Source organism: Strongylocentrotus purpuratus, unplaced genomic scaffold (genome assembly GCF_000002235.5).
Source record: "Strongylocentrotus purpuratus isolate Spur 01 unplaced genomic scaffold, Spur_5.0 spur5_scaffold_13, whole genome shotgun sequence".
Classification (NCBI taxonomy): domain Eukaryota; kingdom Metazoa; phylum Echinodermata; class Echinoidea; order Camarodonta; family Strongylocentrotidae; genus Strongylocentrotus; species Strongylocentrotus purpuratus.
Window position 1 is genome coordinate 12,462,216 of NW_022145598.1, and position 68,683 is coordinate 12,530,898.

General features: G+C 37.8%; 1 protein-coding gene across 2 annotated transcripts; it reads left to right on the plus strand.

Annotated features, from left to right (window-relative positions):
- The first annotated feature begins 35,162 nt into the window (after positions 1-35,162).
- Positions 35,163-56,145, plus strand: LOC115922992 (transcription factor AP-2-beta-like). 2 transcript variants are annotated; one of them, XM_030982928.1, is made up of 3 exons: positions 35,163-35,938; positions 37,257-37,727; positions 53,895-56,145. In XM_030982928.1, exons 1-3 carry the CDS (start codon positions 35,930-35,932, stop codon positions 54,003-54,005), a joined length of 591 nt encoding a protein of 196 aa, XP_030838788.1. In that variant the 5' UTR covers positions 35,163-35,929; the 3' UTR covers positions 54,006-56,145. The 2 variants fall into 2 exon arrangements, with proteins under 2 accessions (XP_030838788.1, XP_030838787.1); XM_030982927.1 differs by lacking the exon at positions 35,163-35,938 and adding an exon at positions 36,486-36,883.
- The last annotated feature ends 12,538 nt before the right edge of the window (positions 56,146-68,683 follow it).

Consider the following 68,683-nt stretch of genomic DNA (forward strand, 5'->3'; position numbering starts at 1 on the left):
AAGCCGATAGGAAAATATGGAATATGGGGGTACAAAAGGAGAAGAAGCTTAGCCAGTATACACACAATCGTCGGATTCTAAGCTTAGTTTAGATGTATAGAGCTAGGGTGCATGTCCACTGATAGAGCAGGCGAGAGACTGGGAGAGATGTGGTCCTCAAAGTCCCGAAGGCTGTTTACGCCTGGGATATCCCCGCCATTTTTCAACGCGACTTTTATGAACAGGGAGCTTGTGCGATTTGACGGGAGATTTTTTTTTTAACACCCCTGCAATCAGAAATTGGCATTTAAAATATCCCCCTTTTTCATTTTCTACATCCGAATGTCAATTCTACATTCACTACACGTAAAGCTGTAAATAAGAGAGGAAAACACAAAAAATACTACAATTATTAAAAATGACGATTGCGAAAGCAGCAAAATTATTAATTTGTTAATACGGAAATCATATTTCATAAACTACAAAAACAATCAATGCGGTCATCCAGATATATCTGCAATCGTTAGCTTTCTCTCAACATAAAGTGTAGTATGCCAAAAAATAAATGAAAATTCAAAATCAATAATTCATTCAAGATCAAAAGGTTGACATTTACCGTAACCTAATACTACTTATGAAACCGAACCTTTAGATAATTATGTTTGAGGTGCGAACATTCGACTCATAAAATAAAATGTCATTGACAAAATCGTAAGAAATGAACATACCATGTAGCTCATTCCCCCAAAATGTAATTACATTGAACCCTATCCGTGACAGCAATACAAATATTATCGAAGGAGAGAAATATAGAGATGGCGAAGTTGACCCAACAACAACTCGGAAATGGGGTCACCATCGACTGCCAGTATATTAATAACCTCCGTCTCTCCCTCTCTTGTGAGCGTGGGGATGAATTGGGGTAACCCAGTTTACAAGAGCCCAAACAAACATGGCCTAAATATCTCCGTTTAAATTTGGTCTCGTAAAAACAGAGAGACGACAAACGAGAGTATTGTCTCCCTCTCTATTTGTTGGAGCCCCCCCCCCCCTTTCAACTCCCTTTATCCCGCTCGTCTGCCCGTGGATTTACGGTGGCTGAGCTTACGCGACGCGAGCTAGGGTTTGGAGCTAGGGTTAGGAGCGTGGGTGTGCGAGCGAATTTGTGTGTGTATACAGCCCCTCTTTGGGTGTAGCCTACCAAGTCGGGCAAGAACATATTCCAAAATTATGTAAAATACCAAGTACCTATCTGATTAAATATCTCAGAACTTCAAGATAATTTAATAATGATTGCGATAGAATTGTTGATGTAATAATTGGTATGCTTGTCCAAATTGGCGTCAAATTTCAAGATGGCGTCGCTTTTGTTTCTATAATCTTTTAAAAAAATGACTGCTTGGGAACTGTCAGGCGACTAGGCCTGGTGGTTGTTTGGTGCGTAGAGTGATCCATAGCCAGACAGATTAGCTTCAATGGGACTCGGTGACGAAAGCAGGGATATTTCGCTGCTACTCAAACAAAATATGTGCTCAATGGATAAACACGTACTCGCGGAATGCGGTCAGTGGGGGTTAAAAAGGGGACAAAAAAGTGTTCCCATTTTCGTCCCCGTGTATATGATATTGAACCCCGTAGCAAAGTCAAATATTGCATCTCTGCAATGTCAAATAAATTGTCCTTGTTGAATGTTATCCGACAAATAATCATAATTACTCATCGTCTTGCAGCAGAAAAAAACCTGCAGCATAAAGAGAACATGCATGTAAACTTTTTTTAAATAACAACAATGATGAATTAGAATGCTTACACATAACTTTTTTAAAATTTCAAATCAACTGTAACGTATGTTAGCAAATATTATGAAGTGCACTCAAAGGAACCGAGAACAGTCCGGATACATAATGGAACCTTAGATAGTAATTCTCTTTTCTTCATTCCTTTTATCAATATCTACCAGGAAATATATAGATAGATTTCTATTTGTATATAAAAAAACTGAGAACAGTCCTGAAACATAAATGAATGTTAATGATACATAATGAATACAAAAAAAAAATCATTTTAATAATCGAGACAGTCAATAGAACACTGGTCCATTTCGCTGATCTCCGTATGGAAAATTCATAGACATTTGTGCGTTGTGTGTTTTCCACGAACGGAGCAGCCAAGATACCAGACCGTCTAGATAGAGGGGTAAACGAACGCCTGGTGTCTCGAGTCAAAGTGCTCTGTGGGGTTAAACCGAGTCGTATTTTGACTAGATGCCCTCCCAGGAACAGTGGGTTCACTCCAATAACTCCATCGTCCCTTAAGAAAGTATTGCTTTACTCTTGTCTAAGCATAGTATAAGAATAGCATCAAGATATTTCCCTTTGTGCCATCGCATGATATATATATACATATATTTTTGCATAATAAATATTTGGTATCTTCATCGAAACCAAGTTTACTATTGCGATAATAGCATTAGGTGATATGGCATATAGCTTTTTTTCCCTACTATATAGATGGCCTCCCAAGCTCACTAGGTTCAGCTTTTTAAAACTGGCATCTTCACCAAACTCTACCCTATATTGCTCTATTTTTCTTTTCGATCACTGATCATGATAATACTGATACTAATAATAGTGTGTTCTTGCACAGCGACCGTGTCTGTCAGATTTGACATGGCGCCCCACAAGAGCATAGCATCTAAAACGCATCTATACATGTGTGGCGTCTACATGAATATCGTCTCCTGGTTTCTGTTTGCTATATCATTGCATATAAACATATGCCAACATTATACCAAGGCTACATTATACCAGGTTGTGTTCCCCAAATCTGTTCAATCTGTACCTCTTTCATGCTCAAGTTCTATCCGGTGGTTTTCCCAAAGTACCACAAAAGGATGATGGAACGTTACGGAAACGAAAGAGTTTTCTCTTAATCTGAACCCTGAAGAAAGAAAGAAAACCAATGTCGAGTTGAAAGGCGAAGAATGAGTCCATCAAACTTCACGGTTTCTCAAATGGAAACAAACAAGTTATACACCAGAGAATAAAAGTTTGTGAGAGAGCAGGGAATAGATGGGTGAGTGAGAGGAGGGGGTGGAAAGTGCGGGTTGGGGGGGGGGGTTAGGGGCTCGGACGGAGGAGAAAGGAGGGAAGAGAAAAACTTGAGGAATTTAAATGTACACTTACCTAAACAGACTGTTTTCTGTCAAACGTTGTAACGATTGTTAAGCATCTCGTTAGAATTTGATGTTAAATGTTGAGACATTGTCAAAATTTCTCCAAATCTGGGGAACAAAAGTGGAAGAATACTTTTCCAGTGTATAAATTGCCCCATTGTGGATTGTCGTTCTATTTATGATTGGTATTGGTGATATCGCCAAGGAATAAAATGCGGATTATTTGAAGCCCTATCATGTCTTTGCCAAACAGATAATGATTAAACCATGTTTATCTTATATCGATGTCCTATCTTCCTCAAAGTTCCCGCTTCTATTATATTTTTTTCTTTTTTTCAAAGAATCATATTAAGGGCTTGCTTTCTCGTTTGACATGATTTAGGAATCTGTTAATCTCTCTGAAATGTTTAATTCAATTATCATGAAAATAAGAATGCCGAAGCCAAGAAAAAACAAATTAGAAGTCAACAACCTCGGAAGTTCATGGGATAAACAGGGCTATACCGTCTGACACCTCTTACAACCATGGCGAGAAGAAGAAAAAAAAAGTGGCACCAGAAAACTGACAATTGTTCCGATTTGTCAATCATGGCAAGGCCAAGACAAATATCTTCCGACTCCGTGGAAATATTTTGGTTTATTCTGTCTCAAGTCGTTAGCTTCTGTTTCATGAGTTGTCTAAAGTGACAGAAATCTACTCAGCTTCATGTGATGAAAGGTTGTTCTCAATTTAGAGACAAGAGGAGGCATGGAAAACCAAGTTGCTGGAAAACCAGAAAGCAATTTCGTCGCATCGGATTCAAGTTCTTTTTTTTTAATGAATCCATCAAATATTTAGAAACTCGAACATATGTATTCAACAATGATAAAGAATAGTTTCTCTGCAATATTTTCTGTTCGCAATCCAAATCACTGAAATAATTTCAGCTATTTCTGAAACCTAACAAGAGCTTCATATAAACCCAAATGAATTAAATCTCTCTGAAGCATTACTTTGGATTCTAGTAGGCTATGGGATCCGTGTTTTTTACAAGCATCTTAATAAAATAATGATGCATATGACATTTAAGATATTTTCGCCATTACGTTTGCATAGATACATGTGTACAATTATTTGAACAAGTGAAGTTAATCAATTTTAACATATTTGCCATGTTTACATATTTCTGAGTATTGCGTTATGATAAAAATATTCGTAAATGCCCCGAGATACAACATTTCTCAATCCTTTTCATTATATCATTTCCCAGGATTCAACTTAAAGGCGCGTGTTAGAAGTGAATATTTCATAATGATGTCAATAGACAAAACATACGATTTGAATACATGGGAATTGAATTCCCTGTGTACTCAGCAAATACAGAGAAATGTTGTTGGAGGTACCACAATTTCCTTGCTCTTCGTAAAAAAGATAAACCGATGCATTTGTAATGTGTGTCCTTCCCTATCATATATTTCCTGTTGGACTGCGCGCACGACCATGTACTTCAACCTAAATGATTACGTAACAGCTAAAGGCGTCGCTAATATCCGATTACCCTGTCAGTAATGAAGCCACACCAGCCGGCCTCGCCGCCGGCGACGATGACGAGAAAGCCTGATTAGATGACGAAGACGAACTCGCCTGGCTATTGTCTTATATAAATCACATGAGAAACAGAGAAATAAGGCCGAGGTTCGTTGTATGATCATATGTAATTTATATAATTCATATTAGAATACACTATTTTGTATATATTTCATATCAAGCAAAATACTAGTACGTCAGTGATTAGGTTTCATAATGAAAACAAGGTGTCATAGAGCAGATTGTAGGTTTGGAATAAACACGATTTATAACAGATGAAGTACATCTGTTCGGATTTCTAGATAATTAATTCTCTAGAAGGAAAGTTTGCTAGAAGGGCCAGGGGTGATAATAATAATTTATGTTGTTTTGTTTGAGATGTTTGTAACAAATATGTGCATAATCTTCATTCATCAAGTAACACGGCTAGCGACGACTAATCGACATAATTATGAAACCTATTACAACAGTAACATATGTTTACCTTCTAACGTAAGTTTCTCTCCCTCTTTCCTCCCCCACCACGTTACCTCTCGTTCTCTCTTTGCCCCTCTCCATCTCTCTCTCTCTCTCTCTCTCTCTCTATCTCTCTATCTTCATATATTGCACTCTTTCTTTTTCTATCCTTTTGTTTCTCTTTCCCTCTTACCCTCTTTCGATCTCTCAACCTCTTTTTTTTTCATCCCCCTTACCGTCCCCGCCTCTCTGTCCTCCTGTTTCCCCCTACATATTCATATCATTTTACTATTAATTTAAATCCTTAAAAATATTATATGATGTGATATCATTATGATTATATTATGCTACTATCGTAAAATCATACATTTCTCATCAATACCTCGGCTAACGAGTAGGGTTTACAACTATAGCGCCCTCTGGGATACACGTTATTCTCCGGGGACCTATGGCTACGAACCAAGTGTGATATTTGGGGAATAATTCATTTTACACCTGAATATCTCTCACCATTTTATTACATGCCTATGCACATGTATTAAAATACTTTTCGTCTTATCCGTTCCACCTATCGTGAATATAAAATAAAATGGGTCATATCATCGACATCTTAAGACGCACCACAAAATAGAGACCGTGTTGGCCAAAGGAATTAAATTATAAATGAGATGGTAATATTGATTGTGTCGTATCTTTGCTTAACACTAAAAGTAAACTTTCCAAAAGAATATAATGATCATTGTGTTCAGTTACTCAAATGGATTATTATTTCAGATATTTCTGTGACAAGACGCGGTCCTTACAAGTCATTAACAAATAAAATAAACTGCCAGTGTGCTATATAGGGAAATATTTATTTGGTGTTAGAGCGCGTTGAATGTAAGGGATTCTAAAAGCGACACTTTTATATTTCATTTTGTTAAAAATTAAAGCACAGCGGACTTTTGTTGTTAATGCTTCTATCAGTACATTGGTTTCAGTAGCATAATGAAATGACCTCTCAGTATCAAATGTATTTTATATAACAGGGAAAGATACATAAACTTCAGTGCGCCTTTGGCAATGATACGACACCTTTTCTTTAATAGATATTCTAAGGAATATTCAGCATATACCTTTAAACAGTGATTGACAGTTAAATATAACCACGCTATAATTTCAAGTCATATTCGGCTATCATTAATAATTATTTCACATTATGCGTTTAGGTGCGCTGTAAACACACGCTTCCATTCTTCCCGCCGACCCCTACCGAGAATATCCGGGGCCCCTCTCCTCCCTGACTTCATATCAACTTTAAAGATAAAGTTGAGTTCTGCTCATTCGATTGCATTGTGAAATAAACGATGTGGAATCGATCGGAAAAGGTTGATCATCTAGCATATAAGTATTGGTGTGTACTGCAAGTTTCTGAAATCATCGAAATCATAAGAAATTTTGCCCAGTTTTGGAAAAGTTACAAGCACTGTACACAGTAATATGTATATGGGACTACACGAACATGTGACGTAAAAATCCGGCCCGATTTGTATGCTGTAACATGCCATATTTAGAATATAAAGGCATTTCAAGAGCCATATTTTCAGGAAAAATTTTTAATCTGATGTTCTTCCACATTCACATGATAATAATGATAACGCTCACAAAGTATTTTTCACTTCTCCCCAGAACTCAACTTTCTCTTTAAGCTTTCCCTCTCATAACCGGGAAGAGAAGGATCGACAAAATCGTTAGACTAATATTCGTGCGTTACCAAGCGTGTATTAAACGCCGAGTGCTTTCACTTTGCTCATTATGGGTGAAAAACCTGCGAAAATGTGTGAAATTAAAACACCTTTGCCGCTTTAACTATCACAAAACTGAACGACCGACTGTTATTCCTACGCCTTTATCATACATGTCGTGTCGACATTATTGAGGAAGAGAATTAAATTTAGGTTGACTAGATTGTACTTTTTCTTGGAAAATTTGCAAAACAAAACCGGAGGTGAAATTGTATTTCAGATATGTAGTTCATCCCTGATATTTCATTGTTGCTACCATGAGTACCATGTTTGTTGTTTTCTGTAACATAAAATTACATTTTGCATTCAGAAAATGTTTTTTATGTTAAAATGCGATTTCGCTGAGGACCAACGTTTCGAGGAGAAATGCAGGAAATATAATTTTATAAAGGAAGTATAAACCAGGGAGAGTGTAAGACACTCTCCCAGTATAGACGAATCATTAAAAGCAGCCATAGTCAAATCTATTAAGTATTCGAGTTACTTAGTGGCTGCTCAGTTTCGAACGCTGATATGTTTGGCCTTTTTGTTATTTGTGATACTCCGTTTAGTTGTAAGTTATACTATGCTTTGTATTCATCATTGATAGACTTCTCCATTCAAAGTCTTTCCTCGAACCGTCCTCACTTAGAAAGGAAAAAAGATAAATATGGCAAGGGATAGGGAGAGAGACAGAGAAGGGTGAATGAAACGCTGTACATGACTTTGTTTCAAATGAGTAGTGTTTCATTTGTGTATTGTATCACTAACCACGATACACATGCATTTGTCTTCAAGCAATTACTAACGTCAAAGGAATATGCTCCCTCAATACACGTTGACCCTCTGGGCATCTTTATTCCCTCTCTCATAAATATCCACGAATTTCGACGAACACTCATTCAGCTTTCCCGCAGAAGCTTACCCTCACGTCCCATATCTATGTTTCCATTCATAATTCAATATTCACCATTTCGCCAGATCAATAAAACATGACATACAAGGACTGTTTTCCAGATGTTCCCTTGCTTAGTCCCATACATTACAAATTAGGGAGCGCTCTGCGTGCCCTGACGCTACACGACGCGAATGCTTGAAACCGTTTTCTCCCCCATGCGTCTATACATGACAACCATTCATAACAATCTACGTATGAATAGCGTTTTGACATATCCATGATTAGGGATTATTGGTCTCTTATCATCGTTGAGTGTACACCCAGCCATCTCTTGAACATGAACATTGTCTGTTTCGACGAATTTTAAACGAAAGAAATCCTCCTGAGCCAGGGATTCTGATCGGAGATTTTCCCTGTTCAGAAATGATGTTCAAAGACATGAAGTTCAAGGTCTCATCATCGCTGTGACATAATAATCCGACTCCGAAATACATCTTGCATTTCGTTCTTGAATAATATCGTAAATGTGTATTCCGGGCGGACCGGACAGGAAAGAGTCATACATGTTGCAACATTCATCCCAAAATCGATTTTTATTTTTATTCACTTTATTTTATAAAGTGAATAATCAGGAGAAAAAATTTAAGAGAGAGAAAGACTAATGCGGTTTCTACTTTTATATAATCATAAATAGATTTTATAGCGGTCCTAACCTGTATTTTTATATTCATGTTGAATACTCTAGAAAAAAGCCAACATAAATAAAACAACTAGATTCCCTGTAGGGCAGTGGCGTATCCAACACAGGGTGACACCCCCGTCCCCCGTTCGATACCCAAGGAAAATAATCAATAAACTTTGAATGGATCTAGAGCACGCGTGGCTCTCTAGATGAAGTTCTCCCCCGCCCCTCCATCTCGTCTGGTGAGGGCAACGCAGCCACCCCCCCCCCCCTCTGCTCTTCTTCCTGGCTACGCCACTTCAATGATAGAGATGACTGGGAAAAGAGTTGAACCCCTCCATATTTAAACATAGCATCATTTGCATTTCGATTGCCGTGATCCAAACAGGGGCGTATCCACGAAATTGTAACGGGGGTTACAACCCTGCAACATCTGAAGGGCAAGATATACAATGTGCTCTCAGAAAGTAAGGGCATCATGCGCTTTATAAGAACTGTTTTGTTGACATGATTGTCATTATTATTACTTTGAGTAAAAACAAACTGTTTTTATTTACTTCAAAATTGTTAGAAAGAGCTCTAAATGGGAACTGGCCGATTGAGACCCTTCCCCTTTTAAATCCGCTAGTGATGAAAAGTATCTGATTAACGTTCTGATTCGGTATTCTTAGGATGCGTTTTGATTCTAATGATATCCATCCGGCCGCCGGTCATTTGAATTCATATACGTCTTTCGACTCTGAAAAGGACTATGATCATTGTTAATTCAGGGCAAGTGTAGTCATTGAAAAGATATGTCCAACCAGTCTTTAATTCCGTAATGACAAGTATTGTAATTATGGATAAGACGATTGCCGCTAGCGGGGTAATTCTAGGGTTGTCAAATTCGACAGAAGTTCAGTCAAAACAACACTTGTCCGCTTTTCATACTACTGTGATATGGGCACAATGAAACTGAAGAACCAAAGGCCTGTTCTCGCAGAACAAAAAAAAAAATCCGCAATTAATCTGTTAATATTGGTTACGCAGGCGTGTTTCCCTTCTTTTGAAATTGGAAGGTCCACTCGCCGGGCGAAAATCATGATACGCTGACCGGCTTTGGACTTGGTCTGATTCGGACCGTCAAAGGTGAATGGCCGAGCCGTCAGGGTTTCCGCTTCGGAAGAAGAAAAAAAAAAATCAGAAAACTGAACAATGTTTGGTAAGTCCGCGCGCTTTGCGATGATGACGTTGGGGATATTATAAGGGAGAGACGTCAAGAAAAATAATACCGTTCCTTTTGTGAGATATGGAAGCTGAAAATAGAAGGTTACCACCTGTTTATATCATAGCCGCCCATTCTCTATGACGAGATTAGCCCGCGGGTGAGAGACTTCAAGATCCAGAGGATAGCCGAAGGAGTAGGGGAGAGTTGATGGGTGATTCCTGCTCGTGGGTCCATGGTGGGGTGCTGGACATTATTGAACGTGCGATAACGCACCCCATCTCATATATAGCACCTCCCCCACGCCCCCCCCCCACACACACACATTTCTTCCCACTCTAATTACAGTGTTTTTCGTTACATCAACAACAGGGACACCCTTCTCCAAACTACCCGTCTGTCCGCTGTGTTACCCCTCTCTCTCCAACGTGCCCCCCCCCCCCCACCCACAACCCTCTTATACCATTCCTTTTCCCGGTTTACCCATCTTGTTATCCTATCCCCCTTTCTCCTGGCCATCAAACTCAACGTATAACCATGAAGTCGGCCTATGAATATTAGAAGAGTGATCATATCTTCTAATTTGGGGCCTTTCTACTAACCACTTTTTGCTGTCGAAACAAAAATCTTGCCAGAAAGTGAGCATATGGCAAACGTAGTCGAACAAACACAAACTCCAAGGGTTGCATTGAAAATTAAAAAATATTAAAAACAGATTTTTGCAAGATGAATTTTTAAACAACACAATATGACAATAAAAGCTAAGTTCTAAAATTAGTGTTTACAGAAGAAAAAAATAGAATCAAAAATAGATATGCGTAGTTATCAGCTCCTTTGCGTCATTCGTTGACATTCTATTATAACTAGTAATCCCACATTATCATTTTCAGTGGGTATCATAACACCATTTTAGTGTTTAGAATAAGCATTAAAGAGTTTCTCTCAAATATGTCAAAAAGTTTGGCCTTCTCCACCAAGGTGTGGATGGGTGCTTGGTAATCGCTGGGGTAATAATAATCAGAAAGAACACCATTGACGCTGATGAGGCTTTCCTGAGAAAACAAAGTTATTACTATTATTAGTATTATTACTATCATCATCATCATTATTATTATCATAACTGCCATCCATAGACAAACAGATCTTTAAGTGCTATCATTCTTCAATGTATATGTTTGCTGATTTGCTTTAGCTTTGTTTTCAGTGTTGAACTTTAGGTACATTCATGACATCAGCATGGTGTAATGTTGGATCACGGGCTTGGTATGAAAGTATGTACCAGAACTATTAAATGCTTCTAAAGGAAAGCGGTTTAACGAAAATACTGATCTAACTTCATCTGCCAAACTATTATATTTCTAATCACTATAATTATATTTCGACTTTGTTTGGAAAAAAATATGTTACCCCCAAAACGATTAAGTGTATTATCAAAAGCCTTTACTTATTAAAGTATTGTTGTACAATAGCAAATCTTTATGACAGAGCATGAACTTATATTTTCAACCAAACTCCCCAAACAGTCGCATGTCCTGTTTCAGATTAAAACTTATCATTCAAACAATATATTTTGTTTGCAAAATCTGGATCACTTCAAATGATCATGATATCATGATTGTTTTTGTTTTTGAGCCGGAGATCCACGGGCGTTTATTGTAAAGTAGTACAAAAATAATATTTGATAAATAAATAAAATGAATAAAATCGATTGTTTTTATCGCGACTAGGTGTATAGTTGATAACGAGGTAATGGGTAGTGACACTTCAAGATGGACAATGGCGATTCAATTAAGGTCTAGAATAAAATAAATTGACACATATCACGAACGAAGACAGAAATCATATTCAAGAATTCGACATAAACAAAAGCAATGAATGCCTGACAATTGGAGAATTTAAAGAGGCTTTTAAAGTGAACCTTATGAGGGTCAATGACCGGGTTGGAATGTGTTGTTGAAAACCCGCCCACCTGCAAAATAATATCATCCAGGCGATGTATTTTTGTTTTATTCCAGACACACTGAAAATATGAAAATGAATACCCAAATAAAAACAAGCCTGTCTTTTCCCGAACTGGGTTATCAAAACAGGCGCATTAAAAGTCCGTTGCATATTTATGGATCTTAGCCTTTTCCTAAGCTATTTCCCTGCGACAATCATGTTCTATTGTCATCGATCTCTTAATAGAAAAAGCACAGGGTACACATTGTGATATTCCAGTAATTTTAGATACATTTTCTGAAATTTTCATGGTGATTCTGGGGATCAAATTCTTGGGCGAGGGTGACCCCGCGCCGTCAGAGGTCAGCCTAATCACTCCGGTCATGTCGCGACTGCGCAGTGGGTCGCCGCGGCGCGTAATTCTTCACAAATTCTTACGCACAGTGGGCCAATGACTTCAAAGCCACGTGCGGGTGCTGCTCAATATTATCTTTCCTCTATATTTTAAGAAGGGTTAATGAATTGGATATACCTGGGTTGGTAGGTCTTGGTGATTGAGTTACAAAGCTAACAGGTAGTCCTCTGATGATACTTGCCTGCTGTGCGGCTGATACTGCCATTAAATGTTGGTATAACGAAAATTTTGAAGCATTTCAGAGACCTATAATAATTGTTGTGCTGTCAAGTCTGACGCGTCCTAAAAAAAGAACATTCATATAAATTGTTCTTGCCTTTCGTTTAAAGCACTCTTATGAACGCTTTTTTAAATTTCATCTTTACTTGCATCGATTATGATCAGATTATAAATCTTGATTCTAATTGTTCAAATGTGTATGAATAGAATGAATGATTTAAACCTATTCAAACGAGACAATTTATCATCCTCAGATTCTTGTTAGGAATAACGATGGTATCAAAAGTATGCACCTTTTTCATAGTAAAAAAACAAACAAATCGCCATGCAACACTCAATATATTTAGATAAACTTGAGCTTTTTACTTATTGAAAATATCAATTTAAGATTTTGTCTCCGATTTCACTTTGCTAAGTATATTCAGAATACTGTCATCTGCAGATTACATCTTGTTTAAGTTATTTATTTCACCGTTACCAAAGAAACGGGACGGGAATGGTTAAACCACATTACGTCATCGACGGTTTCAGTGAAGCTGTCTCCGTTTGGGGTGAGCGAATTCCACACATCGCCCGTAACCATTTTGAAATTTGACGAATCACAGGCAAGGATTACCGGTTAATGCAAAGCGGACATGTCATTTAAATATTTCCCATTTTGCCTTCATCTGTACTTGTCTTACTTGCATAATCACCAGGAGATGAGCTCATTTCATCGAGAACATTTACTGGATAGGCTTAATGAAACGTGATGGGTGGTTGACTGAGAAGTCGTCAAGGATTGTAATGAGTTAGGATAGAAATTGACAGTTAGACGAACATGACTGAGCATTTGGAGGCATAAGAGGTCGCCCCCCCCCCCGCACACACATACACACAAGTAAGCAGTCATCCCTCCTTCTAACACCATCTTCAACTAAACAGTTAAGTTTATAAAAAGTGAATTATAACAATGTTTTGAAGATGCCAAGATGGATAATAAGTATGAGTGGTGATTGCGCGAACATTAATGCACGGTAAATTTTAAGCACTTCACAAGGGCTAATATGAGAAATAAAAGATGATTTATGAACAGTGATTTTTACGAAATCTCTGATACAATAACATATTTATTTCAATACTCACTCTTTTTGTCGCATTTTTAGTGACAATTTTGTTTTACATTGAATACTACCTGTATTATTTTGACTGCCTTGGAATTTTGTTTTACCAATATGGATATACAAATTAACTTTATTGGATATCAAGATTCATTAATATCTCACATGTAAATATTTTGAATGAAAATGTGATCAAATTGCAAATGATACACATTTTTTGTTGTTGTTACAATTAGGTACATTTCTGGCAATTTACATGTACATGGAGAAAGTACATTTCTTTAGTCATATTTATAGAGGTTTTTTTAATACAAGATCTCGAATACGCTCTAGTTCTGACAAAATTCTAACATTAATGATGACAGGACAGACAGGTAGACATACAAGAAATAAAATGTGAAGAAACAAAAAACAGCTGAATCCTAACAACATGACATTCGTAATGTAATAACAGAAAATGTTCGAACCTTTCTCAAAAATTCGTTTTACCTTTTGAGTAGCTAGCATGACTCGGGCATGCTTGCAGGAAGTCAGATTTAATAAACCTTAAGGGGAATTACACATCCTTTAACATCCTTTACAAAAACAGAATAAAGTCATTCTAATTGAGTAAAAGTGTCCAGATGGAACATATGAAGCCAACTGTACATGTCAGGACAGTATATCACCTCATCTGTGAGATTTATTCTTCTGTGATATTAATTTGTGTCATCTTACTGGTGAATGTTTGGATATACCTACATATCGTGAGGTCAAATCTTAGAACATTTTATTTGACATAAACGTTGTGTTTTTCTTCGCTCGCCATGCACTTTCAAATGGTAAGTGGATGACATTTCCTTACGATAAACATTTTGACTAGAGAGGATTTTTTTTTCTTAAAATTGTTATATTCAATTCTACAAACATCTTAAACAAAGTTATTTTAGTAGTACGCACACTAAATGAACATACTTACACACTTCATGTACACGATTTACATTGTGTAGAATAGCTTCAAGGTTGTTGAGACGTTTAGACCATTTACATTTAATTTAATTTATCTGTTGTGAGCCTTATACGAACATGCATTTCTGAAATGTTATCGTCAGTTATTGTCGTAGTATTTCTTTTTGATCTTCTACTTCAACTTCTTCTTCTTCTTCTTCTTATTGAATTAGAATTCACTTTTTAATGTGAACGATGCGCATTTGTCAGCCGATTGACTTGCCGATAGACTTCTGGCACATAGTATTCATCTTTCTATAGGAGATATGAATGCTACTAAGAAGGCACAAATCTCAGATTACAAGGGGGATAATCGTGTGTTTCTCTGTTGCTTCGCAGAATGTTCGGAATTGTATGTTTTTGAGATGTAATTGTAAATATGTATCTGTAAAAATATCGTAGACTTTCAGATTTTTGAGATATCGCGTAATTCCCCCAAGTAGTCAGTATTTCTCTCTCCTTTTTTAAACTTCAATGTTGGAACACATTGCATGGTAATCATGTTAACTCGAGGCATGCTACATCTCAGCATAACTTTCGTTGATGTTGTTGAATGTCATTGGGATGGTACAAGCCTCGCTTTCTGTGCAAGCAAAGCGATGCTTTTAGCAGCCCGATATTAATAACCGTTTTTACTTTCATACCTACTCTAATTACACTATTTTCATTTTTCTTTTTGTAAGACTGGAGAAAATCAAAAGGGTATCGCTAGTTCACAAGTGACACGGCGATATTTACCCTTGTTTCGGATTGACCACTGCAGTGAAGAGGTCATGACCTGAGGTGAACGACCTGACGGTCAAACGTCAAGTTCAAATTCTCGTCCCCGTTCAGTAGTGAGGAAATAATCCCTGTATAAATTCAACGATCTCATACAACAGATGTGGAACCTACCCTATTCAAGCCCGATGGTGTAACATGTTGTTTCGTTGAGGTTTTGTTAGTTAGATTTTTGTGTTTCGGATGTTATTTTCTTTTTATATTTCATGGCTAGGACCTTCATTCATTTGCGATTTTGAGGACAAAGGTGGTATAGATTGAAACAAATAATTATGTTTTTAAATGAAGGCAAAATAGTGACTGGAGAAAATTACAAATAATTATACTTTTAAAACACATTAGTCGGTAAGGACTTTCGAAATAAAAGTCACATTTCCTATATACTACGCGTTTCTCTCTCTCTCTCTTACTTTCGTTCTCTCTCGCTCTTTCTCTCTCTCGCTCTTTCTCTCTCTCTCTCTCTCTCTCTCTTTTTATCTCTCTCTCTCCCTCTCTCTCTCTCTCTCTCTCTCTCTTTATCTCTCTCTATCTCTTTCTATTCATCTATCTACCTATCCATCTATATTCTATTCCCAACGCCCTTGGTCTCTTTCACTTTATTCCTCTCTCTTTAACCATTTCATTTGTTATGCCCCCTCCTTCTTTGTCAATGACTTCTGTTTTTCTTGATTTTTTTTTTGTCTCAGGGGTCATTAGTCCCTCGTGTTTCCATAGTAACAGATTCAAATCGAAGCGGATCCCACACAAGGCCTTACTATTCTTTTTGTGTCGTATATGGGCATCCAAAAGATCAAAATAGATGATGCAGTAGGAGATGTAACGTTCTTATCATCACTCTGAAGTTGAAAAAGGGAAGAGATTGTCACTGAAAAAAGGATGTCTTTGAAGATGATGATGGTGAGATCAGATGATCGACTGGACCTTCCAGTTCTGATGTAATCACCGACGCATTCTGGAGCAAGTATCTCGGGATCGCATCCCCGGCCGTCCGGGTCCCAAGATGTGACCGGCGGCTCTTCCTGGCCTAGATACCAGCTCAGAATCTTCCCTTCATTATACCTCTCAAATCGGCTAAATACGTTCCCTTTAGGTCATATTTATCTTATTAACGGATTCGGCCGAAAAGATAAAAAAATTGGGGGAGGGGTAGGTAACGCTAGATGGACGTTAATACAAATGAAGCGGCCTATCCTCCAAAGGCCATCTTGGTCCCGTTGGTGAGGTTTTCCAATTGCTAACGAGCTACGTTTAGATTTTCTCGTTTCCAATATTCTTCTCTTTCTTTAAATGTTTCCTTGCTCTTCCTCATCTCTCTTTACTCTCACTCTTTGTTCCTTCCACCTCTCTCTCTCTTGTGTCCCAAACCCATTTGCCAATGTCATTCTCTGCATCTCTTTCTCTCTCCATGTCTATCCGTGATACCTCTCATTCTACCCCCCCCCCCGCTCTCTCTCTCTCTCTCTCTCTATCTCTCTCTCTCTCTCTCTCTCTCTTTCTCTCTCTCTCTTTCTCTCTCTCTCTATCTCTCTCTCTTTCTCTCTTTCTCTCTCCCTCTCTCTTGCTTTACACCCCCTCCATTTCATTATTTTGTCTTATGCCCGTAGTCGTATAAATTAGATGCCCCTAGTGATCCCTTCTTCATCTGCTCTTCCCATCTTAGCCTCGACCCCAACCTTTTCCACTTTTAAACCCTTTCCCCCTTACTGTGATTACACAGCTATTTACCTCACCTTCATCCCTCATCCGATGAATGAGTCATTGAGGCAAGACTAGGTACAACGCCTCAATACAGAGATTACCCACAATCCCTCACGTATGCCAGTCATGCAGAGTTGTAGCTGTAAGGGGATTATTCTCAAAAGTAATTCCCTAGAATGGAAATCGACGCCTCAATGAAAATTACAGAAAAGACAAGTGTCATATTTTTGCGAAACCCTTTTGAATGAAAGGATGATGTGACGTCACTCTTTGCATATTGTGTCAAGATCGTGATGGCCAAAGTTTCACCAATATATGCATTTTTAACGTACATGATCGAAATCACATTTGACAATCCAATCTCTCATTCCCCGGTTGCAAATCATCACGTGTTTCAAAGTCCAGTATGTCATGTACAGTATAAGACCTAGGAGGAAAGTATTGACAGTTTGGCGGCCTCATATCTTAATATCACTGACGTTCTTCTTACCACAAGAATCACGAATTTCAGATTTTAAACATTCTTACGAGGTAGATTTCCGAGAAAAAAAAATAATGCAAGTAATAATGTTATTTGATTTTCTTCTTCAAGTACGCTTAATTATTGAAAACTGTTTCAGCATGGTCTGATTTCGTTTTAGCCTCTATGTTGAAGACGATCACAAAATACAAGTGTCTATAAACATTCGAGGATTTTGAATTTCGCAACACAATTGCAGGTCAAGATTGCAATACTTCTTTAATGACGTCATAAAATACAAGACATTTTTTTTCTCTCTATTTTTTTTCCTTTTCTGGCTGTGTGTTTATTTGTTTGTTTTATTTCGTCTACTTTAACTTCCTTGCCTTTCTTTCTTTCTTTGTTCGACGGATGTTCGGGGGGGGGGGGCGGTATATATTTCATATGAAAATAATATTTACTGTTATATTATATTTCTTAGATTGGGCGCAATCGCTTTTTTTATAACTTACTATTCGAACTACATTGTACAGCATTGACCATTCACATTGTGTACCCTCCCCCCCCCCCCCAACCGACTGTCGCTTGGCCGAGGAGCAATGGTCATCCACTCAGTGACCAGTCTAACTTACATGTCAAATAATCTGACCAATCTGCTCTCCATCACTTTTCCAAAGATTGCGCGAAGAAAAGAAAATCCTGAAAGTAAACATATGAATCAAAACACATTTCGGGCACGTACCTTGCGTATCAACAGATGGTTTATGAATATGTATTAATCTCAATATAATTTAAGAATAAGCAATTTGCTGAAGAAATTATCGCCACCGGGGAAGCTCTTTGAAGTAAATTCGGTCACCGGTTTTTTTTTCTTCCTCCACTGTTTGTAGAACTCGTAATATTGCTAATCTAATCAAGGGCCAAAGCGATTCCTTTTTTCTCTCACTTTGTCCTATTTCTTCCCTTTTTTTCTTCTCATTCTCTCTCTCTCTCCTACGTTCGCCATTATATTTCGCAGATTGGCTAGGGATTTCTGCTCTTTCTTACTAACCTTAGTCGAAAATGGAATCCACCAGCTACTAATTTCCTTTATCCTTTCTTGCTTTCTTATCAACTTGTTGAGGGGTGGTGAGATTTAGTTGGATTGCCAATTTTTCCTTTGAATGGGCCGGCCTCATTCGGTATGCAATTCTCTCATAGAAGGTGATTAGTCTACTAATATTGCCAATACAAATTTCATCTCACAGTGATATATTCCGTGACTATTATACGGTGGATGAAATTAATGTACATGTTTATGTTTTATATTTTGTCACGAACACATCTATGCATAAGACCTGTATGCATGATGGGATGAACTTTTTTTAAAAAAAATCAACCTCAAGAAGTATTCGGGGGCATATTTGTCTTGCTACCAATTACCAATATAAATTATCCCATTAGGTTTAAAAACATTAACGCAGTCTTTTACCAGAAGTTAAAAAATAAAGTTATGCAGGATTACTCTTTGTGATATAATACTTTCCTCTTTTTTACTCCACCTTCCCCCCCCCCCCTTTTTTTTTAGGTTCAATTTTTCTCGAGCTAAAACATAATTAGGCATATTTTAAATAAATCAAGGAACTTTTATTTCTGACCCACTAATCCCGTTTATGAATGTTTATCTTCTAAAAACAGAATTTCCTTAACTGCTTGACCTTGAAAAACTGTTACTTTTCAATAATATCAAACACCTCTGCTAGAAAAACACCATCCTCCGAACTAATAGAGAGCGTCGCTCAAGCCGCACATTGCATATATTTCTTTCGTATTTTCCTCTGTTTTCTTTCTTCATTTTTCATCGCCACGCTTTATTTCGTTCCAGATCCCTTCGATTGTTTCATTGAAGAAAATATTGATCGCGGGGGCTGTCAGGAAAAAATTATTTCGTTGAACGAAGTTTTCACGAGGAAAATGCATCATCGAGGTTGACAGTGCAAGCTGCGCCGCAACTTGCCCGAGGGCTGCGGGGTGCGAACTCATTCGAGTACATACGGCCCTGGCCATAGCGCCGTAATCACTGTGTACCTCCGAGTTTTCCGTTCACAATGTCACATCGTATTCAACAAGGCCGTGTTAATGCGCATGTATATATGGCGATGTAACACTAATGGGGTTAACGCTTACCAACCATAACCTTTTTAAATATATTTAGCTCATGGTGATTATGTGGTTTTTAGCTATAGATCAAGTTCCCTCTATATAACACATGTATAGCCTACACATAAATTGACTCTGATGCTTACATCCATCTTTTTTGCGGTCAATGTTATCTTTCTCTGATAACATAATCATGCAGAAACTACAGTTTATATTTCAACACCTATTTTTGTGGCACTTCAACATTGTTAAAACCTACGTCGTACAGTTTTTTCAGGTAATGAAAATTGTGCAGATAACCCTAATTTTAAATGCTTTGAAAAATTCTAGACCAGATTGTGTGAACTTGATATTTTCATAAAATGTAATTAAATATATACATGTTTGTCCATTTTGAAGGAAAACGCTTCTTATATTGTAAATGAGACAAAAGGTTCTGTATTTCTAGGGAAATTCAGTTCAGAAGTTGAAAACAAGTTAATTGTCCAATTTTTAGCCATAAATTCACTAAATTGTGTTGTGTATTTCCGACTGTGAAATATCATCATCATCAACATCAGTATATTTATATTGTACATAGGCCAATGCTTCCAAATATTTGTCCACTCTGCTTAATAATTATGTTCATCCACTTCATAAGATTTATTTGGGGCTGTCATATATTCAAGCAAGTCTGCTTACTATGGCAGTCCTTCCTCCGCAATTAATTGTAAAAAAGTTTCATGAAATATGATAATTTGACAATTTATCTTTTCCTTTTTTCTTATCTTTTTTTGGACAATAATTGATATGTAGATTTCCTTATTTATTTGTTTGTCATGTTGCGAAAGATTGTTTGTTTTTATATGGAATGCAGAAAAAATCAATCAAATCAAATGAAGATCAATTCGAATCAAATCAAATCATCATCCATGACGTAAGCTTGTTTTCTTCGACCAATTACACCTTGTGCCCTGTGGTTTATGTCTTTCTCCATTCGATGAGCCTTTTGGCAGGAAAGCTTCTAGAATAAGGAAGCAATACGATGACCACACTGTCCACAAGTAGACAACCAGTCTTGAAAGCTATCCTCCAAACACTTCTTTGACAGATGTTAGCACGTGTTTGTTTTTCTCCAGAACTCGAACCGTCAAACACAAATTAATAACATTATTAAGCGACGAATATGGACTCTGAAACAATTAAAAATTAGAAACTTCCTTTGTTTTACCTATAAATGTTTTGTGAACGCTATGTTTATTTTTCAGTTGGAGCCAAGTATTCTCCCCTCTTCTATTTTGAAGCAGAGTCTATCATGACAGAGAGAGTGAGAGGTAAAAGAGAAAGAGAGAGAGAGAGAGAGAAAGAAAGAGAGAGAGAGAGAGAGAGAGTGAAAGAGAGAATTTCGATTTTGCTGGTCTTTTTAACATGGTAGAGAAAAGCGCTATAGCTATTGTGTACAGGTAGCGTCATATAAAATCGAAAAAAAATATTATTTCCTAAAAGGATATTCAGTGATTGATTTCAGAACAAAATATTGCATCTTTATAAACAGGTTATCAGAAAAAACAAACATTTACATATTAATATAATTATCAAAAATTTCAATTTTCGGCATAATTAATAGTCTTTCCAGACATAGAAGAAAAAGGGTTGTGACAATGTAACAATTCTCAGGTCATGTCTATTGTGAAAAGATAATTCTTATTTGAATTGCAGAATCAGTTCCCATTTTTATTTTTTAATTCCAAAATTTAAAACCGAAGATACATGGATCAAAGGAATTTATAATAAGAAATCAATATGTTTGCGTATTTAATACACCCATAACAAATAGAACGCAGATGAATGTTTTCTTCAATGATTAGATAGTTCTCGGCCGTTGATTTTTGATGAAGGGCGACCTCCCGTGGTCATGTGGAGAAGATCTATTCGATCTCGTCTCTGCCATGAAAGTTGGTCTGATCATGGACCCCAGGGGGCTGTTTCACAAAGATCCTAAGTCGAACTGAACTCTAAGTTGGATTTCAACATTATGGAGAGCCATTTGTAGCCTTAAAATAAAATATATTAAAAAACAAAAATTCAAGTATTTTAAAGTTTTCATAAATTCCACATCAAGAAGCCATTTGTAGCCTTAAAATGAAATATATTCAAAAGCAAAAATTCAAGTATTTTAGATTTTTCATACATTCCACATCAAGAACATGAAATCTCCTTGATAATAGAATATACTGTATGAATGATTTGAATCAACATGTTATGCTTTTTTTAATAACTTTTACAAAATATTTTCAAAGATGCTAACGGCTTTCCATAATTGTTAAAGGTAAAGACCAGTAATGGTCATGCGATTGCATTGTGAAAGAAACGTTTTGGAATCGATCAGAAAAGGTTGATCATCTAGCATCTAGCATCTGCAAGGTTCTGGAATCATCAAATTGATAAGAAATTTGGCCCATTCTTCGTAAAGTTACAAGCACTATACACAGAAAGATGTATATGGGACTACCCTATCTCTCTCACACGACCATGAGAGAAATAAATTTACCAAATATATGAATTAGTAGGCGGTTTCCCGGCAAATTTTTTATCATCATGTATTAGTCAAAACATATTCTTTCACATGATTGGTAATGAGAGCTTTCATTTCATTTTTTGAAATTGGGGCGTTACCAATACTGGTCTTTACCTTTAAGTCCAACTTAGAGATAAGTTTAAATTAGGATCTTTGTGAAACACCCCCTGGTCCATGGTCTGATCAAGTGAGGAGGAGGAGCATGCCTCCTTGGTCTGATCAGGGAAATGTTTCAGATTGTTTTTGACAAGTATGTGGATATGTAACATTTGCAGATCGAGATCAAAGATTAAAAGTTGAGATGAGAAGAGAAAATGACGTGTATGATTTTGGAGGATGCGACGAAGATGAGGAATAACACGACGACAATGACTGTGATGTTCGCATTGGCTATGCTCAAAAATGATCTTCAGAACATGGATACACTATGGCATAGTGCATGGCAACACTGATAGTGCTTCTACTTCTACTTCTACATCTGATATTATTGCTAGATCTACTGCTGCTGCTTCTCCTCCTCCTACTACTACTACTACTACTACTTCTGCCTCTACTGAGAACAATAATAATACAACTACATGTACTGCCATTAGTAATCTCTGCGACCTTCTGTGTTCTCCCCTCCCCCTCCATCATCTCATAGTACTGCTACTTGTACTTCTAATACTACGACTATTACACCTAATACTACTACTACTACTACTACTACTACTTCTACCATTAATACTACTACTTCTTCTTCTTCTACTACTACTACTTCTCCTGACTACTACTACTACTACTACTACTACTTCTACTACTTCTACTACTACTACTACTACTTCTACTACTTCTACTAGTACTACTACTACTTCTACTACTGAGACTACTTTTTATTTCTAGTAGTAGTATTGTATTGTAATACCGAGAGAAGGAGGAGGAAGAACAAGTGGAGGAGGCGGAGTATTAGTTGTAGTAGTAGTAGTATTAGTATTAGTAGTAGTAGTAGTAGTAGTAGTAGTAGTAGTAGAATTAGTAGCAGTTGTTGATTTTGTGTTAGTATAAGTAACAGCAACAGCAGCAGTGGTGGTATTGGTAGAGGAAGAAGTCATTGTCGTAGTAGTAGTAGTAGTAGAAGCAGCATCAGCACTAGTATTGATGTTGTTCATATCAATGAACATCATATCCTTTTTTAACAATGTAAATATATCTATATATCCGCCCATGTAGTTTTAATATATCCTTCGGGTTCTATCCTTCCCTTCAACCTGCCATTATATGAGCCCATCGATGCCCCGGTCATGGGGCTTGTACGCTCCACGTGTCCCCCTAACCAAGGCCGCGATTCGTCACCGGGGACGAAACATGAGCCCTCAGAACACAAACTTTCGTCGGCAACAAGAGGAACAACTTCTGCTCAAATGCGACAAATGATTCTTCTTGAAAAGCTGGAAAGGAATTTGTGTATGTGAAACTCTATCTTGCGTGTATAGCTCGAGTGGTTCTAATGGGCCCCCATCTCAAAATGTTCGTGAAGTATCCAAAAATACGACATAATAGATCAAAACAAAAAAATATATATTTACATGTCTGGCACTTCAGTGTCGTATTACTGAAATGTATGTTCCGATTGATTCGTGGGTCAATCATTTTCTGATATTTACTGGATAATGGATATACCCCCTTTTGTTTTGTTCTTCACATCTTACTCTCCTCCCCCTGTTTTTTCTTTCTCTTTTCCTCTCTCTCTCTCTCTCTACCTTTCTCCCTCTTTCATATATTATTATGTGGCAATTGCGATCAGGATTTCCTGTTGTTGCAAGAATGCTATATCACTTTATCATTAACAAGAATATATATCCATGTATACAACACCAGTTTTCTTGAAAGCGTTTATGATTCTAAATCTTACATTTATTTGATCGTTACTTGGCATATCAACAAGGTCCTCATGCTTGAGAGGAACTAACCATGCAGAATAACGCAAATATGATGCACGGTGTAGCAACGAGATACGAAATAATGTCTCACATAGGAAACGAGGACTGTCCTCGTTCAGCTGGCCCATAGTTCAACACATAGGCGAAATCAGAGCAGAAAATGTGTGATGCCCTACGTCGTTTGTGGGTCCCATGTTAGTAGGACTGGTTATTACAACTTCGATCACGAGGAGCTATAAATAGGCAAAGGGGCAATGGAGGGGAAACCGATTTTATGATTGTTTCATTTCTTCAACGCTCTCGGCGTTTCTTAGTTTTTCAAGAATGAAATATTTGATGTTGTCCTTCCCCCAACGTTGGCGTGCCTCCCCAGGCCCAGAGCAACGTCACTCCCTGGATCGGGATAATGTGGGGCCGACTAGAGTCCAAAAAGGGTAGGAAAGATTTCCACCGCAACCGTTGTATTGCATGTGAACCAAATCAGTGCAACGATACACGTCTGCCATCACTGATCATGTTCATAATAATGAGATAAAACCATAGCAACCCCTCAACCCTCAAAAGGAAGGTACCTAATCGGAAGCTCCTGTTCTAACATTACTTTCAAGCATTCGCTGTTCGACTACGCCTAGTCGCATATCAACCTATCGTTTCATGTGTCAAGGAAAGGCATCATGTAGATAATTAGACGAAACCAACATTTATTACGTCACTTTAATTTACATGTATTTGTAGTGATTTAAAAGAGAAGCACAATCATTGTAATAATGTTAATATTGATAATAGTAATGGTAATGCACAATAATATTTCGAATGCTCCTTCACTTTTCAATACGCTTGTGAATACAATGCGCAAATTAAAAATCCCATTTTCTTGCAATAAATGGTAGCCATATTCATATTCCAAGCATTAAAGTATTTTCTTTTCTTCATTCCACTGTTTTCCATATCCACATCTATGGTTGTAGGCCTAGAACTCGGTTACGGTACGGGTTGGCATCCGTCTGTCGCTCTCTGTTTCATCCACAGCTGCATTTTCTGTTTCTTTTTGTATAGACACACTTTAGAATTTTTCTATATGTAGGCCCCAAATATGACCACCTCACTTCAATCCATACACGTTGATGTTAGTGTGAAATATTATGATCAGTATTATAAACTTAAACTATGCAAACAGAGCATAATTTTGATAGATTACATTTTTTTGGTAGTGATCTTCAAGTTGACTTTTTTGTGTAAACGACCCTATGTCTAGTATCCAACAAAATGTAACAGGTCCCACTGCATGTAATTCGTTGTTATTTTCCTAAAAAGATGCCCTTAAATAATTTTGATGAGCCGTGTTTCACTCAGGTTCTCATTTTATAGATAAGATAATAATTACAAGCGATTTTTTTTATAATGGGTGAATGTATGTAGTTGTTTGGAAAAATGGGAGAGGGGTTATTGAACATTCTGAATGTCATCCTTAGATTAGTTCACGAGGAGGTCTAATTATCTTTTCATATTTTCGACAGGTATCATAAAATGATATAAATGACGAGAAGAAATCCAAATAATTTCACCCCCCGTCCTATCACACACATATACGCACACACACCTCCACGGAAACATCGCCATTGGTATCAACATAGGTCCATACTCCATAGTAAAAATGGCCACTAATTGCAGGGCAATCCATGCAGCTCAGAAAACATTCTCTCCCGAATAACACGTGTATTCTATATCTAAATAAGTCCTCGTTTCCCCTTACTCTGTATTCTATTCAAATGGTGTGAAGACCCTTAAATGCTTACACCACCCGCAAGATGAGTGAAAAAGGACAATCAGAGAGCGACAAAACAGAAAACGGCTTCTCCAAAGTCCCTCACAAAGGACCGTGGGTTAATGAGATAACGGTCCAGCAAGGCGAGATATACAGCTCATTAGGGTAGCATCCTTTCGTATATCTAGCTATACCCCTTCCCGTGTTATCTATTCTACTTTGTCGTATAATAACACCTATATCACTACACTAGCGAATGTTATATTTTGTGATATAATATCCTGATGATAAGCCCTATCTTAATCAGCCAGATTATCGTGTTCTTGCTGTGCGATATCATTTAGCTTTTGTCCACGCCTGTGATCTGTTTCGTATTATTTTAATTATCATTGGTCGCTTCCCAGCTGACAATTAGCTGGTGAAGAGGTTGCAAACCTCTGCCATCATCTAGACTAAGAACCGAGTATTCCTTGGTGTTTTTTGTTGTTGGTCTTCATTATAAAATTGTCATATCGCTCCTCGAAACTTATTTACTGAACGCCATGAATCTCAAGAGTGACAAATGCTCCTTTTCCTTTGTTACCCTTCTTTCTTTATTTCTCCCCTCCCCCACGCTCTCTTCCTCTCTCTGACTGAAAAAATATGCATGTATAACAAAGAAAGCCAATAAGTTAATTCTTTTAATTAAGACAAAAAAGGTAGACGACCCTTTTAGTAGATCCCTGCATATTTCAAAGATATTCATCCACAGGCCTAACCTAAAGTGTAAATGGTATTTCAGAATAATTATGGATGATCATTGACTATCATTTTGATTATTAATTTAGTATAAATTCTTGCAGTCACTGTTAGCAACTGGTTAGCCAACATACATGATAAAACCAAGGACAAACAGCAAAAAAGAAGAAGGTGTTTCAACATTCGATTCAGAAAAGTTCAAGCTTTTCTTTCGTATAGCTTGAAGACTAAAACCAATATTTGCAAGGCATACAAAACTGTCCAGCAGACTGTTTGACAAACAATTACAGCGCGTGCGTATTATAATGCTTATCCTACTCCTCGTTAACAATAAAGTTTTGTAAGTGATGACATTTGTTGGTTTTAAATAATTATTGTTTTACTTTCTAAACATCGACGACCTGTGGTTTGCACCCTCATGGTGGTGCGGTAGGACGGCCCGATTAGTTATTCACGAGTCATTGACCAGCCTCAAGGGTTTACAAGGTGTCCGGACAATCTAAACTGACCCTGGGATAAAAAGTGGTGTCCAGTCATGGAGGTAGGGCATCCCTTTTCCGTCTCCAGGTTGTACAACACGTGTTGCCGCTCGGACAGCACTTGCTCCTCGCACATTTCAAAATATATTCACCATCATCATCATTATAATCATAATCATATAATCATATTAGGCATAGATATGTTTTTAAAAATAGAGATCAGAGCAAAATGTTGTAGGGAACATGCCGGTCAACGGGTCTTTGAGTTTCTCGTATAAAGATCGAGTAGGTAGTAGAAAGCATGTTGAAAGGCGTCATCACCGAGACATTCCGACGGCAACATGCACCCGACACATACCGCACCTGAAACCATGAAAATGTGCCCATATGTAACTTCCTCCTCATCCTTTACTCGTAGGAGGGGTAGCATTTAACAACTGCACCCCTCGCTGCCCCTCCTCTGCTTATGGTGACATGTTATGGTAAGGTCACGGATGTACCCCCTTGGCCATGTTTACTTCAAGAAAATATTTTATGTTGATGCGATCCTTCAGTATGCAACATTCGGTAGACATAATGTTATCCAATATTTTTATTTAAGGCTTATAATTTTAGATAAGTGATACGTTTGTTAACTTTGTTTTAGTTTTTTCTTTGATTATTTTTCATTATGGTAAATGTCGAAGTTTGACCTTCTCATGAAATGTATCACACCAATATTCTAGTCGTGTCATTAATTTCTGTGATTTTAGCTGTAATTTACAAGAGTTGATATGAAAGTACCTAGCTGCGTCAAATATGAAAAGCCGTTTCAAAGATTACATCGATGAATATAGTTATATAGGTCTCATAAATGAACAGAAATTAAAATTAAAATATATCATGACCTTCACATAAGTACGGAGTACGGATATCGGTATGGAAAGTTAATTATCTTTCGTTTGGTCTAGTGTTAACTGATCATGTGCTAATTGTTTTAAACAAGAGCGTTGCATTGTTGAATATTTTCAAGTATTAGGTCTATGTTGCAAGATACAAAATTTGCCATCATGTTTATAAGTGAAAACTATTTATGTACACATGGTGTAAATGAAATGCAATAATTATTGTAGTACAGATTAATAATAATATTAATAACAATTAATAAAAACATCGGAGCACAATTACCTATTCACGACATTTTATGACAGCCATGCAACGGAAAAGGATGGGAAAGAAGCTATTATCAGACGAGAGAGAAAAGGAAGTGAAAATGTGTGTAACGCGTCCCATATGGCATAAAACGTTTTTCCATCAATGTGATACAAAAATGAAAATTAATATTTTAATATGACAATGAACTTACGAGAATGTGACCAGAAAGACTATTTGTCGGTAATTTTATCAAGATTTGTTCCAGTTTGGAATATGAAAATAAAGAATAAAAGACTCCTTGTAATCACCAGTATTCCGTTGAACGGTATTACGGATCCGCCACAGTTTCTCTGATGCAAGCTAGCGGGATGTTTTCCCATGGATGGTTTTCCCCGCATCTTCTCTCCCAGCGGGAAGCGAATGGGAGCTCGATCGAGAGAAAGTCATTGCGTAACCACCCCAGCCCGCTGATGATGAGCGGTGTTGCAGTGGATTCTCACGCTCATCAGCCGGCCTATGATCTGTCTCGAGTACCGTTCATCAGAAGAAGAGGAATACTGTCAGTTTAAAATTTGAGATGCCTTATATTTCATAAATGTTGTTAATTAAGAACTCCATGTATTGTTTTTGTTTGATATAACTTTTTTTGTTATTAACTGCAACCGATTCTTCCAAATTAGTACATGGCGAAATAATAAACATAGCTATTATGGTAGTTTTTATACCAATATTGTCGAAGATTCCAAACAATTCGAATATTGTTCACCCGTGCATACTCCCACCTGTCTGTTCACTGAGCTACCAAGTATGTCACCAGGTTAATAAGCGTCTTTATCCTATTTTTTAATTCACTCTTTATCATCCAAAGACCGTCATACTATAGATAGTTTAGGCCCACGTTATTTCTCTTCTTTAGATCGGCCTATCTATTCCAATTTGACTACAACATTATGAAAATAATAACTAAATTATTACAAGGCCTATAAGCTGTATACATGCTGTCCAAAATACTTTAAAATCTATTTAGGCCGTCCTCTATTTATCTATTTGTATGTTTCCCTGTAGCAGACCCCCCCCCCCTCTCTCTCTCTCTCTCTCTCCCCCCTGCCAATCTATCCCACCTAGCTCATATATCAACCAAACTAGGCAGGTAATATATATCTTTCAACGTTTTAATCACACGGAACCCCTGCGATGTAGGAGGAGCTCACTCAAATTGGTGGTCGTAAACATATCAACTAAATACTCCAGTACCAAACCAGCGGAACTAATAGGCAACATATTACGTTCCCTCCAACCCAATAAACAATCAAACATGTAAATCTTTCCCACCCATAATTGTTTACGAGTAAGCACTTCCATTTCCGTACGAGCAGGGCTATGACATATTTATTCGCGAAAAGTGCGAGTTCGAAATGATATATGGGAGAATGAGAATAGTGACAGGAGAACTGAAGTATTTAGGCCTCTATATCTAAAAATGCAATTTTCTAACTCCGTAACTTATTATAACAAGAATTTCAGTAGTCTAGTTGGTGGAATATTGATACCCTGCAAAGGACCCTTGACAATTTTGGTGATATATGGAAGATCATAATAGTATTAGTAATTTTAGTATACCTTTCAAATGGACGGTGTAACATACGCGCCGTATCTAGCAATATTTTTGAGATTCATGTAAGATTATGACAGAAATGATTTCGAAAGAAAATGCATTTTGAGCTCGCACTTTTCGGCGCTGAATAGCAAAATTCGATAATAAACGGTAAAATCTGTATCTTTGATATTTCTTCTTTTCGTACGGAAATGGAAGTTTGTTTTGGCACTTATTTCTCTGAATCCGAACAGGTTTGCGATGGGGTTGGTTAAAACAACTGCCATTACGTAATCTAAGGTCATTGAGGTCAGCCATCGGCTGGAGATGAGGGGGATAGTTGAATATTTCGTCTAGGCTGCAAATTCCTTGATCATTCTGGGGTAAAATTAGGAGATAAGATACCACACCGTATCCGCTCACGACACCATGGGGGAACTTATGGGGTTAAAGTGTGATAGGGGGTATGATTTTGTCCAGGTGTTATGCTTGCATTTGATAGCACATGGAGCGAAGATGTCGGAATAGGACTTTGACCAAGGAACAAAATCATCTTTATTTACAGTAACAAACCTTGTTGAAGAAGCACTCCTTATAGTAAAACAAAGCGAGGTTTACGACGAGACATTGATAAAATAAGCGAAATTGTCGGAGAGAAGAAAGATGGGGGAATGTGAGGTTTTCCTATATAACCATGGCAACATTGTCTGCTGGCCATCTTCAGGTCGTTTGCCCGATATCTCGCCGGCTCTGTCGGCATGCTCGAAGGTGGAGAAGGAGGTGAGTTTGTGGGACCGGGAAGAGGATGTTACATTTTATCTTATGCGGATCCATGAGCTGAGTGCTGGAATGGGTGTGGTAATGATGAGGGGTGAGGATGGGCATGATGGGATGATGGTGACGATGACGAGGAAGGTGAGGGTAACGATTGCGATGACGATGAGGGTAATAATCAGATAACTATGATGTTGGTGGTGATGATAACGATGTTAATGATAATATGATGATGAGAAAGAAAGAGTTGCTTGCAAACGAACAAAAATACAAGCTACTGATAATTATGATAACAGCGTGTGTGACTTTTGTCTACGAACTACAAATATGAAACCATAATAATACATTGTTTCATTTTCAAGACTTGCGCTTCTTTTTTAATTCAGATTGTATGTAATTGCTCCTTTGTATTTTAACAACAACGTTGACCTGATTGTGTGGTTGTATACGTCTCTGTTGAGCTAAACAAGTTTGCAATCCTTTTGCATGCATTGCAATGTGAAAAGAGGAGCAAGGAAGAAAAGTACTGCACAATGCGTCAATGGACAAAAAGAAAGACTAAAAAATGAACGATAAATTTGAAGATTTGTTCCTACTTTGCTACGCTTAATCATAGCATACTGTAATCTGCAATTCTACCAAAGTGTCATGATTTAGTACTTGTGACGAAAATCAAGTTTTGATTATGAAAAAAAGAACATTCACCAATGATGTTTAATATCATGCGAAGAATGTTCATGCCATGCTTAATCGTTCGATCTAATGGACGTTTAAGAAGGTGAGCCATGCATGTAAAGTCTACGAGACTCCCCACCGTGCTCTCTTTCGTGAATAACCGTGCGAAAATAAATTCGAGACTTGTTATCATTCCCCCAACTGCTCACCTATTTTCAAAATTGAACAAAAATAGGGGCTTTTTTACATGCGCATCAAAGTGTGACGGCTTTTACAAGCAATTTTGCACCCCTTTCAAGCCTAAGACTTTCTAACCGCCTAATTGTTTCCCTGTGTTCCTCAAAGGAAATACGTCTATTCTCTCGGTTTGATATTCTATTAGCGCTCGCTTTGGAGACTTAGGCTTGAATAGGACCTGTAAATCTGACGATGTACCAAGTGACACTGTTGTATGATTGTACCTGTAAAGATGACCACTCGATATAAGATGACCAGTGTAGTGGTGAGGTCCAGTCCTTGTAAGTGGTTTTTAGTTTACAGGACGTTCTGGAAGGGGATTGAATAAGGAGCTTGTCATTTTAACGCTCTCCCATCATGTCTTCATTGTGTGCCACTCTCTAGTGTACTTCACTTTCTCCGTCGTGCATGTCTTCTCCTCGTTTCACTTTCCCCACTTCTACCTTTTCCTCTTCCTTATCTTTTTATCAGCATTACTTTTTGTTTGCCCTATTGTTTAATTTCTGTTGTTTTCACCCCATTTCCCTCATTTTCTGTTATATTCTTTCCGTTTTATTCCATTTTTGTCATCCAATAATTTCCAGAATTTAATAGCATTCGACCGCTCCTTTTTCGCTTTTTTATATTCCCTTTTTAAATTGTATTCTAGTTCAAATATAGATAGGGTTCAATCCTTATTGATAAGACAAACCACATAGGTCAACATTTACCATTTATAAAGTTCAGCCAAGTTTATCTTTCAATTGATAGAAGTCGGACCGAATAGAGTCCCACGTTTATATTTCTTTATTTCACTATACTAACTGTGATAGCATTATATTTCCCCTATTAAAAATCCACATTTAGGCCCCGTCTAATTTACATTTAGCTTGTAACATTTCTCTAGAACGCTAAGCTTTCTGATTAGCATGCATTTATGTTATATAGGAAGCTATTTCAAAAGTTATTTTAGTGACAATTACAAAAACAGGAGTAAAAGAGCGATTAGAGCCAGCTAAATTGTGGTTGAGCTTCTGGCTCACAAGACATAACATCACACACAAACTCATAAACGCCCCCCCCCCCCCACCCTTTTCTTCTCTAAGAAAATTCCAAACCTCATTCCTCTCTTTCCCCTGGAGAAACTAATCACCGGCTTTTGACCGTTTACATGAATAGAATCAATTACTGGTCCCAGAAACCCATGAATAAAACCCAAATAAAAAAGGACAACGCTTTTCGGTCATTTCTATGTATCCCCTCTATAGATGAACATTCTCTAAGAGCTGACATGGCTGAGAAGTAAATTAGGAAAGGTCTGCTTGGACCCCTTACAATGGTGGCAACTGATTTGTTGTGATGACACGTATAACGGTCCATATAAATCCAGTTGTTTGCATAGGCTGAATAGTCCTAATTAAATGCTCTATTACGGGCCACTATGTTTTTTCCTTTTATCGCGCTTTTCTTTAATCCAAAGACCTGTTTCCCTTGGTGCAACAATGATGGGATGATCATGAAATGCATGTCAAATTAATGGTAGAAAATAACACCTTCAAAATAGCCATTCTAATAGGACCACACAGTCATGATGAGGAATATTCCCAGGGTATATTAAAAAGTCCAAGATCGGCTTTGAAATTCACCCACCCGATAACCTAAAAAAATGTGAAAAATGTCATTGAGAAACATGAATTGTCCATATCGCCAAGAAATAATAAAGCCCTAACCTTTGTCACACTTAGCATAATGCAAGACCAATTTTCTGTTCTTTTTTTATTATGTTGCTTTTAAATTCCTATGGAAGCACACTCCATCATGCTGATAAGATTTTGGAAAGTATTTATCCCTTTTTTAAAACCAACGTAGCGAGTAAATATTATGAAATATGGTGATGTCCCTACTCATAACATAATATTCATGTTATCCAAAATCATTTTAACCTTCCTAAGTGTAGTAAATGTTCATGTTTGGGTGAAAAACAAATATGCGAAGTTTAAAAAAAAAGAGAAAAAAAGGGGGCTTTCAAATATTTCGGTATACTGTATAAAAAAATATGTATAAATCACCTTGCTTCTGTAAATTATCTACCCATGCAAATTGTATCATTTCAATTTACATAGAATGGTTTAGCAAGCAAGCAATTCTGCCAATCAGACAAATTTAAAAGTACCTATTTTCCCACTTTTTTCCTATCATTGTAGAAACTCAGTGAATTTCTGTTTTAACTGTGGAAATTAGAAGTTCCCAGGAAGATATAGCATTAACCTGATACATTCGATCATATTGTTACATATTCATTAATACAATACAATATAAAGTAATTATGTCCCCGATGTTGCACTTATGTACTCGAGCATGCATGAAAAAAGAAAGAAAAGATGATAACTTTGAGAAGTCGAACCCTCTTCGTTTAGCTGTGAGGTAATCAAAACTGATGACATAATAACTCACATAAAATATTATAGATTATATAATGTAAGTAATATCTTACATCTGTGAAATATTTTGAGTGCTCTTTTAAAGGAGTTTGTTGATTTTATATTTCGAATATCATTAGGTAAAGAATTCTATACATCTGATTCTCTATGTCTGATTCATTTCTGGGCTAATGTAGTGTGAGGATTGACCACATGTAAATTCACTATAAAAGTGAAGAGTCACTTGAAATATGTAGAGCCTATTATATCAGTTGTTTTTTTTATGAATGAATCTTATTTTACAAAAGGTTAAAATACGGAATGGTTTGCACTTTGCCATTTAACACGTACGATTTAACCAGAGCATTTTTTTTCTTGACTTAGTCATTATCGCAGGTACTTAAATAGTACAATTAAAAATAATGAAAGAAATCGTAAGTGTCATTATTTTTCAAGTCTTTCAGTCATCATATGTTTCATAGTAAAAAAAAACTTAATAAGAAATGCTTTTCATTCGATTTCTTTCTTGTTGTAATTATATTTTTAGAGCAATCGAATCATTTCGATTTCCTATGTCTTATGTAGTACAAGCAGCAACACAATTTAATGAATCATGAAGTATATCATTCAAGCTCATACATTCATTCAGTACAAAGACGATTTCAAGTATCATTAACACTTACAATGTATGTTTCATAACTTTATAACACATTTATTCTCTCAAATGTCAAGTACGATTCTAATGTTTTTGCGACTTTTGTCTAAAAGATAATGACTTGTTATTTTTGCTTTTTGGCGAGCATTCAGCCTTATATTTCAAACAAAAATAAATTGTGTAACGATAAAAATAAATAATTCATTCTCTATTGATATGACAATATCTGCAATTATGGTATTAGGGAATACATTCTTGATCTGGCGAATCAAGCTATGCCTTATCCAAACAAACATGTAAGAAAAAAAGGACATCTGTTATTTTCGATGTTTTTCCTTGTTTTGTCAAGAAAAACATCGATTTGCAAGACAAAGTTTGGTTTCTTGAAGTAATGTTTTCTTCATCCGGCAAATGTTTCGTTTTTTTGTGAGTGTTGATCGTCAGAGAGGCTATTGACCGCTTGCTGTCATTGGACGTTGAAGGTTTATCCGTTTGTTTTTGAAGACCACCCTCCAAAACTAATATCCAGCACTCCTCCCACCCAGTGCGTATAAGACCCTAATTATTCAGCCATCTGTCCCCTGATTTGTCAGCTAAGAGGCTTGCGAGCGCGTGTGCGATTTGCATACGCATGACAGGTAGACTTTGAACTGCCATCTCCGCCAATCAGAGCGCTCGTTTCATCGGCGGACACGAGATGTCATTCGCGCACGACACTTGGTTAATTAAAATGTGTCTAGCGGGGCCACTCACGGTGCGTTTGGCTTCGGGTGTTCGGTAGCTAGATAGAGCGCCGAGGTCGCTACGAAGGGCTGAGAGAGAAAAATAGCGGTGATGTCCCCATAGTTGAAAGGGCTCCCCCTTACGAGACAGAAGGAGACATTGGAATGGTCGAACCCTCGGCAAGTAAAGTCACCTGCGAACAAACGACTCATCTTCCCCTAGCCGATCGTGACACGGCTGGCTAGCACCAGCGCGCACCCCGCGACATAACACGCACGGCGGCGTGAAAAGAAACAATTCTCTCTAAACACTGATGCTCCATTGATCACAAAAAGACGGTAACGATTTGACACTCTGTGGTGAATTTGCGACAAACACTATCTCATGGCCGGCCTTCGAATCCTACCCAACGCGGAAACCCTGTGACAATAATTCGGCCAGCTTTTTTATTCCAGCAGTCCCGGGACTTTATACCTCGACGCTTCGTCCGACCGGCCGACGACGACGGGCTCCGACAACGTGAGAAACTTGCTCATATCCCTTGTCATCACCGAGATCATCTCCATCTAAAAGGACATGTTCATCGGCACCTGCCTGAGCTAAGCGGTGTTTACTAGTTTATCTAAATCTACGGTTACAAATCTCTACGGCTTCATGACAGGATTGACGAGATAATTAAGTCGCGTCTTCCTGTTCTCGTCAACGAACGAACCCCAGGGATTCTTATATTTTGCTTACAACTTACTTTTTTCTTCATCTGCTTGCGGAAGCCCAACCTAGCACCACGCGACTTCACGGCGAAGGTTACGGCGTCGACATGGCGCAGGTAAGCGATCCCTTAGCCCATTTCCCCCGATAGCACCCCGCTAAATATCTCTACCCAACCGACATCAAAACTCGGGGCTTTCCTCAAAAATTGCTGAAATAAAAACGCCTAAAATTGTGCAAAAACTAGCCAACGACGATATGCAGCAAGAGGTGGGGTAAGAAGGAAAAAGTAGACGTTGAATTATTGTCAATTAACGGGACAATATCAAGTTATAGATGCCAAGAAAGAATTGAGTAAAGCAATTAGTAACTAAATGAAGGGAGTTATAGAAGTTAGAATGATGTCATTTTTGTAGGATATCTAAATTTCTGTCCGCCGCACACAGGGCAGGGTTATGCTGAAGCGGCGTGACCACAGGGCCAGAGGCAATTTTTTTTTCTCTCTCTCTATCTTTCTCTATCCCATTTTCGTCACCACCACCTTCCACCACAACAGTTCGATGTCCTGACCGGTACCCGTTACGTCCATACCCCTCACCCTCACCCTCATCATCATCATCACCCACACACGCTCTCCCACCATCTCCCTTTCTCTCTCTCCCTCTCTCCCTCTTTCTGGCTGTCTCTCTCCGTCCGCTGGCCAATGACAGAGAATGAACCCTCGCTGAGAGAAGGGAGGGGAATGAGTGCCTTGGAGCTACAGTCACCGGACAGCCAACACTCACACTAGCTATTCAAGCTCGCGAAATCAGATCAGTTCGTACCTGCCCGCCGACCCCTCCACACGCCGGGCCGCTCACCGTTCTACCTCCTCGCACAACACCGTTGCGATTGCTATTATCAGCTTATTGATATATTTTTCCCTTTCTCTACCCTCATCTGTCGGAATTTCACATTGGTTTTATTTCTCTTCAGTTTGTGATTTTACATCTTTATCAGGATTGCTTTTGTTTGTTTCGACACCATGGCATCGACGGCTGTTTTAACAGTTCCTTCTTTGCAGGTTATTATCAAGATCTTTATTTTCGATTCGCTGTATTTTTCACCAAAAAATAGTTTTAATCCGTTAACGCTCTTTGGGGCCTCTTTTGAAGGAGAAAATCGCTCTCTTCGGTGCTTGGGAATAGAATTGAGTTCGCCCAAGGCTGACCGCTTCGCAAGTTTTATCGAATCTCTTTATTTATAAGGACAAAAATGATCGATGAAATTGCTATACCGGATTTTGTTTACCTCTTTATTCTTCGTGCGATTCCGGTTATATTTGCCAATCTACGTTCGTTTATATTTGAACAACGTGTGTTTAAAGTGATGTTTGAGTTGTGCTTGTGAATATTTGTCTTGATGGACTTTTTTCTGCTATATTTTTGTCTTTACAGGAACGTTCTGATTTGATCGCCCACCGGCCGGGTTTCAGCACGGCCTCCGTCGGGGGCAACAGCTCGTTCTCCCCGGCGACACGGCTATCGCATACCCCTACAACCACGGACTTCCAACCGCCGTACTTTCCTCCCCCTTACAACATTCCCCAGCCTCAATCCCAGTTGGATTTTCACCACTCGCATGTGAATGCTGACCCTTACTCTCACCTGAATCCCATACATCCCCAGCCGCAACATCAATATCAGCTCCACCCGCAACAGCGGACCCAGCACATGCTCGGCCGCCGGGAGGAAGCCGACCATCTACACCTCCAGCACCCTGGTATGCAGCTACCATCGGCTAGGGACTATTCAGCCGTGCGTCGCCCCGATGTTTTAGTACACGGAGGACCACACGGACTCGCTCCGGAACAAACCGATCTCATGCTACACCATCCCACGGGTCTTCATCCTATGGACGATGGCTCGGTAAGTCTTGTTTTTCTTTTTCAACCTTCAATCGTATACTTGCCCTTTTTATGGCTTTTATTCAGCTTTTATTCAACCGTACAATGGCGCTACAACTTAATCCTCTCAAATCAATTACAAACTACATGTGCTTAGCAATAAGATCGATAACCAAAAATCATTACCACTGAGGGGGCTCCATTGAACTTTTAGAATAAGGAATGTCATTGAAACCATTATAGTAGGAAACTCTTACAACAAACAACTTGCAACCATGCTGGTTATATATTTTCATGCCATGGAAATATCATACAAAGTACAAACTAGCTTTGTAATGAATTACGAAAATACCCATCACATTTTATTTAATGCAATATTTTTGGTGGAGGAAGTCCTAATAAAAATGCAAATTGAAAGAAATCGTCAAAGAAGAAATGCTTGACCACTTTGTAAAACACAGTTTGCAAACTTTATCAAAAATGTAAGGAGTAATAGGATAAACTACTAAGATAAATAATTATTCTTATCATATTTTATGATCTTGATATTAAACTCGTCAGCATCGTCTAGTTTCTCCCTACGATGGTATTAATTTGAAAGTTGTTTTTTTTTACAAGTAAAATCTTGTACCGGATTTTGCTACCCAACCTTTTATATGTTGCATGGTCTCTAGAAGAGTTTCCAAATAAATAATTATATTTTTAGACGAAAAACGGAACCAAGTATTTGCTGCATTCGTTTAAAAATAATAATAAAACCCCAAGGTTAGTTTTTTTTAAAGCAATACTAGTATTCATCAACATGCCTTCCAATGGACAAAGCCTGGATTATAATTGGAAAGAAGGCTGAGACTCGATGGGGGCAACTTAAAGCAGAATTGGTCAATGCCGTTTCATTATTGAACTACTTATTACCCGTTTTCCGTCCGGGACTATATTCCGTCTGAATAATGGTGGATGGACGATGGTAAAATGAGCAGGGATTGTAAATGCATTGTTGAAACATTGAAAACATTGTTGCCGTAAAATGTGTGTGATTATTGTAAGCCTAGTATAAATTTCCAGGAGATAATATCAATTTTATGTTACTGGCCAGAGATTTGTAAGTGAATAAAAAACATGCAAGTGTAAAATGGCAAGAATATTGATGAAAGTTTCGAATTAGTACTAAAATTCATGTCATAAAAGTTGTAAGTTTCTGTTTGTTTTGTTGGAAAATCATACATATATTGCATCCTTTACGAAAGAAGAAATGATTTAAAAGATATATATGATTGCCCAGTAACTTGTTGTCATCGTGATTTCATTTATTTGAAGTGTATTTTAAAAAATAACACAAAATAACTGTCAAAGAAATACCGGAAAGATTTTGTCGTTGTAATAGTCTTTTCTCAAAGTATGAGTATAAATTCAATATCATTATGAGAGACCTTATTTGATCTCACAATTTCTAAAAGGACGAACTTCAAAAATACAATTCTATTGTTGGTATAAATTTTGTCTTTTACGATTTTAAGATTTCCTGTTATAAGAATGACTATTATGTACAGTATTGTTAGTTTTCGTTTATGAACGAGACACGATTTGGTGAGCCTGCTTGACGCCACACAGTTTTATGGATTTCTATCAAGATATTATATTCTAGTATGCTTACGACGTCATATATTTTTATTGGTATACTTGTGTTGGAATATTTTCATAACTAAACTTATTGCATTGTATAATGGTACATATTCGCTAACAACATGTTGTCTGCAAGTTAGGAAAAGATTGTCGAATTAACGGTAACAGCGAGGGCTCCCCCTCTCGTTGAGGAGCAGTTAACTTGTCCCGAGGAACGTTTGTCAAAACATAATTTGCTTACACGTTAGTTACAATAAGACAATATTTGCCGTCCTCATTCACATTATTTACACATTTTATATAGGTTTTGTCTGGCGTTTAAATCATTTCTTGTACTACTCCTTGTGTTGTTGCGTAATAAGCTCAAGCAGGCTTGACAGTTATGTTTGTTTATCAGGGCGAATTCTTTCCCCGTTAGTGTGAGACTTTATAATTATGCCGCGTTTTTATCGATTTGTGAATTGTTTTCAGTTATTCAAGTCCCAGTTCAGCTGTACTATACAATATAAGTATCTCCACATATTACAGCAAGTGGTAGATTAATATGTACTTGTAAACAATTAGCATTTGTATGAATTGTATGTGACAGGGCTAGAGGTTTGAAGCATTCGGAACAATAACAATTGAAGATTTGATTCCTCTCATTAAGAGGAAGGAAGGGAGCTGTTTGTACGAGTAATTGCCTGTTTACTGCAAGAACAGGACGTTCACGTATTTTATATTACGAAAAAAGGAGTGAGGGGGGTATCTGGCAGAAGGTGCAGTTCTCACCGATTAATACAAAACTAAGTCAGGCTGGCGATCATTCCGGGCACAGTATGTGTCAGCAGGCGCACTTTCTATTTTATTCTTCTTCCAGTATAGCACACCTCCCCCCCCCCCCCCCCCCGACACATCATTTCATAGCATTATAATTGTCTCCCTCTTTTTCGCGACTGAGCAAGCAAGTCCGGTCAATACTTGATATTTTCTATTTGCCATTCGGATCAATGCTTTTTCTTGCTAGGTTGCACAGTCAACGCTCTCGCTGCTCAGCAAAACGCGAGAAAATTGCCGCTTTCCTCCTCAACCTCTATCTCTCCCCCTCAGCACGTCGTAAGTGAGATAGAGCTGTAGGGAACCTGTGTTACTGGGGATAGAAATGAACCAGTACTAAAGGAGGTTGAAAAATGATTGTTGAAGCGACAATATTTTGAGCAACCATTTAAAGTGCAGCTCAACCCCGACGAAATTTTCGTTCAATATATTGCTATACGAGTGATGAGAACAAATTCTCTCCCGTCCTTCCTCCCTTCTCCCCTTCTTTTTTTCTTCATTGACTCACACGTGTACAAAAAGTGAATTCCCTGGTGGTATGAAATTTGTAATTGAATGTCCATGGAAACGGTTTTCTGGTAAATTTGTTATGAAAGAATGGTAAATATTGGGAGATCCTGCCAGGGCGGAAGGGAGTTGGAGACGGGAGAATAGTCGCCAATTTCGAAGGATGACTCTCCCTATTCAGAGTAGAAAAAGGGCAAAATAGAATTACAGATTACAAGCTAGCATTAACCATGTTCAAAAGTATTGTATGCAGGTTTAGATATTGTGATAAGAGGCAGGGGGGGGGGTAGCGTCAAATTGACCAGGCCTACTTGTTTAATCAAACAGTTGAACAGTTAAATATGGAAGACTGTGTGTGAAATTCATATAAATCTCAAGCACTTAAAAATCCCATTGTAACATTTAAGGAATTCCATATCAAACTGACGTTGCCTCGCTTTGTTATCAAAAGAAAGAACGAACAATTTCCGTTTTTAATGAACACAAAAATAGGCACCAGCTTAATATAGAGTTACCGTATCGTTCTAATTATGTGAAAGTGAGTACACTTGCTTAAGTGTGCATAATTTCTCACCGACAACATTAGTAGAGAGAAAAGGAGGAGAAGTCAAAATCACTCTTCTCGATTCTGACAACTTCACACGATCGAGGCGTAAATGAAGCCTCTGCCTGGTTGTAAGTTATCCCGAAATAAAAACCTACCAAAATGCTAGCTGTCATCTAGGCAAACAGGTTGATAGAGCAGACACAGCATGCCATGGCAGTATTAACTTTCCCTTTTCTCATTCATAAGTCTACATTTGCGCTGCCGAATTAAGAGCGCGCCTCTGTCACAAAACCTGCACGAGAAAACCCCAAGTTTTGTCACAGGAGGCGTGTAACAGGGTTTCCAGATATATCTGTGAATATGATATTATGCTGTTTTACGAGCTGTGAAAGAAATAAGTCACCGGCCTCCTCGCACCTCGAGTAATTTCTGCCGCTGAACTGTTTTCACGTGTCAGTCGGAACCCACAGGGGCACAGTGCAGTCATAAAATTCAGCCATATATTACGACTGTCTTGTGTAGCGCTTTAACAAGCGGCGAGTTATTTATGTTCTTTTGCCGTGAACTATAACAGCGATTACTTTAGAGGCTTGTAAAACAACATATTGGTGGACATGGGTGATATATCAATTGAGTATACCGTTACTGTTTTGGGGAGAGCTCCCCTGCTTGATTTATGATAAGCGATCAGGACGACAGTTAAATACGACTTTCGTTCGCGTGGCAGGGAGTAAAACAATATGATAATGACAGTATACTTTTCAAATCGTCATTCCTCACGTTCAACAGGTTGCAGAAAGAAGAGAGAAAACCGAATGTGTATCTAAATTGCTGAGGAAAATGAATATCCTTGTTGTTGACACCCATAGGGGCTTCGCATAAAACGAGTCCAGAAATGAGGCCATTACGTCTGTGGCAAAGACACGCATTATTGTTTAATGAATAATGAAAATCGAATATAGTCACAGAGGATTTGAACAAGACAACATTTCGAAGGAAAGCGTTGATGGAGGAAAAATAATGACGTTAGTGAACACCAAAGGAAGATAATAATTTGTTTGGGAGATTTTAGGCAACTTTGTAGAATAGTTGCTGATAAAATCCCCATGTATGTTAACTGATGAACGAAAATCAATCGATTAATCAAAATTGGTCTAAGACTTCGAAGTGGGATTTTTCTTTAAAAACTATATTTCGATGGCTTCTTATCGAGGGGTAAAGAATGGGGTATGCCATGCTAGTTGGCCCCTCTAAAAATGATTAAAAGACCATTATCTTTCAGTGTCAAAACGGATGAGGCTTTGAATAGTGACATGGGGCGATGGTAAATGTTCGCATTACAACGAAATGTGATTTGAGTTTAGACAGGAAATGAAACACAATTTTGGTGAGGGAAATTGATTAAATAGTATGTGAAGTTTTGCCTCCGGTCATTATGTGCCGTTTACAGAAATAGTTTCATTATAAGCGCAATGGGACTGTGGCAACCTTTTAGGTGCATAACTGAGTTATAGGGTAAAAAGGGGCTCATGTCCCCCCCCCCCCCCCCCCCCCCCCCTCCCCCACACACACATAAAAAACACAATTTCTACTAACGGTAGACTAATAATGTCAACCTTATTCCTAATAATTCTAAAACTATTTCTAAAATGATATTTATATGTCATTTTCCCATTTCACGAAATCATACATTCCAATATTTTGCCGGGGGCGGAGGAACACAGATTTGTGCACATTTATTTTTCGCCTATTTACTTAGGCCTTAGGGTTTGCCATATTTGGTTTTGCCATGGGGTATAACCCGGAACGACCACCCCCCCCCCCCCCCCCCATGGGCAGATGTATGCATGTTGCACTGCATATGCATATTCCTCATATACCTCACTTTCCTAGTATATCAACGTACAAGACTTCATTATTTCAACTTAGTTTGATTTTTACTTCATCTGAAGGAAGTGCTGGTAATTTATTTAACAGATCTTCGAACTTTTCCTGACTTCTAAACACCGATGTTAGTCCAGGGTGAGCAATACATATTGCACCTCTGATTGTCATAGGGGTATATACTTATGATATTATGAAGTGTGTGGTCCTCAAACAGTGACTGCTAAACAGACGTTAGGGGTCCTAGTTCCGACTGGGGTCTCTTGATCTATTTAGCAGCAGTCGAACAGTCGTATGAAGAGAATGACTTGTGTCAAAAAGGGCAACTAAAGCGAATATTTTATTATTTTGTAAAATATATTTACAATTTCTTGCTTTATAAATGAATTGAATGCCATAACAATTAAGGTAAATTTTAATCTATAATAATACATGTATTTAGAGAATTAATGAAACATCACAAAGGAAACAAATTGTTTTTGATGCACAATTTAAAAAACTAACCATGTATCAACACTGCAAAATAATGCCAATAGATTCAACAGTTTTCAATGCCATAAGAGGACCCTATGGACTACACTACAGCAAACTTGGTTATTATATTTTAACTAGACCTATAAAAAAAGTCATGCCCCATTTGTAGTATTATGTACAAACATATTTTAGGGATTATCTAAAACAATTCGCGGACATGTGAAGGAATACACTGGTTAACTACGCCGAAGGGGGGGGGGGCAGAGCGTTTTTATTTTCTACATAGATGATGTGTCTTGGTATTACTATTAGAGACTGATTTGAATAATAACCACAAGACTAACCCTCAAGGCACAAGTAAACAAAGGGAATATACATGCTTAATGAGGGTAATTAAGCATTTGATATTATTCATTCAATGTATTACCAAGAGCGGTCACTTTTAAAGGCAATAATGGTTTGTTTTAACGACTAAAAACAATCTGTCTTATACATAATCATTCCAAGGTCAATTCGAGGGTATCCCCGGTCCCATTCGTCCCAAACCGCGTATGGTTACTCAATAAGCATGTCAACTTGGTCATGCACGGCCTAGCATGTAGCGTGTAAATGGATAATATATTGTGGCTGGGAGTTCGATTTAATACCATAAAGAAGTCGTGGCCATTTAGGTAATGAGCGCAGAGGGGGGACGAAGTCGCTGGTTGTGGAGAGAACACGGGTTCACCGATCAGCGCCGATTACTGGTATGAGTAATGCGCTTTATGATGATGGGGAGACATCGATGATGGGCTAAATACAGCGAAAATATAAAAAATGGGGAAAAGAATAAGGGATAGAGGGTGATATGAGCAGAGAGAAAGGGATCTAGATGAGGGGAAAGTCGTGTTTTGCTCGGTGAGACAGGTGGCTCGCCTCGTAAAAAGGATAATAGTATGTTTAGGATGATTCTCTATCGTATCATCGTTTACGGGCGAAAATGGAATTATGTATTGTAAGGTCGCATTTATGCAAAGTGTACTGGACCCCATCTCTCTCACTTTCACTCTCTCTCTCTCTCTCTCTCTCTCTCTCTTTGTTACTCTTCTTTTCCCTTTTCCGTTGTTTCCCTAAAAATAAAGACCGGCTGCCATTAGGTAAGCCTACTGCCGTAACATGGCTATAAGAATGGTTGATTTATAGATTAAGAGCATTAATGAATACAAGGATGATTCATAAACCCTTACACGAATTGAATAGATATTTATTCTGGTCCAGTAGATCTGAAAAAGAAGGGTATGATTATAAGAGCTGGTGAAAGGTGTCTCTCAGATAACACAATGAATATTGAGCATTATGTATAGGGGCATGGTAGACCAGAGCTCACAATAACAATGACCATAACATTTATTTAGCCGTGTAATCTACACGAAACATTGCGTGGCTGGAAGAAAAACGGTCATTTTGCACTTCAGTTTTGTTATTGATTAATAAATAAACTAGAAAGGAATTCCATTTAATCAAGCTACGTACAACCAATAGGATAGGAATGAAAATTTTACTTTTAGATTGTTTCATAATATGATGGAAATAGATTAAGTTGTCCTTATATAAAATAAAAAAAGCTATTAATATTTGAATAAATATAATGGTACAATAATGATATTTAGAACACAATATTTAGGAGAAGTCGTTTTTGGTACATGAACTAAATGCCCTCTTATAACAAAATGATTTACATAATTCTAGTCTAGAAATCATAAAGAAAAGCAAATGTCAAATTAGGCTGTAGCAGTGCGTGCAATAGTTATGTTCCTGTATATCAAAATCTACGTGTGTTTTCAGTATAGCCATAGTACTGAGGCGAAGTTTTAGAATGGCACAACGTTGTACTGCTGAATAGGAGGATTTCCAAAATGGCGCTCTCCGTTTGGCTACTATACAATACAGACTTGGTTGTCTGTATCGCAAGTATAGGCGGTGTGATCGACACACAGTGTAGTCCATACTCCCAAAATAGTGTTCAAGTTTTCAAAGGGGAATATTACAAGGCGAAAGCGATCCATTCTTGAGAAATATGCGCTCTTTTTTTATTTTTAGCTTTTCACTTCTTCTCCTCACCACCGTACGAGACTTTGCCAGTGTCGTCTATACTCGCGGCCCTTGATGTTGCCGCCAAGTTTGCGGACCGCTTGTTGACACTCCCAACGCCCGAATTGCGCCCGGAGTTTGCCCGCTCGGATTCGGTTACTTGCCGCACCGTTCACGGCTAAAGCAAATGCTCCTCAGCCAGTGTTAGGGTGAAGGCGAAGAAAATTTAGCTCCAAAGGCCGTTCAGTGTTATGCGCAGAAAATCCCCCCTAAATTGAACAGATTTTGAGTGTAGGCAAGCCTTTGTAAGAAAGATTTGACGATGATAACCATTAAGTCTTTTTTTTTTCGTAAAGTGAGAAAAACGACAATCACATTGTGTCATTAGTGCAACATTTAGATAGATGTTTTACACGTCTGTCCCAGTTATGCTTTCAAGCGAAATAAATGTTTTCTTACGTGGAAAACATTTTCGTCCTGGTATGTCTAATACAATGTTTTAAAAATAGTGATTCATAATGTGTAGTATACAAATAACGTTGCCTCTTACTACATATCACCAAAATCTTTTATTCAGTATTCGAAGTAAAAATATTCATATATATATATATATATATATACATTTGGATATGCCGACAATAATTGTGTGTACATACCATAAACTTTAATTTTGTATATATTCATTATAAAATGACGTTGCGCATTTATTTTATTTATATAATTCTGCTGTATCTGAAAGGGCTTGTCGAGAAAATATGTTATCAATAGACCATATTACCCATCTTTCTTAATAAAATTATTTAAATTTTTTTTATAACAGGAATTGTAACAAGTCAACGACTGATAGTAGAGTTAACAAATTGAGGCAATAGAGAGAAGACTTATCTAGGAAAATAATTAAAATATTATGAATGTAAAATATGAACGTTCACAATTGCATAATAAGGATAACAATTATGTAAAGCTTTCGGGACTTCACTTCAAAATACAACCAAAGAGCAAATCCTGCAAAATTTATTGATGAAAGAAAAGGTTTCCATAAAACCCTTATTTCAAGTTTCTTTTCTTTGGTGTCGGTGATATGTTGCCCTACTTCTTTCACCCTTTTTGAAAAATGCAGACATTGAAGAAGAAAAATGTGAATCATACAATTCTGTCGTTGGTGGCCTCTCACATGTATGTCTCTATAGATCAAGGAATGTTCATGATCGATGTGTACCAAAAGGAATTACAGTCATGACTTTCTTCTCATAGGCACATACCGTTTTATTTCTCTTCGAAGTTGACTTTTCTCTTTTCTACGATTGTTGGCTTGGAAATTAATGAAATATTTGATTCGACAAGAGGTTGTGAAGAACAATGTATTTACTCTTTAAATATTTGTTTTGGTAAAAATTTGCCCAACTTTAGGGTAATTGGGAATGAGTAATTTGGGAATGAATCCGATGGCAGGGGTAATATTCTAATAATAATAATATCCGCATGCAGCGGTGAGAGATGGTATTCCGTATCGACCGCTATATAAACCCAGATTTATTATTTTGTATTATTACTATATAACTATGTGTCTGACAAATTTCGGAAGCTTTCTGCTCAATCCAGGTGATATTTTGCTCAGTTTGTCATATTGTTTAATATATGTTATTATCCATTCTATTTTATCAAAATTTAAAGAGCACGTCACTAGATAATATTTCTACAGAATACAATTTCCCAAAGTTGTCTTGACAGTGACACTTATAATAATAATTCTGGTGTTTGACATTTTGTTAACGAATGCATTTAACAGTCTTGCAGATTTACTAGTATGGTTCCTCCCAGACTTAGGGCCATGTATTGAATGAAGGTAAATGCTGACAGGGCTGTGAAGATGATCCTCCATGACAATCACGACATTGACATAGGTGATGAATACTTGATAGACAAAAAGGTATTGACAAGGGCACTATGACCTTGACTCGTCGTGAACGTCAAAAAGGAGAAGGACATTAATATGAAACGTGTCTACCAGAAGTAACTTCTCCAACAACTGCCAGTCGTGTTACCAATATAATCATGACAATAGTGTCATTAATAGCACTGCCCCGACCTTGTTGCTGTGGTCCGAACCTCTTGAAGACTAGGGGCCAGGCTTCGGAATAGTCTTACTCTCCGACCGGATAGGAGTGTGAAGTACAGGGGAACAGAAGGATATACAGGGGGCATGTGTCCCTATTACCCCCCCCCCCCCCTCCCCGCCTTCCCGGTCTGCCTCTGTACGGACATGACGTATAGGGGGCCAGGCTTACTCTGTGGCTGACGAGGGGTGTGAAATCAGGAAATTCACGTCTACCGAATGTATCTTCAAGTACAACTGTTCTGTCTAAATCTGAAGTGGCGGCTACTGGGTTCAAACTCATCGACTCTAGTTATAATGATCGCTATGGGGTGAGCAGCGACTTATTACGTGGCAGCTAACAAATGCCCACGTACCTCACTGGCATGCTCTGACCCATGTTGACGCACAGTGGCGTATCAAGACCTTGTCCGCATGGGGGGCAAAACATTTCAACTTACTGTGATCCATAAACAGGAACAACTTTTGATAAGCAGGCGCGAGCCAAGGTTTGCGTTACAGCATCAGCAAGGGGGAGAAGGCATCGCCCAAAGTAAATTATTTGAAGGAGACAAAAAAGTCTTGAGAGAATATGTACGCCTGTATATATGTCACGCTTTTCTTGACTTACACCGATTCCTATCCTGCGTACTACCACTTAGACTACATTTTATTTTCCTGGACGGAAGTCTGTCAGGAGGAGGGGCAAATCCCCCCCCCCCTCACCCCCTTGCCCCTCCTTCAACTACTCGAGTGTTGACGCAAGTGAGTCAACCGTCATGGGTCGTGAACTCTACAGCTCTTACCGAAGACTTCAATCTTCCAGAACACGACGAGTATTGATAGTATAGAGAAAAGTAAATCCTGATAGAAAAGGTCGGAAGAACAATGGCAATGCATTTATCAATGTGATTGATTTGTAAAAACTCCGTCAGTTAGGTTGGCCTTGACGTTTATAGAAGCAGGTTGCCAGATTATAAGTGTCTGTAGCCATTCCTAGAAACATGATCCACGTTAAATATTCCTCTAAGTGTCCTGGTAGACATACATAGGTAACAAACATGACTTTGAACATTATTGTCAATACTGTAATGTTTTAGACACACACAAATGTCGAAATTGTTACAGGATTTTGCCAACTTACGTAAATACGCGATAAAAATAATTATCTGAATTACTGTATATTTCATATAGCTTCGTTGCTTCCAATTTAGTTTTAACTATAGAAACTTGTGACTCTTCAAACTTTACCTAAAATGGTCGTTGTGAAGTCTTTCTTGAATGATTTTCATGTATCTTATCACAACATTTAAAACGATATCTGTTACATACAGTTAGTTTTACAAATGATTTTGTGCAAATGAATGACAGATTTCTGATTTTCACTCAATAATTCAAAAGGGTTCGTCTAGAGAAACACATTCGAGGGGTCACTATCCACTTCAAAATTGAAACCAGATTGTAAAAATGTAGAAAATAGAATATAGCCAAAGGTCCTGTCTTGGAAGTTGCCAAACAAGAGATTTTCCATTATGGTTATGATTTCCCTTTCAACTTACCTTCTGAAAACCTACGAATATTTCCAAAACTAGGCGAAGATATTATTCTTTGTGAACCTTGTGCGGATTTCATTTTGTAGTTGTGCGTTTTGTCTTGTGTCTTGCGGCCCGGAAGCCTCTCTGATCTTTTCTCGAGATAAACCTGACAACATTCTGCAAAGCTTGGGGACGGCCCCTCCCCCCCCCCCCCCTCTTCTCTCTTTCTTTCGCATCTCTGTACATTGTAATGTTGGAGGCTTTTCATACATAATATTTGGAGGCCCCATTCGCCACAGGCTTTTGTAAGTTTTCTAAGCAGTCTCAGCAGAATTTAAACTTTTCTGTTATTATGGTTTTGAAATTAAAAGTTCAATAGGCTGACTGATTTCTCCTACCTTGGGAGTTTTTAAAAGATTTTAGGACCTATAAATATTACATCCACTTTATGAGGACTTTTAATTTTCGTGCAATAGATAATGAAAATAAATATGGCACCTCCTTTTCAAAAGCTGTTATCAAATGACACTTGATAATTTAATAGAAGGTCTATACAAATTTGGTACGCGGTGTATGGTCTGTACATCAGTATAACATCAGGTAGAGATGGATATTTTTACTTACTCTTGACTATGGGACCACGTTGTATGTGTTATAATAAACATATAAAATGTATTTAATAAACAGCTGCACATGTAATTCATGTATGTATATGTAAATTATGCTTGTTTCCATTGTCAAGTGCCCTATTTGTTACAAAGTTTAAAGATTCAAAAGAACATCAGAATTCTGAGAATCAATATAATAGTTCATGATAAACGATAGACGTACAGGAAATTACATTTATCTCAACTATATATCGAAGCTAAGCCAGGGTTTGAAGTAGATCTTCCTGTGTTTCGTCGTGCCATGACAGAAAGTAAAACATGACAGCTTCGAATTCCAAAATTCATCCTTGTCTGCCGTCTATTGGCGAGAGTTAACGAATTGGGAAGAGCAAACCAGAGCGGGCGAAGGACCTGCTCTGTTCCAAGTCTAGTCTAACAAGACCACGTTCAGCGCTGTATTCGTTATGTTGGAGTGTGCTTCGTTGGTGCGATGAGGGCGTTGCAACCAGAACCATTCCGTCGTTGAACTCGATGGCGGATATGGGAAGTGACGTGGTCGGGAAGTCGTTACTTACCCCGACATCTCGACCACGATTGGCCGGGTAATGGAAGGCTTCCTCGGGGTTTGAAAGCTAGACTACGGTGTCCTCAATTCTATGATCACTGTGATCAAGTCCAATAAGTCCCGGTGGCAAGGCGATACCTCTTATAATAATCCACGCCAAATTTGCGGCTGAGGTCTTGAATTGAATCTCAGGAGGGGGTCCTAAGTCACTGCGAGATCCTGGCCGAGTTTGAAGGGAACGATAACACAAAAGGGGTCGAAGATACGAAGAGGGGCTCTTCTGGTGGATGGGGAGAGGGATGGGTGAAGGAAGAGAGTAGGATGGAGACGTAGAGAGCATGAAGAACAGGGAAGGACACAGGTTTAGAGGGGGTCACATGTATGGAAAGATTGTAGATTACAGGGGGAGGTCGTTGCCCCCTTCTACCGATACAAGACTCATTCAAAACATGATAAAGGAAGGTAGAAAACCACACCAGCGAATGCAATAACGTGAAAAGAATACTTACCTTCGCCCTTTCCAGACTGGTTTAATGTCCAATCATACGGACAGAAATATAAAGTGAGGTGGACAATCAAAGAGCCCAAAAAACAAGTTTGACGGACAAACTTTGAGAAGTAAAGAGAGATGGGGGAATGAATAACATAATCACAAAATCAGAAACCAGAAATTGGGAGCAAAGAGTGGAGAGAGTGAGATCAAGATTGGCTGACTTTTGACCTTTGTACCCCTGAAAACCCAAGCTACGTCCCACAATGACCTGGAATAACCTGGCAGCCCTGAGTAGACTAGAACACAGTCTGTGTGGTACGACCCGACAAGTAGGCGTCTTCATCTTATTGACATAACGAACAGGAATTTTTATCAAAACTTGCCATTATTATCGTAATTTTTTGTCCTCTTTCCCCCTCTTTTTTTTCTATTACAATATCGCTCTTTCTTTGATTCTTTGGGGCAAATTATGACAGGTTTGGTAATTTTATTTTGGTAGCAGTGGTAAGGATCGAAGCTGGTAGCTTTTCTCGATTTGGACAGCTTCTTGGAGGAGTGTCGATTATGAAAATGAATTATGATTCATAGTCCAAGAATGATGCAGAAAATCTAAGGAATGTTTTTACCTCCTTCCTGTATTGGTATTGGGCAATCGTATTCTGTTGTTCTTGCGAAAGAGTAGATTCGAGTTATCTTATAATACTGGAGACTTTTTTTAACCCATGCTGTATAACGGTGTGACGAAAACTGATTTTCTTTTCTACCACCATTATTTTTAAGGTACCCATCATTAATTTCTTGCAAAATAATATGTCCTTCATTTATTTTTTTGGTGATTAAATTAGGCTAGTAGTTTTTATATCAATCATTCGACTCATTATTTTGAAAAGTGAACGATTACATTTCCCTATTACATTAAATGTATTCGTTATTATCATCATTATAATGGGTAGTATTAGTATTAGTAGTAGTAGTAGTAGTAGTAGTAGTAGACGTAGTAGTAGTAGTAGTAGTAGTAGTAGTAGTAGTAGTAGTAACGGTAATATCATTATTATTATTATTATTATTATTATTATTATTACTGTTTTATTGTTGTTAGTGTTGTTTAATATTTATATTATTATCACTATTATTATCGTTTTTATTGTTATTGTTATTATTATTATCATTATCATTATCATTATTATTATCATGCTTGATATTGCTTTTATTATTATCATTATTACGATCACCTTCATGAACTTGATCATCAGTTTATGTATTTCTAAATCTCTAAGTTAGAATTATCTAATATAAACATTTAAATCATTATTAAGTCTTTAAGAGAGATAGCTGCCCTTTAAAACAGCTGAATAAATGTATTACATTTCATCCTCCTTATCTCTTATTTTTTGCCAAAGTGCAGTGATGCTGAAATGAGATAATTATACAGAGAAGGAGTTTCTGGTTTTGAGGTTTTGAAACATTTATGCGGCTCGTCCTCAGTTTTCTCTCCACGTCTTATCGATCCCTTGTTGGATTTCAGTTTTCATGCGTAACGTTATCTCAATACACAGACATTTATCAAATTTTTGCCTTACGCGGCATTCTCAATTGACTCATTTGGTATTAGGCTGACAATCGCAAAAATGATCATCAGTCTTGATGATTATCGCGCTATGACATTTATTGCGTCTCTCTCTCTCTCTCTCTCTCTTCTTCCTCCCTCTCTGCACTAATATTTGCAGTGATTAATTGCTAATGTCTCTCATATCTTTCCGCCACCGTGGCCATATACATTAACCCCTGCTTTTGCTGGTGTACTGAAGAGGCTATCTTTGATAAAAAGGCATTCATCGTGAATGCTGTGCCCATAAATTAGAAATCACGACGCTCATCTCTTCGTTCACTTCAATTACCCCCCCCCCCCCCCCCCCCCCTTGCACTGTTTTCTAAATCACTTCGTTTAGGGTATTTTAGCTTCCAGTAAATAAATTAGTTTCAAATGATAAATATGGGTGTGCAACATGAAAACAGATTTTGGCTAGAAATTTCACCAAGTCGTATCAAATGAGCTTACTTTTGCTCCTATATTAATCGTCCAATTCAAGATCATCGAAAATGCCCCAGCTCAAAATAATCACACACTGTGGTTATTTTTAAACCAGTGTATGAGATTACTCTGACATCAACGTCGAGGTATATACATAGTGCATGATAACTGGAAACTTTTACGTCGAAAGATCCCCCCCCCCCCCACCCCCTGGTTCTCACTCCACCATTTCTCCTTTCCTCTTTGATGTAAACTTGACTCTAACGGCAAATTCATCTTTGACAACTGATTATTGCATCTACTTTATTGAATACACATATGTTTTTTTTTTTTTTTTTTTTTTTTTTTGGGGGGGGGGCACCGTTTATCATGAAAGCACTTCCTCCGTCTCTCCCCACCTTCTAATATGAGGATACATCAAATTATAGGGGTCGCTTCTCATTTAATATATTTTGTTATAGTTTAAAACAGATTATAACATCAATCATGCCATATATATATATATATATATATAGCTCTATTTATGATAACATGAGCCATTTTTGTTAGAGGTTGTTGTCGAAAGTATTATACAATTTCAAAGTAAACGATAAACATGTATCATTTACCTTCTACTTCTTAATCTTCTTCTTCTTTTCCTATTCATTCCTACATTTTGAAATATGTTTTGTATATATCATACTCCTACTGTAGTTATCTTTTTCGTAAATGATATCTGCTCTACCATGCTTGCGGAGAAAGCGTAATAAAGGTTTTCAGTGGCATTTTCCTCTGTAGATGTCATACATGTAGGTGGGGATGGCCGCAGCGAGATTACATGAAAATGATAGAGCGGGACTACGTTAAAAATAACCACGTTAAAATTAGATATGTGGGACTGATGGGGAAATTTGAGGGCAAGATCTCACCTACATCTCGCATGGTTTGGCTATATTTTCAGATACCCACGGATGAACGTTTCTCAAGGTTAGCCCAGGGAGACTATTTCACGAATATGAGGGCGCTTTTCCCGGCCAAGGTGAGAATACAGATTACTAATCATAATTTCTAGGGAAACTAAACGAATTTTAACAACCAACCAGACATGGTGCGATTTCAATGACAGCATGTGAATACTAGATGTTTAGGTGACCACATCTCCTTAATGAAATAGGCTGATTGGGGATAATAATTAAAGATTACAATTTACAGACATGGAGGGAAATACTTAATTTTACTAAATGAGGGGTTCCTCTAACCTTGCTCATGATGTTAGCAGTCCCGGGAATACAAGACTTCACGTTTTTGTCAAACTTATTTGTTGTAGATTGATAAACTAACTGTAGATTATCGTTTTGTCAAAATGCTACATTGTCTGTCTGACAGAGCCATTCACGTCACTGTTTGAGCTCGCGTGGGCCTTTGTTTTGAGATTGATCCTCGTCTTGCCCCAATTAGCCGAAATATACAGACTTGATTTTTGTCTCAAGGGTCCCATAGGTTTACGCGCGTGCTGGGTACAGCTCAATATCTCACGTGTTTAGTAGAATGTGCTGTAGTAGAGTTGATTCGTCGAGATGACAATTTTCACGCCCAACCTCTTCCCCACTTTTCCGGCTGTGATGTAATGCCGATCTAGTCAATATCCTGCGTGTATTATTGAATCTGTCTCGCTGGGGAGCTGGGATGCGTTCATCCTTGAGATACCTGGAAATAGGTTATGCAAAAGCACGTCTAAGGTGCGAGCACACCTGTGGAATTCCTAGTTACCTTGAAACGGAAAGTCTGTTTATACCTGCGACTGCTACGCAAGACATGATGAGAAAATATTTATATTCCGTGCGTGAAATTGAAATATATTGACACATTTTAGCAGCTCTATATTTCTCGGCAATCGATCAAAGACCATTAGCATTATTATCTAGACTCCTGTTTGCTTTCATAGAGTTTTTTTATGGGCAAGAATACGGTTGGTTTATTGTAGACCTATTCTTTCCTTTACTTGTTTACAAATGCACTAAAAGGCGGATCGATCATTGATACAGTCCAATTTTATAAAATCAACACGTTTGCAATAAGTAACAGGAAAATAACAGTGACCTGGTGAGACGTTGAAGGTAGTGCCAGTAATTCTCTAAATATCGGTCTCTGTCTGTTTTTTCTGTCCCCCTATCTCTCTCTCTCTCTCTCTCTCTCTCTTCCATTGTCTTATCAATATCTCTCGCTTTCATTACCAATGTATACTGTCCTTAGATGCATCCACTACAAAATATTGATATCGACAAAATTATGAATAAATACTTAAAATTAATTACATAAAATAAGCGCCATGTACTCTAGGTGTCTGCATGGCCCTGCTTTTTACTGTTTTATCCAACCCTCCTGTATTCTTACAATTTTTCTCCTCGAAATGCTGTGTTTAAGAATCCTTATTATTCACTCCTCACCCTCTTATACCACTTTCCTTACCCCCCCCCCCCACACACACACAAGCCCCTACTTATTTCCCACCCTGAAAATACGATTTGACATCACCAGTAGTCGGAGTCGGTAGCCAGGTTGTCGCACATGAGGGCGGCGGCTGATGGACAGGATTTAAGCTAGATTGTCGGACCACCAACCGTACGGCTTTCTGGGGTATTTTCTCTCTGCCTGTTTGTTCTCGTTTACCCTCCTTCTCTTCTTCCCTCTCTCTCTCTCCATTGACTTACCAAAGCATCTGGATAGTTAACAGGTAATGACAAGAGCCTATGATGGAGGAGATGACGGAGTAGCCGTCTTCTACCCCTCTACCATCATCTGCAGCCGGTCATTTACCCCTCTCCTACCCGCTCTCCTTAAGTCCGACCTAAGTCTAGAGATGAAAATTAACCACACTGGTAATACGAAATTGGTTAAGTGATGGACAGGGGTGGAAAACACCAATATCTTACCCCTCCTTCAAAAGGGAACATCCAGACGTTAATGTCAATTGTGGTGTGTTGTTTATCCTCACCAAAACATACGAAGAATATAGCTTACCACCATTATCACCATTCTGTAAACATCATGTCAGCATTTGAATACTTCTTACGCGGAATGAAAATAAATATATGCCTTGGGAATTACTACTTAATTTCCATCTGCGATTGTATCTAACTATCTACTTTATTATTATTGTTTAAAATCATGATCTTATATCTATGGCTTGAAACACTCACAATATGATACGATTTTTTAACCCAAAGTATGATTAATATGACGCAAACTAAATGCAAATTAAAGCCATTAGTGGCACCTCGTTTATTTTGTTGTTGATGGTTTACGTTTGATGGCGAATGCTTTCCGTGGGATTTGTTTCGATGGAAGATCATCAGAGCCTTCCCATCAGAAAATAGGTATCATGTCCAAGTTCAAAGGTTAAGGTCGCCAGCGATGCCATTCCTAATGTTGGTGTTAAATGAGCCTAAACGAATGCAACAACAGTTTTTTGTTCAACAGATCATGATTTTTTTTTGGAGGAAGATTAGGAAAGGGTCCTAGTCCATTTAATACGCCAGATAGACCCTATTCAGTGACGAAGCTTGAGAGCACTTCTTTATTGTGAATGGCGTTCAAAGGCAACAACTGCCTGCCCTTTTCGCCATCTCTTATCCTCTCTGTAATCTTTCGCGATCGAAAATGAAGTATTCATGATTGGGCTAAATGAATGCCTTTCATCTAAGGGGTGGCGTTTCCATTATACATGTTCTAGGGTATGAATTAAATCGCCGGGGTGTGGGCTAATTGCCCGTCTCTGTCTTTGTCTCTTTCATCAGAAGAATTCCTATTCGGGTAACACGTGCCATGCTGACTTTTGGAGGTATTTTCAGGCTTCCAGGGATTAAAAGCCACGAGATAGGAAACCATCTCCTACAATCATCGGGGCCAATTAAGATATAAACCCTCTGAATGAAAACAGTATGAAGGCAGTTGATTGATTACAAAGATCTAAATTGGAATGGGCAAAATGATATTTATTATATTTCATTATATTTTGATGATAGGGATTTCACACAAAAAAAGAAAAGAATTTTATAGTATGAATGGTTCGTAGGTTTTCAAGAAAAAGAGGAGCATTATATTGTATACGAACGAAAAATAATAATTCCATAAAGAAAAGAAATTTAATCAACAGGATAAAAAGTGTCGGCTAGCAAAAAACTGCGATTAGAAGGATCCAAACTGTTCAGACCATTTTTGTTAAAGAATTGATTTTACCTCATTTTAAGCCTAATATACGCTGACATCGAAATTCAAATGTTGGCAAATGGAACTCAAATATACAGAGTTTATTGTTCACATCTCTCATTATTCACCATTCAATTTTATCACCAAATTGGTGGTCAAAGACAAAGAGATTTATTACAAGTCATTTTCCGCATTAAACCAGATTTCCCAAGTAAAATGAATATTTCTCAATGGATTTGAATGCGATAATGACTCACGTTGAAAAGGAGTTCACAAAGGGGAATTTGGGGTTGGATGTATACGTCGAGAAATGTATTCTAACTGACTTTTGCCTAGAATCAACATGTGGCATAACAATAATGTTCCACACTATCGCCCATGCTTGGTGTGCCAATAAACCACCAAATATTCGCCCCACTTTGAGCTTTGCCGCACGCATTCTCGTCCTCAAAAACTCGAAAGAGAAATGTCGCCATTCGAGGTGGTTAGCGATTGTTCACTTGTTGCTAAAACAAACTCAGAAATTCTTTGATTTCATTCATGGGACCTGTTTGATCTATGAAGCGATTAAACGGAGCAGAATTACATACTTTCGGTCGGGACGGTTTAGTGAGTGTCAAACCAACTGCGATGGGAAAGCAACTGTCAATGCAGCCTGCTAATACACAAATGAAACGATAAAGCATTTCTAATCTTCATCGCCTGTCAAATGGGACATTTAACTGTTCAGACACAGATACATTCAAACCTTTACAAAAAAGTGTCATTCGACTTTGTTTTCGTGTAAAACGTACGTCTGATTTGATCTGTGATAATGTTTGTTGTATTAAGTTTGCATTACAAATAAGGGGACTTACAGCTTATGGAGACAAGGAGATTTAAAATAATTTTGAATAGGAATAGGATGACTATTGCGATTCGATTGACCTTGTGTGGAATTAAAGCCATTTTTAGGAAAGGGGGTATTTTGCCTGTCAGATTTTATCGACTAATGAGAGCCATTTTACTCAATAGTTTCTCCCTACAAAAGGGTCATATAAGGACATCATTTTTCACCCCTCAAATAAATCTTGGTTAAAAATATTCGGTACATATTGTACATTGTTTCGCTTCCGGGATTTTTTTCAATCTGTATCACTATCGTGAAAGTTTACTCAGCTTTTCTGCAGCATTTGTAAATTTGCACAACCTCCCAGTCCACCATGTCCAACTGGTCCCAGTGCAATGGATACCCGCACCGTAGAGAGAAGCATGAATGCACGGCCGCACGGCAGCTGAGTGTGCGGGGAGCTCCGGGGCGGCGTGCACTGAGCGTTGGCATCAATGCTCAGGTAGCAGTAAAGACATGGTACAGCGTAGCGCGCCTAAATAGGTGGCGCCAAAGGATAAAAGCTTTAAAATGGCGCCTGGTTTTCATCGTAGTGTAGGGCCAATAGTGTGGCCTTGCGTCTACCGGATGAACTCGTATCCTACATGAGGGTAACAAGAATCAGTAATATACATAGTTCACAAGGTCATCATTACGTCTACTAAAGGGGGAGATGAAAATAATATAAAGCTGAAGACAAAAATACGAAGGACCTTCTTTTTACCTCGTCACATTTAAACTGTAGGTTTGCTCCCGTTGTTACAACTTTAAAATTGCCATAAACAAAGACGACAAAAATGTTTTAACAGCATACAAAACCTGTTAATCTGTCAGTTTTTCTCTTTCTCAATATTCAAATACCCACTCTTCACTTCTGTTAAGCATTTCTGCTGGCTTTTGCACTTAAATGACATGTACAAGAATATTTACGCCCCAAATCCGGGAAATAATCCACTGCTTTTGGCCCTTCAGGTTCCGCCACCCAAATTATTAAAAACATACTTTTGGTTTGTCAGTCCATGCCATAACGTGATGTGGAAACAAAAAGTCTCGTTTTTCCTTTATCGTACAATTGGTTTCCGTAGTTTATCGCGTACATGAAGTATAAAATCTATTTTGGTATCCATTACGAATCCATTTAGATGTCTCAATCTTCTCAAAGGCTATCGAGATTGATAGACTTTGAGACAACTGTAAGTTCTTTCGTAATGTTTTTATTTCAAGTATGTTTAGTGTGGGCTTAGCTTACATCGCTTTTTTCTCCATTAGTAGGGGGAATACTTTTTACAAATTATTCATTAAGAAATCAATTATTAAATCATTTATGAGATTGCTTTCCTAGTTTCCTATATTTATTGAGATCATAAACCACTTTATAAGAGCTAATGACTATAAGACAGCAGTTATATGTCAGTGTAACATTTACTTTTTTGGAGAGGGATCAGAATAGTTATGCCTAGCAAGATTACTAGATACTATATAATATGTATTTGTATCATACCGGGCTTATCTGGATACATTTGAGTGCGCCCCCCCCCCCTCAAACACACACACTCACATTCGCCCACATATGCCTACTTCCTAAATTGTCAAAATTATTTCCTTCAACGGAAACTGTTGTGACTTTGTAATAGTTGTTATTTGTACTGACAGGCAGAGTTTACATCTTAGCATCCGCATTTATTCCAACTTCTACCGATATGAAATCCAAAAATGAATGACTAATGTAGTAATAACTATTCTGTTTCTCGTAAGAAATAAGCCGGTGCAATTAAATTGTGTATTTTAACATTAGCCTATAAAGGAAACCACTTTCCAAACTTGCAGCAGGAGATAGAAACGAATAATTACAGGCATAGCAGAAGTAGTACATTAGTAGCATTTGTAACTGGAATAATGGAAATAGTAGTAGTTGTTGTAGTAATTGCAGTAATAGCAACAGTATTATCACTTGTAGAAAAACAAGTAGTAGTAGTAGTAGTAGTAGTAAAAGTAGTAGTGTATATGTAGTATCAGGAGAGCGATATATCTCCGTTAGATACCTCATGCACATTTCATTGCTACCCAGTTGTACAGAATTTAACAGAAATTATTTTTCTATTTTATTCTCGAGCCCACTAAATTGTGTTTCTTTTGTTTACGATCGAGCTCATCTCAGCGTAAACGATGTTGCGCTGACAGGGAGGGTCACTTCTATGGCTTTCCCACTATCGGCAACAAAGGGCATTTTAGTATATTTTGCTGCCCCATCTTCTTTGTTGATTGGTTTTTGTATGCTCTCGCAAAACAAGATAGTCGGGGATTCGTTCGACTGAATCGTAGAGACTGACCTTGCCCATGCCAAATGAATAATCTGTCTAGATTTTTAAAGATTTCTATGGACTTTTTGGAAAAAAATTGAATTAGCAACAGTATCAATAAACCGACTAAATAGTAAATACGCATTGTATGTATTAGTATTTATTGATTTTGAAAACTATTCTATTGATATTTGGTTTTTAATAGATATAGAAAAGTGTAAACCTGCAAAATGTGGAATATTGTGGGGGTCGTTGACTGATAAACACTTCATAATATATGAGACATGAGACATGAAAATTATATAAAATTACAAATTCTTGAAAACTTATTGCAAACAATGTACATTTTAGTATACAAAAGGGTCACCACTTGTATAGGAAACGCAATGTTGTTATTAAAGCATTTAGTACGCAAACTAAAGGGTTGTATATCTCTCAAAGGCGTTTATCAAAATATTAGAGTATAAAGCCTTCCATTTATAGAGGTAAGACAGTAAACACATGAAAACAGCATGCTTGTGACGGGTATGCCTGCATACAGAGCAACTATTACTATCAGAGAGCTTTGGCAATTATCGCTACAGGACTGGGCAGAATCGCACGCGCAGGAGCAGCGGGGTAGCTCGCCGCGCCATTCCGCATAACAGCCAGGGGCATGGGGAGCACAATTTACGCATATTTAAGAGGTGGAAATTGATTTCAATACAGGCTTTAATACACGCTGTTTTGGTCCCTTTCAGTGAAGGTGTTGGTGTGTTCTGTTATTAGTGTCACTTGGTGAATAGCACCGACCTCAGCCCAACGCCATTATGAGCATTTCCCTTGTTTTTAGTTGAATGAATCCAGGTAGAAAATGCTTGAAAATCAATTTGCCTATTAGCTGGTTAGCCTGGCTAACGGTTTGCGCTATGTGCAAACGAGGGTTTGGATAATGGCACTTGACTCACCTTCTGTGGTAGGCCTACTAGATAAAGAGTTTCTGTTTCCTCTCTCAATTCCTCTTTCCTCTTCGTTTTTCCCGTTCCCGTTCCCTTCTTCATTTCCTTCTCTTCCTCCCTCCTCTACTCCATTTGTTTTCTCATTCTTTACTAACACAGAACTATAGTGATAAACTTTGCGTTGATTTAGTCAACTAATCTCGATATTTTTTTAGTAATGGGTGTTTATGTCCAAAATGAAACTACGACAACATTTTTTTAATATATAGTTAAGAAGAATTATTATTGAACACTTGTCAAAATAGTCTTTTCAAAAGACATTGATTTTAATGATTAATTGGTGTTTTGTGATTTAAGAAATCGAGAAGCATTCCCTAGATATCCAATTGTAAACCATTTGATACAAACACCAACAAATATACATTTTCCTGACAACCTCATTATAAAAATAGACAATACAAAACTTTGAAAAGAAGGTTGATAGACTGATAAAAGCCAGAAGAGTTCACTTCGCTAAACTAAAATGATGTATTAATCATTCATAGAAAGCCTACGAACCTGTCTAAAACTTACAAAATAAGATTTTAATCATCTTTATAATGATCAATTATAAAACAGAAATATCATATGATATAGGTTTTGCTCACTAACACCAATGTTAAAGGTAACGAACCTTTTGCTATATGTAATGCAATGTCAGATTCAGAAATATATTCTTGTAGAAGAAGTTATCTTTATGTAAAAGCCTTTGTCTTAGTAAGTCCATGCTTTGTGTATCCCATTTTTTTCTCTTCTAAATAATATTTGAAAACTAGTACAAAAGGGAAAAACAACTCACAAAGAAGTTACAAAGAATGGAGAAAATCAGAAAATATAATTTGGTTCCATGCTATTTATTTGAACGGTATATTCTAAATGTTAATATTTACAATTTCGTATTGATTTTGACATCAAGTTGATTTTGCATCGTTAAAATCATAAATTACAAACCTTGAACTTGAAGAGTTGACATTAATTACTTTCGTATCTTTGTCTGAATTCCCCATTTTTCTATTGATCTCCGACCGATTTGACTGCAATTTGTTGGTAGTTATGACTAATGATAGTGGAGATTTGAGATATGACTAATAATTCATTTTTGGTGATGACCTAAGTGGATGACGTGTCGTCAGATATTGGGGGAGGGGGGTAAAACAGAACCTAGGGAGAAGGGAGGGGGACCTCAGTGTTCACCTCTTTTCAATCGTGTTATTACGTAAAATGTTGTCTAGACTCCCTTCTCATTAAAAAAAAATGTTTCAATTTAATACTTTTTCTCATGATTAACGATGTAGGACTTTGCACTGTGTTTTAAAACAGTAAGTGTTTTCATCATTCCTAAAAATAGGACTTGTGTAATAGATTTAAACAACAGTATAAGGCACTATCAGTGTAAAATGCTTCTTAAATGCAATATTGGTGAATTGAATTGATGTAAAAGGGAAAACTGTGTTCGATACCTAACAGGTAAAACTGTTGAAGATAATTCAAAATAACACATGTAGAAGATGATTCATAATAACACATGTAGAAGATGATTCAAAATAACACATTTTTCGGTCCTTATCTATAAGTTAAGAAATATGTGTGTTGTTGTAGGGAATGGGTATGCGAGTGTGTTCGGAGTAGGGAGCATTTCGACAGGTATAGCGGGTTTTTGAAATTTGGGATATCGACTGAGTAACTGAGTTCGGAAGGCAGGGGTGCAGCGTAGAAGGGAACGGGGAGAGATTTGAGAAGAAGAAAAACAGGCTCCCGGAAGTGGAACGGAGTTTGTGTTCTGAATCTTTTGTTGATGCAAAGTCTCCACATCTCGGACACATCTGTTGACGACAGTCAGAGTGTCTCGGCCTACGAGAACGAGGAATAATATTCCAGGCATGTCTTACCCCCTCTCACCGTCTCTCTCTTGCTTTTCCCTCCCTCCTTCTCCTTGTTCCTCTCTTTCTGGTCCATACCTCAGAATTATGGCGTAGGGGCTTTGATTGGGTGTGCGCGACCCTCTTGGTTATCGCAAAAGCGAGGGTCACGCGAGGTCGGAAACCTTATTCCATTGATTCAGAATTCTCCCTTTCTCATGTTTTTCTTTCTCTTCTCGCTTGTCATGCCCCACCACCAGCGGTCGGAACAACGCTTGAAGGTTGTCAAATTATAGAGGTTTCCCCTACCCTCCCCTCTTCTTTTGTGTTTATCACACCTCCTCCTAATCAACATTTTCTGAAACCAAATGTGCCAAACATTCACTTCCATACATACGATACACAGTCAGGAAGTGTAGAGTGTCCACGACAAATCAGCCAGGACCAGAGAAAGGACCTGTATTCATTTGGCTTTTATTCTCACAGACATTGAATGAACTCCTTGTCAACTGCACCAGTCCTAGAATCGAACCTGAAAAGGAAAGCCATTAGGACCATTGTTAACCACACATTTACTTTGGTCAATCCAAGAAATAGCACTGTGTGTTAACACTTTTGGTACCGCATACGTTAACATACGTAAAGCATCCCATGAGTTTTCCAGCTGAGCCAAAATGTTGATAATATAGAAAAAGTTCGGGTTCAAACTGTGTCCTTGGAACTACATGTGACAATGCAGTTTTTCTCGGCCATTTTATTCTTTGAAAATATCATTATAATTCATATAAACATATAAATACTTTAGGAAATAAAATACATTGATTTCATTGGCAACTCTCAAGAACTCGTGATACTTGACACTTATAGGTCCTTTCTTCACTTCCTTCATATTTTAATAATCTTTGTTCAAGTTATTAGAATGTTCATACATAAACTTTGGTCACTACTCTTCATGTGTGTTTCTATAACATGCAATTGACACGAATTTATATTATTTTCCCTTGAAAGGAAATATGTATCCCGTGAATGGGCCATACTGTGGCAGTAGAAGAGACTAAATTATTTCTTGCCATTTTTTCCCCGACATTTACAACACATTAGTGGGGTGTTATTAGGAGAGTAATGGATCGTGTTGTCAGTTTTGTCAATCATGTATCCATTCCAATTCTAATTATCCGCTACGTCTTGCAACACGGGTCATCACAAGAATGGCCTCCTCTTCGCCGGCAAGACGCCATCTTGCTTTCACCATCGCGGCCTTCTTAACCATCTTGTTGTCCTCCTGCCATTCCTACCTCAGACTGGACTGTAGGGGCATTGGCAGTCCAGCAGAATGATTTAGAAGGGGTGAAAAAAAGAAAGAGTAGAAACCTGGAGATCATTTTCGGAAGAATTTGGATAATAACAAGCAAAGATAAATTGAAATGCTAACCGCAAGGAAAAGGAGACGTTGATTTAAATATTCTGCCTACATTTAAAATGGCTTACTCTTTAATTATTTGTCCTCGATGTAATGTCAACGATAATGGATGCGAAAGAGAACCCTAAAAGGAAAACGGCATATATTACGGTGACGAATGGAAAAAAGTGTAACACTTGTGTCTTTATCTCTACTTGCAAACACCATAACGTAGTGTGACGTCATTAGATCTCTGTAGGCCTCTTCGTGTTGACAGAGCGATATCTCTTCGGGCTATACAGACGAGCACTCCTCGTTATGCATGACAAAACGTATGTCTGGTGACCTTTGACCTGGTGACTGACTGTGAGGTCACATAAAATGTCATCCTCGTTCACTGCGATTGGGAATATTTGTTGCGACACAAACATATGCCCTTGCAGTAGTAAGAATAATAATATATACAGCGCTAAATTTTAATTGGTTTTATCTGATTCGTTTTTACAAGGACGAAATTGATATCATATTTCAAAGGACAAACTTCTTCTTTTCATTTTAGGGATATAAGAACAATGACAAAACTAAAGATTTGACAAATGCTTACATTGCTGAGATAAAACAGAAGTCACGTGCTATTTCTATTTTTTTACATCGACGAGAGATGCTCAACCCTAGCCAATTTGCTCGAGTTTACGTCTCATCGAGAGAGCGTTGACTATTGTTCAATGAATAAATGAAGCTCAAATACGTCGGGTACAACCGATAATTGCCCAGTCCGCTTGTCTTGATTAATAAAATACCCAAGCAGTTATCGAAGCAGCTCTCTGCAATTTATAAGCCTGTTTCAAAAAGGGTATCTTTTTCCCCACTGATAAGAGGGCACTTGATGTGAATATTCGGTATATTATTTTCCTTTGTTATCAACAAGAATCTCTGTGTTTTTAGAGCCCTTTTTTATATCACATATTAATTTGTCACTAAGAGAGTGCTGACAGGATTTTCTGGTTAAAACAATATATATAAATATAATGTTGCAAAGTTTGAATGTCAGTTAGCTGTCACCTCAATTCATGCCTTTAACTCAGTTATTTTAATCTTTTGTTCTATTTCTATTTCTTACGTTTAAACTTCTAAAGATGACGTGCTTCCTAAAATATTGTTGGGTACGTGCATGTGTTTTAAAACATAATCGTCCCAAAATGAAACTAAAAGAAATATCCTCCCCCTATTCCTTCCAATAGCCTAAAATAATACATTCCTTTTGAAATTATCATGAGGCTTGACGGTTGATATAAGAACAAATCAGATTGTACTTGGAAACACTTTCTCTTGCCCCTTTTTTGTGTTTAAAGCACAAAAATGTTGTAGATACACACATAGCGATCAATCATGATGGTGCATCCTCTAATCGCATAAAATGGAGCAGATATGAATCCTATTGAGTATTGACTTGCTTAATGAAAGCCTCATATGCGAAATGTACCGATGTAATCCGAAATGGCTGACTGATATACTCCACCAAACCCTCTTTTTTTTTCGCGAAGGGGTTGGCGAGAATATATGGCTATCCTGATCGCCGAATGATCCTTTCCCAGCTATAACTGACAACGCGGCTTTAAAAGACAAAATCTGACTTGCAAATATGATATCATACGCGAGACATTTTCTCTGTTTTTATAATGATCGTGTTCCCTCTTCGATGAGCATAATTTTAAAGGCGGGCCTGACATTTGGCGATGATATAGAGATAAGGCTTTAATGGTTGGATATTAAAGTAAATTGTTGACATTTCGAGATAAGATATACGGAGAAGAAGTGGGACGTGGAAATACACCAGTAGCTAGAATGAATGAATAATGCACGAAAGATCGTATGAAAATAATTATAGGTAAATTAGCATTGCTTGAAAGTTTCTTAAATATATAAGCTCAATGTTATCTCCTTGCAAACTGCATGAATAATGCCCTGAAAACCCTGCATTCCCCAAAAAAATATGTATATCATCATGAGAATCGTGTTGATGAGGAACTCGTTGAGCCTTGTTACTTTGAAAATTTCCAATACAAAGATATTTATATATATATTTATTTGTGTGTATGTATGTGTATGTATATATACATAACTATATTTTCTCTGTCTCTCCGCGTTTTTCTAATGTAGTTCATGTTTGACGTAAAATTGAATGTAGTTTCCCTTAATTGTTGATCTCTAAAACGAATGGGACGTTCTACTTCTTCGTCGATCGTGCTCTCAACCTTTCACAAACCTTTTTACAAGCGCATCTCAATGAACGAAATATTCGCATCCATTCATCTCCATGAGGATACAATATCTGGCAAATTGGATCTGACATCTTGAAAGTGAAGAGGCAGGTGAATGAAAAAGCACTCGGATCATCTGTCTGTAAATCAGCCTGGCTTCATGACACATGTTCTCCAACAATACCTTACTCCATCCGTGATTAGGGCATAAAAGAAGAAGGCAGCCCCTCCTTATTATTGCTCTAACTCGGAACCATGGCCCGACATTATTTGACAAAATTCGTTCCCCAAGACAGAGCATGAACTTGACTTTAATTATCCTTTTCAAATTCAATAGACTGAGATATTTCTCCTTTTATTCATCTTTGTTGTATTCCTGAGGTTGTTGTTATTGCGGTTTTATACCACGAGTTTTCCGGTTGTATCAAGATGTTATAATGCTGAAACATTGGTTGCAAATTTCTTCGTATTCTCAGGCATTTGTCATCAATCATCCACTATTTAGGGTCGTTTAAGGTGACGATATTATTCAAGCCAGCATTCACTAATTGTTGCGAAGCTCTTAAAATCAATAAACTCATCTCAAATCAAATTTGGGGGAAAATCAAACGTTTCTTGTTCCCTGTGAACAAAGGATTTGAGATGAGCGATGAGGTGACTCAACGACTTTGATGATCTAATTTTCTTTGATTGTAGACGGGCAGCCTTTGTTGACATCATATAGAGCCTTAGAGGTAGGCATCTTCCCTCTCTGTGCTTCTCTGTGTAACTTCTTATCTCTCAAAACTGGTCACAAGTCGTGGATCACCTAGGCCCATAGGGAAGAAAGCAGAATGGTGAAAATGAGTGAATGACACAAAAAGGCGTGAATGACACGAAAAGGCAACAGAATCTTCTTGATGCTTAATATGCGTTACTATGCGTACCCTCGGACATCCTTACTACATATATTTTGAATCTTACATTTCTGAGGATTAACTGACATTGCAACAGTCTAGTAACAATATTGTCTCTTCCGTATGATCATGATAATAATTTATATCTCAATTCGCACGGGGATTAGCAGCACAATTGTGAAGATATTTCTTAAGGTTTTTAAGCTCACAACTATTATGCTAATATTACTGAAAGGTAAATTATTATTTATCCCGACAGTGCTATACACATATATCGGGTTCGAAAAAAAAATCTGGTACATTTTTGGTAGAGACGTAGAGTCAGGAAGGGCATCAATCAACGTTTGAGATTGTCTACCTCCGCCCATCTCGGAAATGATACATGGACAGGCATCTTCTTCGACCCCACCCCTAATGTATCTAAACTCCCCCTCTCCTTTCTACCCCTCCCCCTTAATTGAAATCATGAAACAAAACGAAATGTTCGATATGGCAGGGATGGCTTGCTCCGCCCCCGACCCTTTCTTGAAAGCTTTTGTATATCAAAGCAAACCTAGGATCTAACATTCGAAAACTTTTCCGAAAATGTAAAGTGCCCCAGTGTTGGGCAACTGTTTTCCCGAATTTTCCATTGCAAACTTCCCACCCCCCCCCCCCTCCCCCTTCACACCCCGTCTTTGAAACTTGCATCATACACGGTTAAAAAGCTCTAAAAATATACGTGATCTAGGTGGCATTAACTACCCAAATTTTCGAAGTGCATACGTGATGGACACCATATCGGAACTTGTAATTGTTGCTCCCTCCCCCCCCCCCCCCACCTTTGAAAACCGAACTGCATCATACAACGTCAACCTGAATCCAACAATGCAGGGGTCTTTAGGGGCGCATCTTATTGTTGGAAGTGCCCCTCAAATTGGGCACTTTCTTGGTGAATTCTTTCAAGAGTGTATACATCAGTGGCATTCCACCCAGAAGTCA

What these genes read in the sequence shown, in the direction of transcription:
- LOC115922992 (XM_030982927.1), top strand. Translation starts at nt 36,845, where the DNA reads ATGGCATCGACGGCTGTTTTAACAGTTCCTTCTTTGCAG. An exon ending in TAACAGTTCCTTCTTTGCAG is followed by an intron (nt 36,884 to 37,256) that starts GTTATTATCAAG and finishes TTGTCTTTACAG; the next exon opens with GAACGTTCTGATTTGATCGC. An exon ending in ATCCTATGGACGATGGCTCG is followed by an intron (nt 37,728 to 53,894) that starts GTAAGTCTTGTT and finishes CTATATTTTCAG; the next exon opens with ATACCCACGGATGAACGTTT.